The sequence below is a fragment of the Lolium rigidum genome, chromosome 5 (genome assembly GCF_022539505.1).
Source record: "Lolium rigidum isolate FL_2022 chromosome 5, APGP_CSIRO_Lrig_0.1, whole genome shotgun sequence".
In the NCBI taxonomy this organism is placed as follows: domain Eukaryota; kingdom Viridiplantae; phylum Streptophyta; class Magnoliopsida; order Poales; family Poaceae; genus Lolium; species Lolium rigidum.
In genome coordinates, this window is record NC_061512.1 from 188,950,964 (window position 1) to 189,023,052 (window position 72,089).

At 44.9% G+C, this 72,089-nt stretch overlaps 1 protein-coding gene, 1 long non-coding RNA gene and 3 pseudogenes across 4 annotated transcripts; all 5 read right to left on the minus strand.

The window, feature by feature from the left end:
* Positions 1-4,465: 4,465 nt before the first annotated feature.
* LOC124656867 lies at positions 4,466-9,327 on the minus strand (annotated as a pseudogene).
* Positions 9,328-17,807: 8,480 nt separating this feature from the next.
* Positions 17,808-36,341, minus strand: LOC124656868 (annotated as a pseudogene).
* Positions 36,342-37,595: 1,254 nt separating this feature from the next.
* LOC124656869 lies at positions 37,596-38,516 on the minus strand (annotated as a pseudogene).
* A 10,421-nt stretch (positions 38,517-48,937) lies between these two features.
* On the minus strand, positions 48,938-50,763 carry LOC124654284 (vacuolar-processing enzyme-like). The gene is made up of 3 exons (XM_047193297.1): positions 50,559-50,763; positions 50,062-50,386; positions 48,938-49,920 (listed from the first exon to the last, which is right to left on the minus strand). The coding sequence occupies exons 1-3, from the start codon at positions 50,721-50,723 to the stop codon at positions 48,998-49,000; spliced, it is 1,413 nt and encodes a 470-aa protein (XP_047049253.1). The 5' UTR covers positions 50,724-50,763; the 3' UTR covers positions 48,938-48,997.
* Positions 50,764-62,453: 11,690 nt separating this feature from the next.
* On the minus strand, positions 62,454-66,252 carry LOC124657905. 3 transcript variants are annotated; one of them, XR_006988922.1, is made up of 5 exons: positions 66,147-66,252; positions 65,941-66,055; positions 65,683-65,869; positions 62,932-65,460; positions 62,454-62,829 (listed from the first exon to the last, which is right to left on the minus strand). It is a non-coding gene; the product is annotated as an uncharacterized LOC124657905 (long non-coding RNA). The 3 variants fall into 3 exon arrangements; XR_006988924.1 differs by having other exon boundaries at positions 62,932-63,036; positions 63,128-65,869; XR_006988923.1 differs by having other exon boundaries at positions 62,932-65,872.
* Positions 66,253-72,089: the final 5,837 nt, after the last annotated feature.

Genomic DNA, 72,089 nt, shown 5'->3' on the forward strand with positions numbered 1-72,089 from the left:
CACCCTTTGAGTATTGGTCTTTCCCACGCCAAGCCGGGCGATTCAGCAGCAGCAGAATGCACATGTCAAATTCCTTTGACCATACCTTCTGTCACCTCCATGGTGCCGGACTTGGAGTTGGACACATCCACATCGTTGGGGTCTACCTTGAGATCGACAGCATCCATTTATCGCAAGATGCAATGGAAGGCTATCTCGAAGCAGAGCATGGTCGCCCATGTCCACAATGCGCTCGAGGTCGACGTTGTCCGACAAGGGGGAGTTGATAGAAGGATCTCGTGGTGGCCCAGATCGTCTTGCGCACCGATGTCGATATCCATGTTTGAAGCAGCCGACGCATCGGGTAGAGGCGCTGATGGCCATGAGCCCATGCGACACCACGCCGCGCTCCAGTGAGGCGGTCGGTGAGGCTCGGGCCAGGGTTGTGCATGCGGATAGTGAGGATATGGTGCCCGCAGGCCAAAGAGGGTGGCCGGCGCGCCGTGCGTCAGCGAGAAGATGGCCAATCGCCCGAGGATCTTTTGTAATTGACCAGAGAAAACAAGCCTACCATAGGTTTCCAAGTTAGTGAACATTGACTGATGTGAGATAATTGCTGAGGCGCGATTTACGTTATGTAAATTTATGTTTGTAGCGATTGGCGATGCTAATTTCCTACGATTGATTTCCATGTTTGCTGAAAACACAATAGATTGATTGGAAAGACACGAGAGCTTTCCTTATATTGGATGGCAAGGAAAGATACCATGATTGATTGATTGATTTTTCTTCAAATTGATACCATGATTAGCGACATCAAGGGGAGGGAGTAGCGCCTTATAGCATGAAATTCAATCGGAAGATGGGTGGGATTGAGTGAAATCCCCCCGATCAGATCATACGGCTCATATGTTTTCAATGACGACCATCAAACGCGTCAAACGACCAATTCCAATTTAACAGTAAAGATGTTGACCAACTTATAAGGAAAGCATTTTATTGTATTCTAGATAGTAGTCCTATATGAGGTGCATGGTAATAGCGTGTGAATATTCGTGACTTATAACTTACTAGCCAAGTGCCCGCGCGTCGCTGCGGAATGAGAAAACAACATATGGGTGTGTCTTGAATTAATTGAATTTCGTTAAAAAAAAGTATCGCGAGCTTGTGGAAATAAATATATGGTAGTTTTGTATCGCCACATTTTATTTCTTCACCCTTTACTCTCTAACCGATCTGTTTGACATGGGCTATGCGAGGTTATAGAGATTTATATTTGACAGTCGGCTATGGAGAATTCCATTGCACTTCCTGCAAATTGAGGCTTTTACTTTTGTACAAATAAGAAATGTTTAGCTTAAACATCTGACTACCTTACCGCGGTGTACAACAGAGTTAAGACTCACGCATTGCTCAGCAGCCGTTGTGGTTAGCAGTCCTAATTTTTAGGACATGGAGATCGCCCCAGTACCCTCCACATCATTTACACAGAAGACGGTTGCTACAATTGTGTGTCGTTTTAGGTGTCTGCAGAATTTTATAGCATACTATACTACTTTCCTATGAGCAGTAATCAAATAAAATCGGTAGAAAGAAACAATCAAAAGGAATGGTTCAAAACTACCGGAAGTATCAGCTAATTGAAGCTTCATGGCAGCAGCAAAAATGGTGAGATGCAGCAGCCCTCTGAACTGCAGGCTCTTGTCCTGGTCCGTGGTATGAGACTCTACGTATGCAGCGTCCTTTTCTTTTTGGGCCAGTACGTTCTCCTCTTGATCTCCCACTCCGTGGTCTTGCTGGCGGCGGTTGCACCCATCTTCAAGCACAAACCCTCCCCGTACTCGTCGCCGTCGAAGGTAGCCTGCTGGCCTGCTGTGGTTGGTGTACCGTTTCCTGAACCACGAACTCGGCTAGAGGCGGAGTTGGACCTCGCCATGGATCATGAAGCGCGCGGCCGAGGTGCGCGGGGGATTTCGTTCGAGCTCGTCGTCGACCAGGAGGTGCGTGGTCAAGTACGGTCGGATGTGTATGATCAGGACACGGCCAGGCGCGTCGTCGACCTGTTGCATATGAAAATTTGTGTTTGATGAGTACACGGGTGAGCTATGTAACCTGGACCGTTCGGTTTACATCTGGGCCAATTTGTGTTGTGCGACATGTGTGTCAACCCACATGCACAGATCCATTGGATTTAGTAAGAGGTAGCGCTCGCGGAGAACGGCGTCAGAATGATTTGTTCGCTGGGTGCCGGTTTTCTGGTTTTTCTCGAGGGCAGCGCTCAGCGTCGGTCGCCCGACGTGGGCTGATAAAATCGGTTGCTGTCCCGGCCGTTAGATCGCGATCTACCGGCCAAAAATAGCAACAGCAAACGTTTTGCATTTTAGCACCTCAAGTTTCGAGAAATCAACCCGCCGTCCCACCAAAACATAACGTGTATATCCTGCTGCCCCTAACTATCTTGGTATTCACATAAAATGCCACCATGGTGATTTATTATTAGAAATTTAGAACAGAGAGTTTTACAACAAAAACCTCTCACCCTGTGTACAATTTTTTTCGATATTACAACAAAAGCGGCACATCATTTTTTAAAAAGTAAATGTTACAGAAAGAGGTTAAACAACACTATTTTTGCTATAGATTGATTTACCACGAAAATCACTAGCTATTTTCACAAAAAAATGCAACGTATTACAACCAAATAAAAATGATTGTGTGTTTACATACAATTTCAGCACTAATCATTATATGTACCGTACATACATTTACAACAAATTATCAATATATTTACAATAATAATTAACAACAAAAACAACTTTTTTTTATTGGGGTGTTTACAATAATAGTCAGTTTTCCATGCAAGAAGTATCTTTACAACAAATCAGTAACATATTTACAACAATAGTTAATAACAAAAAACAATAAATAATTAAGGCGTTTACAACAAATCAACAATATATTTACAACAATAATTAACAATAAAACCAATAAAAACAGGCCATCTCTCCGATTTGGTATCGCCGACTGCCAATCCAGCTCGCCGGAGCACGGTCGTCACTGGAGAAGACAAGACCTGGCCCGTTCCAACCGGTTTCAAGCCTCGGGGCTGGTTGGAGACCTCCAATTTTAGAGGTACTATGGTCATAGCCATTGTTGACCTTGAGCTTTAGGGGATTTTCATGGAGGAGGAGTAAAAAAGGAGAAGAGAAGGGAGGAGAGGGACGGCAGACAGCAGGCGGGTGAACGCGGGCCGCGGAGCTGGCAGCGGCGCTGATGCGGTTGTGAGCGCGGGCCGCAGAGCAGGCAGCGGCGCTGAAGCAGGCAAAGCGAGCAATGGAGAGAGAGGAAGAGGAGAGAGGAGCACGTGGGTGGGCCCGATGGGATGGGAGGGATGACCGATCTTTTCCTCTCGATCGGGCGACGGATTGGAAGCGTTTTCCTTTTCTCAAACGTATGATCGATAGAGATCGATCATAGAAGGGCACCGGTTTTCTTTGACGTACCGTAGTTTTATTATGTACGGACACCACTATTGCAAACTAGTAGTTACGATGACTTGACCGTGGCTATCTAAGTGGAATATTCTTCAGTGGGAGGCGATGTTCCCGTCGACAGCGAGGCGCCTGTGGTGACTTCGTCAATCTCAAGACCCGCCGGATCAGTTCTTCGATGTAGTATCTTGGAGGTGCTCATAGGGGTAGGGTGTGCGTCGTGCGTTCATAGGGGTGAGTGTGTGCGCGTATATATGAGCGCCTTTGACTGTACTGTGTTTCGCAAAAAAAAAAAAAATTATTTTCTTTTCTGTGGAAATATACAGCGAGTAGTTCATTCAAATAACCATCTAGGACAATTATTGGCAATCGACTACTGCATAGTTTGATATGCATGCTCTCACGGTTCTCAAACTATTTGACACGCATGCTCTCACGGTTCTAAAAAACTATAGTGAATGACATAATTGGTTCTCGTACTAGGTCCAACAATACATCTGTTACGTATAAAATAACTGACTTGTAGTTAGGGATGTTTTTTACCCGCTTTCATGGTTAACATGACCGTATATTTATATTGGTTCTCAAACTTCTTTTTTTAGAAACGCAGTACAAATGCAGACGCTCACATACACGCGCATACTCACCCCTATAAACGCACACCCTACCCCTATGAGCATCTCCGGAAGATTGGATCTTAAAATTGGCGGAGTCACCATAAGCGTCTCGCTGTCGACGGAAACTGCCTCCCACTGAATGAATATTTCGCCTTTATGAGACACACGGATGTCACCCTTGGGTTTGAACTCTGGTGGGTTAGGGGTACAACCATCCTCCTAACCACCCAACCTTAGTTTGATTCTCTTTTGGTTCTCAAACTAGTTGTGGCAATAATGTACCTTGAACCACATACTTTTCTTGTAGTTTATCATTATTGCATATCTTCATGTATATCAAGAACACCAAATATGAGAGATTGATGTCCCATGAAACAATTAGACAACAACGGAAGGAGGATCAATGGCGCACGCGTGAGACGCAGCCTTGTCCATGGCCTCCTCTCGAACTCTGGCGTTGCAGATATTGGCTACATAACACATATGCTTCATCCCATACTGCGCTAGGGTCCCACACCGCTCCTCAAATCTCCGCTCCATATATTTGAGGCAGTCCCAATCATCGACGAGAGGCAGGCCTGCCGACCGGATGACGTTGAGGACCTTGGGACCTTCCTCAAAGCCAAAGAGGAGACTATCGATCAACTCCACGCTACTATCAACGTGAGATTGTCGTGCCATCATGTCCACCAACTGCCTCCGCGCCTCTCCTTTCTATGTCGACCCCTCCTTCGATCCCCCGTACTTGTGCCGAAATGGACGTGATCGGCATCGTGCTGGTTCACCGCGGCACCCGTCAGGGAGGGGAAGGAGTTGCCGATGAAGCTGGTGTTGTCATTAGCAGGATCGGTACCCATGAACAGGTAGAGGCTTTGGTCGTTGAGGCCGAGATCGCCGTACTGCATCACGTGGGAGCCGAGGCTGTACATCTCATGTGCCGAGGTGCAATCCTTGACGACGCCGTACTGCTGCCTAAGGGACTCCGTGTGGAGGTTGTGGGCATCACTATCCTCTGAGACATTGTAAAGGTTACCGAGGCAGGTGCCATACTCGGCTGGAGGGGCGCCCTCAACAGCTCTCATCTACGTTCGATGTGGTCGTCGCGTACACGCTGATGTCGCCCGTAGGAGGCCCTCGAAGATGCTCCCTGAATCGCACGCCTCCACGTAGAACGCGAGGCTCTTGTGCCCGACTCCGCCTGCATGCTTCTTCTCCAATGTTTGTACCAGGTCATTCGCGTATAGGTACTCCTCGTCGTTCGGCATCTCTGACTGATTAAACAACAGTATCGGTTCGCGTCAGAGGCGGAGCTATGTACAAGTCAGGGGGGGGGCACCCCCCCCCCAACTTTTTAAGAATTACCGAAGGATTTTTCACAAGGCTTAGAAGATAAAAAAATAGCACGTTGCCCAGATATATATTTTTTGTGCCCCCCCCCATAATTTCTTGGCAAGCTCCGCCACTGGTTCGCGTCACGATGCAATAAAAAAGATACAGTTTTTTTTCGAAATGGGGATATTCCCCGGTCTGTGCATCAAATAGTTGCATGCCACCTTTACTACTTTATTTAAAAAACCAGATAAATTTAAACGAAGATAGATGGAGATGGAGTAATATTTACCAAGGACCCCTGGCCCCTGTGATCGGAGTAGTACACGAAGATATGGTCATCCGGGCCGCTGCTGACGACCTTGCCGATGCTGCTCCCGGTGAGCTTGGATTTTTCGTTGAGCAGAGCCACGAGGAAATTGCTGCCATTTGGGTGGTTGATGATGACTCTGGGTCTAGGGTTATCAAGGTTGTTGGCGATGTCATCATACATGAAGACGATGTTTTCGTATTTCAACCCACCCTTCTTCATGATCTGGTACACGTGGCACACGTCTCCCTGCACGCACGTACACCACCTCCCCAACTCTTAGAGCATCTCCGGCCCACTTTCTCGAACGTCGTTTGGCAAACACGCTGGATAGATGGGGTGCGCAAGCAAATGTGGTCGTGTTGGGTGACGCCCCTCCTCATCCACGACTCTCATATGAATTTACGGAAAATTTAAAATTCCACAAACATTTAAAATTTCATTTAATTTGAATATATTTTACATAGTTTAAACAAAATGTAACTAAAATTTAGACTCAGCCTACACCTAATCATCTTCATGGATGTCCTCGCGACACGCGCCAAAACAACTCATAGTCGACCTCGTGAGGCTCCTCCTCCTTCACTACAGCGAGGCTCGTGCCTTCTCTATCACCGGCGTCGAAGGGACCTATTTTGTCACTGCCGGTGGGTTCGACGAAGTTGAGAGAAAGTAGTGTTGTCCACGCATACAATCCCCTTCTCTGTTTGTTTTCCTGAACGATAGAAACAGAAAAGTCACTCTCTGCTAGCCCAATAATTTCTTTCTTCTCATAGGGCCCAAACTTTGTAGAAGACCAATTGTAATCCAATCAAACCCATCCAGCATTGTTCCAAATCAAAGCCTACACAAGTATGTAAACACTACTCATTCACAATGTTCACAGACCTAGCCCATAGTGAACAGTAACCCGGCCAACACTGCCTAACCCTGAAACATCACATACACACATTTTGATTCATTCCAGATCAATTTTCCACACTGTCTAGACAAACTATAAAACAATCAAAATCCTTGATATATTCACATTTTGTTCTCACCATCCATTCATAAAACCCAATCTAGCTATTTCTATTTGGATTTGTCTTTTTTGTTAATAAGGTCCGTTATGGCAATGAATCGGTATTGGACAAAAGGTCAAGATGATAGGGGTATCTCGACGATGGCTATACCAATATCATACTGTTCGCATGTCATTATCCATTGTTCATGTTGATCCTGGATGTCACTTATATAAATAATTACTAGTTTAGTTAATTAAGTAAATGCCTATCTAGGATAATTAATCATGTCTAAGTCGGTTAGTTTTCTTTTGACATGCTCATATGGTTACCATATGACCATATATTTTACATTTGGATATCAAACTAGTCACGATAATGTACATCAGACCACATACTTTTTGTATAACATATATTTACAGTTATCGTGATTTTATATTTATGCATATTGATAACACAAAATATTGAGTGATATATGCCACATGAATCGATTAAACTACTTGATCAGAAAGAGGAATGCAGATTAATAGTGCATGCCTGAGACGCAGCCTTGTCCACGGCCTCCTCAGACTACATAACGCATATGCTTCATCCTGTACTGGACTAGCGGCCCACACCACTCCTCAAATCTCTGCACCATATATTTGAGGCAGCCCAATTTTTCGACCGTTGATTTCCTACCGATCGGACACCGCTGGGGACCTTGGGACCTTCCTTGTAGCCGAAGAGGTTGCCAACTCCACACTACTATCAACGTAAGATCGCCATGTCATCATGTCCACCAGCTTTCTTGGAGTAGATCTTCAGAGCCTTGATACTCTACTAGCATGGATGGGGCTAAGAAGTTACATTCTAATTAAGGTTTGAGTAATCATTGAAATTGAAGCATTGTAATAAGGGCATCCTTAAGGATTTTCGGAGGGGGGGGGGGGCAATGGTACCCTTTATCCCTATGGAAGCTCCATCTGATGTGTGCCAAGTATTCATGGTGGTTTTTCATCAATAGGAGCATACAAAGGACAACCACTCTGATGCGGCAGATTACTAAGGTTTCGTGTCATTCTGTCCTGTAGATTGCGGTTGGTGTGCGGTCATGATTGTAGTTCAAAAATAGAAGCAATATATACATTTATCATTATCGCATATATTCATATGTATCGAGAACACTAAATATTGAGTGATCGATGTCACATGGATCAATTGCATAACTATATATGGAAGGGGGATTAATAGCGCACACCTGAGATGCAGCCTTTTCCTTGGCGAGGCGTCAGCATTGCAGATGTTGGCTACCGACCGCATTTGCTTCATCCCATGTTGCGTTAGAGACCCGCACCGCTCCTCTAACCTCTGCACATGGACTGAAGGCAGTCCCGGTCCTCGACGAGAGGCTGCCCCGTATGATACGTAGAACATGTACTTGTAGTACATGAACACATCGTAATTGCGTGTGCGCTTGCATAAATATTTGCGGCTTATGACTTACGCTTTGATAACAGCACGGTAGAAAATAAAATCTAACTTTACAGCAATAGATTTTAAAAAAGAGATTAATTGGGCTTGTCAACTACCATATACTATCAGGACCTTCGATTGGTGGCATATAGAATGAAGAAAAAGCATAGAGTCCTTCAAAGAATGGCTTCCAGTCTCAAGTTTAGTTTAGTTTAGTTATCTTCGACTTTAAGCTCACGGGCATGATATTTTGGAACATGGGAGCATATACTCCCTTTATCTTGAAATACATTTTAGATATATTTTGAAATGTCAACAAAATTTAAACAAAAAATTCGCATGTGCATCTTCATGTGCTACTTGCTCACAAAGTCGCTTCATGAACAATGACTTGTTGTGTGTCGCATGTAAAAAGACAAAATTCGGTGCTAAAAATAAAACTTTTCACAATATAAATTTTCTCATTTTTACGTAGGCCACAAAATGTATCCGTTTTTCACGAAACTTCACAAACGCACATATATTGTGGATATGTAAATGTAAAACAATTTGTCAAAAGTTTTGGACACTTTAAAATATGCTTTTTCGGTAGAGGAAGCATATGCACCCGGGAGCCGAATTAATTTTCCACTCACTCTTTTCCTTGTTGTATCATTTTAAATATTTTTTCAATATAATATATAAAAATTACAGTGGGTTTTTACCCACTGTTTACCTTTAAAAAAAGTACTACTAGTTCACTACAAATCTTGTCTTGGATTAGTTTTCTCTTGGCATGCATGCTCCCATGGCCATGATTAGCATTGAACGCATCCCTTAAGAGCTCTAAGCTCCCAGGGTTGGCAGCATTTGTTGTTAATCTGCAGGTCACTTTCATGGGTCCCACATCGATTTTTGGTGTCCAGCTTATCCTTTTTCACCGCGTCGGAGAGGCGGCGCGACGCGAGGTCGGTTTCCTTCTCTTCTTTCTCTCTGAACCGTTAGTCGGATGTGGTATTTCGGGTCGTGACGACTTCTCTCCTCCCTCATGTCGCCGTGCCTCTCCTCCACATGCCGCCGCCAGCCATCGCCGCAGCTTCTAGCGCTCTCGCATCGACCTCCACCTCCATCTGGAACACCGGCGACGGATGAGGCCACCCCGCCATGGCCATATCGGACGGCCGGATATGGAGGCGGCGCGGGATTCGATGGCGGCCCTCCGCGACGCCGGCCTCTTCGACTCCGCCCAGACACTCGTGCGTAATCCATGTACCTTCCCCTCCCCACCCCAAATCTCTAGGGTTGGTGACAGGGTTGGTTGAGGGACGGAGCGAGCTACCTAGCTGGGTCTGGGATAGTAGAAGAAAAATCCTGAAGGGGCCCTTGGCTGAGTAGCATTGCGTCAGTACGGTGTTGTAGACGAGGGTCGCGCTTCTGGCCGCACATGAACATATGGAAGACATGGATGGTGAGCTGTCATCAGTAGCTCGATAGGTCCTAGCATGGCATTCACTGTAACTTTTGCTGAGCACGGTTGGTGAGCATGTGCAGCCTGTGTTCCCCACTTAGCAACTGCACGACCTGGGGCCTAGGCCTTCTTCTCCTTAGAGCAATTCCAATAGTATAGCCAACTGTTGGCTATAACAAGATGTCATATCATTTATAGTCATCATATAGCTAACATGTACAATAGTTGGCTATAAGAATGTAGTACTTTACTAATATATGGCCCACCTTTCACTCTCACAATGTGCCTAGGAGCACGTGCAAGAGCTGGCTATTGCATAGTAGCCCACCTCCCTTCTCTCTCATCTTCTCTCTCCTCCAACTCATCTAAAATATATTATTTAATGTCTTATAGTCAGCTGACTGGACTCTATTGTACTTGCTCTTAGGAAACACAACTTAGATACTGTAAGTTAATGCAGGTAATTCCAAAACCAAGTAAGGGAATCTGCAATCCAATAACAAGCATGTTGTAGAAAATAATCATTTCAGCAATGCTTCTCACATAGCACAACAAAACAAGGAGGGAGGTTGCGAGTTTTTTTCTTCCTGTTTGCAACTCTAGCAATAATTTCTTGCAGAAGGTGTATTTGATTTGTACTCCCTCCGGTCCTTTTTTATTGACTCGGATTTAGTACAACTTTGTACTAAATCCGAGTCAATTAAAAGAGAACGGAGGGAGTACGTTGCAACACAGAATGGAGTGGGAGGCTACAATGGGCTTTTTACTATAGTGAGTGTTTGCTTCAATCAACCAAGAGTATTTATCAAAAATTTAATTGTATTTATTGGTATGAGCTAGATTTGAATCTCAATAAACGTTGGGAGAAAGTAGTGCTCGGATCTGTAGGCCTATATGTCATAGTTCTGCATGCCCTTTGTCTGAAAAGTAGTCTAGATAGTTTAACATGTTTTAATCAATTTCTCATGTTTTTTAATACAAAAAACTAGCTTTACCATGAATCTTATGCACTTCAGTACAAGGGCGAGATGGAGATGGACTGCGTTGGCCATGCAATGGGAGGATAGGACGTGCTCTTTGTCTAAGTGCCTACTGCCATCATCTCCCTTTAGTGTCTTATAGTAGTAGTGACTTCAGTTAGGCCTGAACATATGTATCTTTATCTGAGATAATCATTTCAGCAATTTTATTACATGACATCTCTAGATGGAGATGATCCTTAGCTCTTCAAACCATTGTAATCTAAAGTTGCACATTTAAATTGAACTTGCACAAGAGAAGTTAGGAAGAGAAATTTGTTGTTGAATAATATCATCCTTTTCCATTTAATTTGTTTATTAGGTAGGATACCTTCCATATGGTTTCTTGAAAGAAAAAAAGAGTATCCATATCTCAGTCAGTCACATATTGAATTTTAACATTAAGGAAATCTCTTGATTTTTCTATAGCAATAATGTCCAAAGTGTTAGGGTTTGCGGTATATCCCATTATGCAATTATTGGGTAACTAAGAAAATTGATCCTATTTATCTTATGAATGATGTTATTTGGCTTCATGCACTTTTCTTCTACTGTTGCGAAGATAAAACAATGTCTTAGTTGTGTGAAGGATATTTGAGGAATTATCTCAAGAATAAAGATGACCTCAGATATTAGGGTTCACAGTCTAATTCATCATTTCATTGACTTGTTTTCCATTTTACCATGCAGAATGTCAAGGCCATCGGATATTATGTCAGCGTAGTTGTAAAATACTACTCCCTCTGATCCATAAGAAGTGTCGGGCCTTTAGTTCAAATTTGGACTAAATTAAACTAAAACCCTGACACTTATTATGGATCGGAGGGAGTAGATGTTAAGTTTAGAGTGGCTGCAAACATTTAGAGCATATTTTCCTGGTGTTTTATTTTATATATCCATTTGCTTTCTGTTATTGGCATAGTTTAATAGAAATAATGGAAAATGTATTGTATGTTGTACAAAAATATCATTTGTTGAATTTTCTCCCGTAAATGAGTACAGGAGACCCTTGTTAACCTCAAGGTCACCGCATTTACAACATGCTATTCATTAGTTCTTATTTATGATTAGCAGTTCTAAATGTTTTCTATCTTCTGTTCAACCAGTATAGGAATGGAAACATGTTCTCAATTTTTATGCACGCAGACTGTTAGGCCTATGGAGTTACTTCTTACTTAACTTGTTCTCACCTTATTCCCTGTATTAAAATTTGGTCTCACTTTTTCGGGAGAACCTTTGCAGCCATATACTCTCTTGAAGTATATTAAATTGGCTCGCAAATTGGGTTTCCTTTGTGTAAAGAAGGTTTTTATTACATAGGAACAACTTATGGTGCCACTTATATTCTTGGAACCAAAATTGTTTTTTTGCACTGTTTTGACCTCTCTATGTATAATGTACATCCTTCTTTTTCCCCATAAGTATCCAGAATATGGTGGTAAGTATCGAGAACATGCTAACCAGTCATTTCAATTATTGCACCCAGCTTTTTTTATTTGAATCATACTACTTTTTGTTTAGTCATAGTGAAAGTATCAATTATAGCACCAAACTTTTGTCTTTGGGTTATACTATTTTCAGTTAGTAATTGTGTAACTCGCTACCACAGTGGTTTTCATCTACCTATCATTGAAGAATATCATTCACAGAACTAATTTGCTAGATCCAGGGAACAGTTTGTGCTCATTTGGCTTCCATTAGTTCATTATATGATTGTTTCCATTAGTTTAGTATGTGATGTTTTCTGAGGATCAGTAATCTTTTGCTAAATCCATAGTTTAGTTCAGTGCCCATTTCAGCTTCCATTAGTTCCGCATTTATGCCTATGTGAGATTGCATTAGTTCAGTATTTATGACCATTTGAGCTTCCATATTGTTCTTGGTACATCATAGCTGTTAACTACCATTGACAATATTATTTTAATAAATCCACAATACAATGTGCCTGTTTGAGCTTCCATTAGAGCTTGGGAGCTGCCCAAGTAAATCTTCCATGTTCTCCAACAAAATGCTTTGATATGCATGCATTTTTTCTCACCACAGCATAATTGTGTACACCTTTCCTGGATTTGCGTCCAACACAATTACGGCTTGAGTTTTGTTTGCTTTGGCTAAGCATATACAATTTTCTCTTGAAATGTATGCATGAGAGTTTGAGAAAGATTTAAAATTTTGATTGTGTGGGTCTTGTTTTAATCCGATTTACTGGTATGGTGCTGTTTTATGGATTTTGATAGTGTTGTGCTTCTTTTCTTCAGGAACATACGGTCAATAAAAGGTATGTGTTGTTTTGGTGCCTCGCAAAAGATGCATGATGTGATGCTCTATGGCAACTACATCAAGATTTACAGCCATTTGTGAAATTTTAGATATTGCAGGTATGTATTCTGAATCATGCCAAGTAATGCCATCTTTCACAAATAGTAGCATGTTTCCGTTAGGATGAGTGTTAAGGAAAGGAGAAAAAAAATTAATGGCTAATCACCAGTACAATACTAATTGTTGGTTGTTCCAGAATATAGATCTACTATGATAAGGATAGGTAAAACACACACAATTGCTTTTCTGAGGGAAGGAACATGTGTTGTCACACTTTGGAAGTCCACACTTCGTTAGTGCTAGATACTACTGTCCACAACTTCAACTCATAAGTTTCCAGTTTGGATCATAATTTCTCTGTTACAAAAAATATGAGATGTTTTAGTGATCTAAAATTGCCTACTAATACATCTTATATTTTGGTAAGGAGGTAGTACATGATAAGAATCATACTTGGTTATAAGATTGATAAAAATGTTTTTTTCCTATGAATTACTGGTGCTCATATATGATAAAAAAGTCTATCTGGCTGAGGAAGGCCCTGTTGTGGACCGCTGAACAACTATTTGGGCATATATCGAAATCTATTCAGAGGTATATCCCTGCTTTTGTTCCTGCAATCTTCCCGAGACTTGTGAGCGCAAATATCATCGCTGGCATAGCTCCTGCTACTGCTGCCGCTGAGGCTGAGCTTAGTTCAGGTTTTCCTTTTGTATTATTTCTTAGTATGTTGTCCTAATGTCTATTTATTCTTTTCAGGCGAATCTTTATTTCTGATACTTTTGTGACTATGCAGATGATGCTGATGTTACTGTTGTTGCGGTTTTGGAGGGAGTTCCTCTCGAGAAAGGAGGTGGTTCCTTGACAGCCTTTAATCGAAAATCAGCAGGCTGAGTTGCCGATTGTAGATACATGCCTCCTGAAGATGTGCTGGTGAGTCTTTTGATGGCTGCTGTGGAAGTTCCGAAAAAGCTGACTGTGCGCTACATTTTTATTAGAACTACATGCCAAAAAGGCCGCTAGAGAAGTACATGCCACCGCATAAATCTCACTATCAGCGGTGCGCCGTAGTAAGGAGCCCAGAGTCGACCACCTCATCCATGGGACACCTGCTAAAGAAAAGTTAACAAGCATCGTTGCTACGATTGTTAGTTGCAGCTGCTCCAGTTTATAGTACCCTTTGTACCTGTTGTGTGCATTTCTGCTTTAATTAGAAGATCAAAATCGCCCACACATGTTTACGCAACTGTAGCTGTAATGTACTGATAAATCAATTTCCTAGATGTTTATGTGCTGCTTATTCAAGTACAAATGTACTGCATCTAAAGATAAACAAACCTCAATAAGAAGAAACGAACATGTCTCCACCCCGAGAAAGAAACACTCGCGAAGCACAAACAACACGTCAATACCGGAGGACGGCGCAGCAGAGTGCGCAAGGCCCATCTAGTAACGTGCAAACCTAAGCCATAGAAGGAGAACATGGAAGCGTGCCAGTGCCAACTTGAAGTAGATTTGCATATCCTTCATAGAATATTACTCACGGACAACTCATGGGCATTCAACTATTCAACTAGTATGAATTAATTACTAGTTTAGCTAAGTAAGAAGGCACTCTAGGATTCAACGCATGGGCAATGCACGGGCGCTCAGTCGCATCGCTTCTCAAGCACTCCCGATCGAGCTCTCTCTGCGGCCAATATCGGTAGCCATTATCTTAGCTAGGAACCCATCTTTTCGATGACCTCCCTTAGACCATCTCCAGCAGACGCAGACTGTATAACATGGGCGCCCTAAATTAACCACCAATATACCGCACGTGGTGTTTTTTCCCCTTTAGCAGGGGCTGCAAAAAATCGTGCGCTGCAATTCTTTTAGCACGGAGGGCGTTGCGCTATTCGCCGCGCCATATCTCGAGCGTTGACTACATCGCACACTATTGATTTCGTTCACGCGCGACGCTCAACCGTCACTCTGAAAAATCCCCCTCGCTTGTGCCTCTCCTTCTCCATTTCAGTCAGTCACGGTCGCGCTGATTTACTCCTCTGTCGCCTTGATTTCGCATCCCGCCGCCGATTCGACCTCCGCCGCTGTAGATCCACCACTGCTGCGCCTCTGGGTGGATCTCCCGGCCGCCGCCATCGGAGGTTAATCAAGCCAGCCGCTACCGTCGTCGCATTTCTGTGCTGCCACGTCACCGCGCCGACCTTGGCAACGACGATGTCCACCTCGACCCGCGACGCAGCATGGCGCACCCTAGCTTCTCGCCAAAATGCCAGCAACGTATGTTCCGCCGCCAACGTGCCCCATGTTTGTAGTTGCTAGAACAAAAAAATGGCTCAAATATTTTATGTTTGTAGTTGAGCTCTTCCTACGATTCGAGTCCGATGATGAATTTGATATTGAGGAAGAGGAGAACATTTACATGCTATTGGTTTTGCGCGCCAATAAAAAAGCCGAAAGTTGGTGGCTCGGTTTTTGGCAGGCAGAAGTTGTGGAGGGAACGAATCGAAGGACACAACAATTTGATACGGATGTATTTCAATGAGTGACATTTCCCGAGAGCTACTTTCCCCGACGTTTTCGAATGAGCATAGGGTTGTTCAAACACATAGCGTAGGAGGTGATGAAGCATGATAAGTATTTTGAGCAATGGAGGAATACCGCCGGAGAGCTTGGTCATAGCACCTATCAGAAGGTTACCGCCGCCTTGAGTATGGTGGCATACGGTATACCGACGGATTTAGTTGATGACCACTTGGCCATGGGTGAGAGTACCGCTATCCAGTGTGTCAAGTGGTTTGTCGTTACAATTGTGCAACTGTTTGACCCCAAATACTTAAGAGCCCCTATTGAAGAAGCTATAGCTAGACTTTTGGAGGAGAATGCAGCTCGGGGGTTTGTAGGTATGATTGGCTCAATTGATTGTATGCACTGGAGTTGGAAAAATTGTCCTATGGCATGGTATGACCAATTTAAAGGACACAAGAGGATTCTACTATCATTCTTGAAGCGGTGTCCGATCACGAGATTTGGATTTGGCATGCATTCTTTGGAATGCCCGGGTTGTGCAATGACATCAATGTTCTTCAAAGATCAGCACTGATGACAAGGATTGCATTGTGTGAGGGTCCAAATGTGAAGTTCGAAGCAAATGGCCACAAGTACAATGGCTATTTTCGTGCCGACGACATCTACCCAAAGTGGCAAACATTTGTGAAGCCGGTTGTCAACCCCAAAGGTAAGAAAAAAACCCAATTTCACAATACACAAGCGGCAGCTACGAAAGATGTGGAGATAGCATTCGGGATTTTACAAGCCCAATTTGCTATTGTTAGAGGACCGGTGAGATTTTGGGAGCAAGATTGCCTTTGGTATATCATAAACGTATGTGTCATCATGCATAACATGATCATAGAGAACAATCGTGGTAAAGATGTTGACCACACCCATTTTGAATTGATGGGAGTCCCGTGCAAGTGAGGAGGACACAACAAAGGGTGGCTCGTTTCATTGCCTCATATCATTCAATTCAATCCTATCATTCTATTCAATCCAATGATGTGCATGATGAGCTTCAACGAGATCTTATGGATGAGTGGTGGAAATAGAACAGACAATAGTAGTTGATTGTGTTGTATTTGTTGTATTGCTATACTATTTGATTGTGTACGTTGTAATAACTAGACAATTTTATGTTGATTTTTAGTTAGTTTGTTTGATCTTGTTGAGTATATACAACTGTGCATATGCTGTTTGCGCCGGTGTCGTGCGCTGTAGTTTGCAGCGCCTGGTTGGGGGTGTTTTCGGCCGCTATGCGCGCGTTGTAAACTGCAACGTCTGGTGAAGATCTCGCCCGGCGCCGTACGCAGCATCCGCGTAGCGTGCGCTCTAAAGACGATGCTCTTACCTTTCCGCACTCCTCTCATTGGTGGAATCATTCTCGCCTTCGAGTCTGTGTTCCGGCACCATCGGACGTACGAGAGCTCTTTTTTTTCTGACAGAAACAGAAAAGCCACTTGCTGCTAACACGATAACTCCTTTCTTCTCATAGGACCCAAACTTTGTAGAAACCCAATAGTAATCCGATCAAACACATCTAGCCTATTGTGCCAAATCAAAGCCTAAATAAGTAAACACTACTCATGCAGAATGTTCACTGATCCGATCCATAGTGAACGGTAACCCGGTCAACACTGCCTACCGTTCCAGATCCATTTTCCATACTATCTAGACAAACTATAAAACAGTCGAAATCCTTGATATATTCATAATTTGTTCTCGCCAACCATTCATATAGCCCAATATAGCTATTTCTATTTAGATTTCGTTTTTGCAATTAAGGCGTGCCGAATCGGTATTGGACAAAAGGTCAAGAGAATAGGTGTATCTCCAAGATGGCTATACGAATATAGGACTGTAGGCATGTCACACTCCATTGTTTATGTTGATCATGCATGTCACTTATATGAATTAATTACTAGTTTAGTTAATTAAGTGAAATGGTCATATATGATAGTTAATCTTGTCTCACTCGTTTACTTGTTTAAGTTGGCTTAGTTTTCTTTGGACATGCTTCTATGGTTAATACATGACCATACACTTTATCTATGATACTCTATGATCTATAATAAAGGGCCGTGTGCATCAATTGATGCAGAGGCTGGGCTATTGCTCCTTTATCTAAAAATGACCATACACTTTACAGACTATCAAGCTAGTGCGACAATGTACACCAAAACACATACTATTCGTATAGCATATGTTTACAATTATCATGATATATATTTATGCATATTGATAACACGAAACATTGAGTGATTGATGCGACATGATTCGATTAAACAACTTGATCGGAAAGTGGAAGAGCATTACTAGTGCACGCCTGAGACGCAGACTTGTCCATGGCCTCCTCCCGGACACCGGCGTTGCAAATATTGGCTACCGACCGCATGTGTTTCATCCCATACTACGTTAGCGGCCCGCACCACTCCTCAAATGTCCGCACCATATATTTGAGGCTCCCAATCGTCGACCAGTGGCTGCCCTGCCGACCGGACGGCGTTGAGGACCTTGGGACCTTCCTCGAAGCCGAAGAGGAGGTTGTCGATCAACTCCACGCTATTATCAACGTGAGATCTCCGTGCCATGATGTCCACCAACTGCCTCCGTGCCTCGCCTTTCCGTGTCGACCCCTCTTCTGATCTCCGGTACTTGTGCCAGAAATGGAGGAGATCGGCGCCATGCTGGTTCACCGCGGCACCCCTTAGGGAGGGTAAGGAGTTGCCGATGAAGCTGGCGTTGTCGTTGGCAGGATCGGTGCCCATGAACAGGTAGAGGCTTTGATCGTTGAGCCTGAGATCGCTGTATGCGCATCGCGTGGGAGCCAAGGCTGTATGTCTCATGCGCCGAGGTGCGACCCTTGACGACGCCATACTGCTGCCTGAGGGACTCCGTGTGGAGGTTGTGGGCGTCGCTGTCCTCCATCCAGGAGACGCTGTACAGGTCACCGAGGCAGGTGTCGTACTCCGGGGGTGGGGCGCTGATGTCTACGGGAGCTTCTATTCTTGTAGACAGTGTTGGGCCTCCAAGAGCAGAGGTTTGTAGAACAGCAGCAAGTTTCCCTTAAGTGGATACCCAAGGTTTATCGAACTCAGGGAGGAAGAGGTCAAAGATATCCCTCTCATGCAACCCTGCAACCACAAAGCAAGAAGTCTCTTGTGTCCCCAACACACCTAATAGGTGCACTAGTTCGGCGAAGAGATAGTGAAATACAGGTGGTATGAATAAGTAGTAGCAACGGCACCAGAACGGTGCTTTGCCCGGGACGATAAACAAGCGGTAGTAACGCAGCGGTAGTAACGCGATAAAACGAGTAAACAAGCAGCGATAGCGATATTTAGGAACAAGGCCTAGGGATTAGACTTTCACTAGTGGACACTCTCAACATTGATCACATAACGAACGGATAAATGCATACTCTACACTCTTGTTGGATGATGAACACATTGCGTAGGATTACACGAACCCTCAATGCCGGAGTTAACAAGCTCCACAATAATGCTCATATTTTAGTAACCTTTAGTGTAAGATAGATCAAAAGACTAAACCAAGTACTAGCATAGCATGCACACTTGTCACCTTCATGCATATGTAGGAGGAATAGATCACATCAATATTATCATAGCAATAGTTAACTTCGCAATCTACAAGAGATCATGATCATAGCATAAACCAAGTACTAACACGGTGCACACACTTGTCACCTTTGCACACGTGCGGGAGGAATAAAACTACTTTAATAACACATCACTAGAGTAGCACATAGATAAATTGTGATACAAAACATATTGCAATCATAAAGAGATATAAATAAGCACTTCACTATGCCATTCAACAGTGAATAAGTATTCGTGAAATATAGCCTAAGAGACCCACACGGTGCACACACTTGTCACCTTTACACACGTGGGACAAGGAGTCTCCGGAGATCACATAAGTAAAACTCACTTGACTAGCATAATGACATCTAGATTACAAGCATCATCATATGAATCTCAATCATGTAAGGCAGCTCATGAGATTATTGTATTGAAGTACATAGGAGAGAGATGAACCACATAGCTACCGGTACAGCCCCGAGCCTCGATGGAGAACTACTCCCTCCTCATGGGAGCAGCAGCGGTGATGAAGATGGCGGTGGAGATGGCAACGGTGTCGATGGAGAAGCCTTCCGGGGCACTTCCCCGCTCCGGCGGGGTGCCGGAACGGAGACTCTTGTCCCCCGGATCTTGGCTTCGCGATGGCGGCGGCTCGCGGAAGGTTTCGTGGTTTTCGTCGAACGCCCAGAGGTTTTTAGGTCGGGGGCTTTATATAGGCGGAGAGGCGGCGCGGGGAGGGCTCTACGGGGGCCCACACCCTAGGGGGCGCCCCCCTTGGCCGCGCCGAGGTGTGGTGTGGTGGCCCTGCCCCCTTCTCCGGCGGTTCTCGTGTGTTCTGGATGCTTCCGGGTAAAATAGGAACCTGGGCGTTGATTTCGTCCGATTCGAGAATATTTCGTTACTAGGATTTACGAAACCAAAAACAGCGAGAAAACGAGAGCCGGCACTTCGGCATCTTGTTAATAGGTTAGTTCCGAGAAAATGCACGAATATGACATAAAGTGTGCATATAACATGTAGATAATATCAATAATGTGGCATGGAACACAAGAAATTATCGATACGTTGGAGACGTATCGGCATCCCCAAGCTTAGTTCTGCTCGTCCCGAGCGAGGTAAAACGATAACAAAGATAATTTACTGGAGTGACATGCCATCATAAACTTGATCATACTATTTGTAAAGCATATGTAGTGAATGCAGCGATCAAAACAATGTATATGACATGGGTAAACAAGCTGAATCATAAAGCAAAGACTTTTCATGAATAGCACTTCAAGACAAGCATCAATAAGTCTTGCATAAGAGTTAACTCATAAAGCAATAATTCAAAGTAAAGGTATTGAAGCAACACAAAAGAAGATTAAGTTTCAGCGGTTGCTTTCAACTTGTAACATGTATATCTCATGGATATTGTCAACATAGAGTAATATAATAAGTGCAATAAGCAAGTATGTAGGAATCAATGCACAGTTCACACAAGTGTTTGCTTCTTGAGGTGGAGAGAAATAGGTGAACTGACTCAACATTGAAAGTAAAAGAATGGTCCTCCATAGAGGAAAAGCATCGATTGTTATATTTGTGCTAGAGCTTTGATTTTGAAAACATGAAACAATTTTGTCAACGGTAGTAATAAAGCATATGCATCATGTAAATTATATCTTATAAGTTGCAAGCCTCATGCATAGTGTACCAATAGTGCCCGCACCTTGTCCTAATTAGCTTGGACTACCTGGATTATCACCGCAATACATATGCTTTAACCAAGTTTCACAAAGGGGTACCTCTATGCCGCTGTACAAAGGTCTAAGGAGAAAGCTCGCATTTGGATTTCTCGCTTTTGATTATTCTCAACTTAGACATCCATACCGGGACAACATAGACAACGAGATAATGGACTCCTCTTTTAATGCTTTAAGCATTTGACAACAATTAATTCTTTTCTCATTAGAGACTTGAGGATGTTTGTCCAAAGCTGAAACTTCCACCATGAATCATGGCTTTAGTTAGCGGCCCAATGTTCTTCTCTCACAATATGCATGCTCAAACCATTCAACTCGGTGTAGATCGCCCTTACTTCGGACAAGACGAACATGCATAGCAACTCACATGAAATTCAACAATGAGTTGATGGCGTTCCCCGAGTAAACATGGTTATCGCACAACAAGCAACTTAATAAGAGATAAAGTGCATAATTACATATTCAATACCACAATAGTTTTTAAGCTATTTGTCCCATGAGCTATATATTGCAAAGGTGAATGATGGAATTTTAAAGGTAGCACTCAAGCAATTTACTTTGGAATGGCGGGAAAATACCATGTAGTATAGGTAGATATGGTGGACACAAATGGCATAGTGGTTGGCTCAAGTATTTTGGATGCATGAGAAGTATTCCCTCTCGATACAAGGTTTAGGCTAGCAAGGCTTATTTGAAACAAACACAAGGATGAACTGGTGCAGCAAAACTCACATAAAAGACATATTGAAAACATTATAAGACTCTACACCGTCTTCCTTGTTGTTCAAAACTCAATACTAGAAATTATCTAGACTTTAGAGAGACCAATTATGCAAACCAAATTTTAGCATGCTCTATGTATTCTTCACTAATAGGTGCAAAGTATATGATGCAAGAGCTTAAACATGAGCACAACAATTGCCAAGTATCACATTACCCAAGACATTATAGCAATTACTACATGTATCATTTTCCAATTCCAACCATATAACAATTTAACGAAGAGGAAACTTCGCCATGAATATTATGAGCTAAGAACACATGTGTTCATATGAACCAGCGGAGCGTGTCTCTCTCCCACACAAGCATGATGTAATCCAATTTATTCAAACAAAAACAAAAACAAAAGCACACGAGACGCTCCAAGTAAAGCACATAAGATGTGACCGAATAAAAATATAGTTTCAAGAGAAGGAACCTGATAATTTATCGATGAAGAAGGGGATGCCTTGGGCATCCCCAAGCTTAGAAGCTTGAGTCTTCTTGATATATGCAGGGATGAACCACCGGGGCATCCCCAAGCTTAGACTTTTCACTCTTCTTGATCGTAGTATATCATCCTCCTCTCTTGACCCTTGAAAACTTCCTCCACACCAAACTCGAAACAACTCATTAGAGGGTTAGTGGACAATAAAAATTAACATGTTCAGAGGTGACACAATCATTCTTAACACTTCTGGACATTGCTTAAAGCTACTGGACATTAATGGATCAAAGAAATTCATCCAACATAGCAAAAGAGGCAATGCGAAATAAAAGGCAGAATCTGTCAAAACAGAACAGTCCGTAAAGATGGATTTTATTAGGCCACCAGACTTGCTCAAATGAAAATGCTCAAATTGAATGAAAGTTGCGTACATATCTGAGGATCACTCACGTAAATTGGCATAATTTTCTGAGTTACCTACAGAGAATTAGACCCAGATTCGTGACAGCAAAGAAATCTGTTTCTACGCAGTAATCCAAATCTAGTACTTACTTTACTATCAAAGACTTTACTTGGCACAACAAAACACAAAACTAAGATAAGGAGAGGTTGCTACAGTAGTAAACAACTTCCAAGACACAAATATAAAACAAAGTACTGTAGCAAAATAACACATGGGTTATCTCCCAAGAAGTTCTTTCTTTTTAGCCATTAAGATGGGCTCAGCGAGTTTTAATGATGCACTCGCAAGAAATAGTATTTGAAGCAAAAGAGAGCATCAAGAGGCAAATTCAAAACACATTTAAGTCTAACATGCTTCCTATGCATAGGAATCTTGTAAATAAACAAGTTCATGAAGAGCAAAGTAACAAGCATAGGAAGATAAAACAAGTGTAGCTTCAAAAATTTCAGCACATAGAGAGGCATTTTAGTAACATGAAAATTTCTACAACCATATTTTCCTCTCTCATAATAACTTTCAGTAGCAACATGAGCAAACTCAACAATATAACTATCACATAAAGCATTCTTATCATGAGTCTCATGCATAAAATTATTACTCTCCACATAAGCATAATCAATTTTATTAGTTGTAGTGGGAGCAAATTCAACAAAGTAGCTATCATTATTATTCTCATCAAGTGTAGGAGGCATAGTATAATCACAACAAAATTTACTCTCCATAGTAGGTGGCACAAAAAGACCACTATCATTATCATCATCGAAATAGGAGGCAAAGTATCATCAAAGAAAATTTTCTCCTCAATGCTTGGGGGACTAAAAAGATCATGAAAACCAGCTTCCCCAAGCTTAGAACTTTCTATATTATTATCAACAATGGTGTTCAAAGCGTTCATACTAATATTACTACCAGCATGCAAATAAGATTCCATAGGTTTTTTAATTTTCGCATCAAACAATCCATGTTTTAAATCAGGAAATAGAATAAGAAGCTCACTCTTGTACATTATGCCAACTAGTGTAAACAAGAAACAACAAGATGCAATTGCAGGATCTAAAGGAAATAGCTTCGAGCACACACACAACGGCGCCAGAAAAGTACTTTACCTGAGACCGGAGTATGAGTGCCTTTTTACCTTTCCTCCCCGGCAACGGCGCCAGAAAATAGCTTGATGTCTACGGGAGCTTCTATTCTTGTAGACAGTGTTGGGCCTCCAAGAGCAGAGGTTTGTAGAACAGCGGCAAGTTTCCCTTAAGTGGATACCCAAGGTTTATCGAACTCGGGGAGGAAGAGGTCAAAGATATCCCTCTCATGCAACCACTGCAACCACAAAGCAAGAAGTCTCTTGTGTCCCCAACACACCTAATAGGTGCACTAGTTCGGCGAAGAGATAGTGAAATACGAGGTGGTATGAATAAGTAGTAGCAACGGCACCGAACGAGTGCTTTGCCCGGGACGGTAAACAAGCGGTAGTAACGCGAGCGGTAGTAACGCGGTAAAACGAGTAAACAAGCAGCGATAGCGATATTTAGGAACAAGGCCTAGGGATTAGACTTTCACTAGTGGACACTCTCAACATTGATCACATAACAGAACAGATAAATGCATACTCTACACTCTTGTTGGATGATGAACACATTGCGTAGGATTACACGAACCCTCAATGCCGGAGTTAACAAGCTCCACAATAATGCTCATATTTTAGTAACCTTTAGTGTAAGATAGATCAAAAGACTAAACCAAGTACTAGCATAGAATGCACACTGTCACCTTCATGCATATGTAGGAGGAATAGATCACATCAATATTATCATAGCAATAGTTAACTTCGCAATCTACAAGAGATCATGATCATAGCATAAACCAAGTACTAACACGGTGCACACACTGTGTCACCTTTGCACACGTGCGGGAGGAATAAAACTACTTTAATAACACATCACTAGAGTAGCACATAGATAAATTGTGATACAAAACATATTGCAATCATAAAGAGATATAAATAAGCACTTCACTATGCCATTCAACGGTGAATAAGTATTCTGTGAAATATAGCCTAAGAGACCCACACGGTGCACACACTTGTCACCTTTACACACGTGGGACAAGGAGTCTCCGGAGATCACATAAGTAAAACTCACTTGACTAGCATAATGACATCTAGATTACAAGCATCATCATATGAATCTCAATCATGTAAGGCAGCTCATGAGATTATTGTATTGAAGTACATAGGAGAGAGATGAACCACATAGCTACCGGTACAGCCCGAGAACTACTCCCTCCTCATGGGAGCAGCAGCGGTGATGAAGATGGTGGTGGAGATGGCAGCGGTGTCGATGGAGAAGCCTTCCGGGGGCACTTCCCCGCTCCGGCAGGGTACCGGAACAGAGACTCCTGTCCCCGGATCTTGGCTTCGCGATGGCGGCGGCTCTGGAAGGTTTCGTGGTTTTCGTCGAACGCCCAGAGGTTTTTAGGTCGGGGGCTTTATATAGGCGGAGAGGCGGCGCGGGAGGGCTTACGGGGGCCCACACCCTAGGGGGCGCCCCCCTTGGCCGCGCCGGGGTGTGGTGTGGTGGCCCTGCCCCCTTCTCCGGCGGTTCTCGTGTGTTACGGATGCTTCCGGGTAAAATAGGAACACGGGCGTTGATTTCGTCCGATTCAGAGAATATTTCGTTACTAGGATTTACGAAACCAAAAACAGCGAGAAAACAGAGGCTGGCACTTCGGCATCTTGTTAATAGGTTAGTTCCAGAAAATGCACGAATATGACATAAAGTGTGCATATAACATGTAGATAACATCAATAATGTGGCATGGAACACAAGAAATTATCGATACGTTGGAGACGTATCAGGCGCCATCGTCGTCGCCGGGGCAGTAGGTGCCCCAGCTGCTCTCCTCCGCGTTCGACGCTGTTGTTGCATAGACGCTGATGTTGCCTAGGAGCAGGCCCTCGAAGATACTCCCGGACTCGCACGCCTCCAGGTAGAAGGCCAGGCTATTGTACCCGGCCCCGCCGGCGTGCTTCTTCTTGAGTGTCTGTACCAGGTCGTTCGCGTACAGGTACTCCTCGTCGTCCGGCATCCCTAACCGATCATTCGATCAAAAGTCATTATCAGTTCACGTCACGATGCAATGAAACAAGATACAGTTATATTTGAGGCCGAATAATATTCAATAAAACAAGATTCAATTGAACAAAGATAGATGGCGACATAATGATATTTACCGAGGACCCCTGGGCCGCCGTGATCGGCGTAGTAGACGAATATATGGTCATCAGGGCCGCTGCTGACGACCTTGCCGCTGCCGCTCCCGGTGAGCTTGGACTTGTCGCCGAGCAGGACGGCGAGGAAGTTGTTCGCGTTCACGTCTTTTCCCGTGTAATCCTTAGGCACTCCGGCGTAGACGTCGCTGTGGTTGATGATGACTCCGGGCCTCGGGTTGTCAGGGTTGTGGGCAATGTCGTCGTACATGAAGACGATGATATTCTCGTCCTTCAGCCCGCCCTTCTTCATGATCTGGTACGCGTGGCACACGTCCGCCTGCACGAACGTACAGCGTAATATAATTAAGCAGAACCTAATTAAGTCAGGAGTGATTCCGGCAGCAACGTCAAAAATAAGTCGCCATAGCGCAGAGAAATTCTTGGAAAATATTTTTACATGTAGTTGGCCCCCTTGTATCACTTTCCTGGCTCCGTCCCTGGTGGCACGCTCCGGATGCGCTTCACGGCGCGGCACCCGGCCTGCTGCGTGGAAGCGTTCTCCCAAGGCGACACTCCCGTCGAGGTTTCCTCTAGGCCAAGCCCGTCTTAGAGCATCTCCAGTCGCGTCCCCAAAAGCATCCCCAAAGCAATTTGGGGTGCGCCGGACCAAAAAACGGTTTCAGCCGTGTCCCCTAAAGCCCATTTTGTCCGGCGCGCCCGATACGGTGTCCGGCGCCCCGAGCTCGTCCCCGTCCCACAGGGGACGCTCCGGGCACGCTGGACACAACGAAAAGTGACGCGGGCCCGACGCGTCAGCGGCTCGGAAGGCTAAAACCCCGTCGCCTACCTTTGGTCAAGCGACGTTAATGGCATCCCTGTTTTCGACGCGTCTCGTCGTGCATGGCCGCGTGGCCGTCCGCGCCGGCGTTATTGCGTGCAACCACCCGCTGCCGCTACATTAAGACGCCCTGCAGTTCGTCCCCCAATTTCTCACCGCTCCCAAACCTTCTCCTCACCGCCGCCTCCCCCCTCCCAGATCTTCTCCTCGCCGCTCCAAAAATGTCGGGCTCGACCTCCCGCAAGATCGCCGCGGCGAACGGCTTCGGCCGCGGCAGCCTAACCGGGGCGGAGGCGTGGGCGCTGTACCACGCCCGATATCCAGTCCCGCCGGACATGGGGCTGCCAAGCAGCGGCGGCTGGAAGATGGCCGTGAACGGCATTGGCGTCCCACCGCCGCCGAAGCCGGGCACAGACCAATGAAGGGACGACATCAAGGCCCGGTGGGCTCAACTCAGCGCCGAGGAGCGGTTGGATCCGACATGGGCGGCCAACAACAACGACGACTGGTGGAAGACGTACTTCAAGGCGAAGTACGACGTCGAGATGCACAGCAACCAGGGGCTCATCGGTGGGCCCAACAACTGGAACAAGGACGGATGCGCCCTGTTCTGGGGCGTTCCGGAGCGCACCCTCGAGAACGTCATCCGCGGCATCCGCAACGGCGCTCCAAGGTTGGAGACGCCATCATCACCGCCACCGTCTCCTCGAGGAGGACCACCGCAATGGCAGCCGAGGAGGACGACGTACTCGTCCTCCTCGAACTCTTCTTCCTCAGGACCAGCCCGATCGACGCCGTCCTCGTCGTACCGCTCGGCGCCCTACAGCGTCCCCAAACGCGAGGTGAAGGAGGAGCCGACGACGACCGTCAACACGAGGCGTGGCGGCAGCGGCAGCTGATACGTCTCCGACGTATCGATAATTTCTTATGTTCTATGCCATATTATTGATGATACCTACATGTTTTATGCACACTTGATGTCATATTCGTGCATTTTCTGGAACTAACCTATTAACAAGATGCCGAAGTGCCGGTTCTGTTTTACTGCTGTTTTTGGTTTCAGAAATCCTAGTAACGAAATATTCTCGGAATTGGACGAAACGAAGACCCGGGGGCCTATTTCGCCACGAACCTTCCAGAAGACCGAAGAGCATACGAAGTGGGGCCACGAGGTGGCCAAACCACATGGCGGCGCGGCCAAGGGGGCCCGCGCCGCCCTGTGGTGTGGGCCCCTCGTCGGCCCCCGACTCGCCCTTCCGCCTACTTAAAGCCTCCGTCGCGAAACCCCGAGGCGAAAAACCACGATACGGAAAACCTTGCGAGACGCCGCCGCCGCCGATCCCATCTCGGGGGATTACGGAGATCTCCTCCGGCACCCTGCCGGAGAGGGGATTCATCTCCCGGAGGACTCTACACCGCCATGGTCGCCTCCGGAGTGATGAGTGAGTAGTTCACCCTGGACTATGGGTCCATAGCGGTAGCTAGATGGTTGTCTTCTCCTCATTGTGCTTCATTGTTGGATCTTGTGAGCTGCCTAACATGATCAAGATCATCTATCTCGTAATACTCTATTTTGTGTTTGTCGGGATCCGATGGATAGAGAATACCATGTTATGTTAATTATCAAGTTATTTCATATGTGTTGTTTATGATCTTGCATGCTCTCCGTTATTAGTAGAGGCTCCGGCCAAGTTGATGCTAGTAACTCCAAGAGGGAGTATTTATGCTCGATAGTGGGTTCATGCTGCATTGACACCTGGGGAGTGACGAAACCCCTAAGGTTGTGTTGTGCTTGTTGCCACTAGGGATAAAACATTGATGCTATGTCCGAGGATGTAGTTATTGATTACATTACGCACCATACTTAATGCAATTGTCTGTTGCTTTGCAACTTAATACTGGAAGGGGTTCGGACGATAACCTGAAGGTGGACGTTTTAGGCATAGATGCAGTTGGATGGCGGTCTATGTACTTTGTCGTAATGCCCAATTAAATCTCACTATACTTATCATGACATGTATGTGCATTGTTATGCCCTCTCTATTTGTCAATTGCCCGACTGTAATTTGTTCACCCAACATCCTTTTATCTTATGGGAGAGACACCTCTAGTGAACTGTGGACCCCGGTCCATTCTTTTAATACTTGAAATACAAATCTGCTGCAATACTTGTTTTACTTGTTTTCTCTGCAAACAATCATCTTCCACACAATACGGTTAATCCTTTGTTACAGCAAGCCGGTGAGATTGACAACCTCACTATTTCGTTGGGGAAAAGTACTTTGGTTGTGTTGTGCGGGTTCCACGTTGGCGCCGGAATCTCCGGTGTTGCGCCGCACTACATCCCGCCGCCATCAACCTTCAACGTGCTTCTTGACTCCCTACTTGGTTCGATTAAACCTTGGTTTCTTGCGAGGGAAACTTGCCGCTGTGCGCATCACACCTTCCTCTTGGGGTTCCCAACGGACGTGTCAACTACACGCATCAAGCAAATTTACGGCGCCGTTGCCGGGGAGATCAAGACACGCTGCAAGGGGAGTCTCCACTTCCCAATATCTTTACTTTATTTTTGTCTTGCTTTATTTTATTTACTACTTTTTTTGCTGCATTATATCAAAACACAAAAAAATTAGTTGCTAGTTTTACTTTATTTACTGTCTTGCACTCTATATCAAAAACACAAAAAAATTAGTTTACTTGCATTTACTTTATCTAGTTTGTTTTATTTACTATTGCTAAAATGGCCAACCCTGAAAATACTAAGTTGTGTGACTTCACTAGCACAAATAATAATGATTTCTTATGCACACCTATTGCTCCACCTGCTAGTACAGGCAGAATTCTTTGAAATTAAACCTGCTTTACTTAATCTTGTCATGAGAGAGCAATTTTCAGGTGTTAGTTCTGATGATGCTGCTGCCCATCTCAATAATTTTGTTGAACTATGTGAAATGCAAAAATATAAAGATGTAGATGGTGACATTATAAAATTAAAATTGTTCCCTTTCTCATTAAGAGGAAGAGCTAAAGATTGGTTGCTATCTCTCGCCTAAGAATAGTATTGATTCATGGACTAAATGCAAGGATGCTTTTATCGGTAGATATTATCCCCCTGCTAAAATTATATCTTTGAGGAGTAGCATAATGAATTTTAAACAATTGGATAATGAACATGTTGCTCAAGCTTGGGAAAGAATGAAATCTCTAGTTAAAAATTGCCCAACCCATGGACTGACTATTTGGATGATCATCCAAACCTTCTATGCAGGACTAAATTTTTCTTCGCGGAATTTATTGGATTCAGCTGCTGGAGGTACCTTTATGTCCATCACTCTTGGTGAAGCAACAAAGTTTCTTGATAATATGATGGTTAATTACTCTGAATGGCATACGGAAAGAGCTCCACAAGGTAAGAAGGTAAATTCATGTTGAAGAATCCTCTTCCTTGAATGATAAGGTTGATGCTATTATGTCTATGCTTGCGAATGATAGGACTAATGTTGATCCTAATAATGTTCCATTAGCTTCATTGGTTGCCCAATAAGAACATGTTGATGTAAATTTCATTAAAAATAATAATTTCAACAACAATGCTTATCGGAACAATTCTAGTAATAACTATAGGCCATATCCTTATAATAATGGTAACGGTTATGCTAATTCTTATGGGAATTCTTACAACAATAATAGGAATACACCCCCTGGACTTGAAGCCATGCTTAAAGAATTTATTAGTACACAAACTGCCTTTAACAAATCTGTTGAGGAAAAGCTCAATAAAATTGATATTCTTGTTTCTAGAGTTGATAGTCTTGCCTCGATGTTGATCTTTTGAAATCGAAAGTTATGCCTAATAGGGATATTGAAAATAAAATTGTTACTACAGCAAATGCCATCCAAGTTAGAATTGATGAGAATATAAGATTAATGGCTGAGCTAGCGTGCTAGGTGGGATAGAGAAGAAAATGAAAAACTAGCTAAAGAGAAAAATGTAGCTAAAGTTTGGACTATTACCACCACTAGCAATGCTAATAATTCATATGTTGCTGCACCTCATACTATTAATGGTAAAATAATTGGTGTTGGCAATGCTTCTACTCCTAGTGCAAAGCGCGCAAAATTACTCGAAGCCGCTAAAGCTAGCTGAAACTGCTTGTGATAAAACTGCTGAAATTTTTTCCAACCTTGGGGATGATAATCCCATTGCTTTAGATTGTAATGATTTAGATTTTGATGATTGCCACATCTCTGAAGTTATAAAGTTCTTGCAAAAACTTGCTAAAAGTCCCAATGCTAGCGCTATAAACTTGGCTTTCACAAAACATATTACAAATGCTCTCATAAAAGCTAGAGAAGAGAAACTAAAACTTGAAACTTCTATTCCTAGAAAGCTAGAGGATGGTTGGGAGCCCATCATTAAAATGAGAGTCAAAGATTTTGATTGTAATGCTTTATGTGATCTTGGTGCAAGTATTTCGGTTATGCCTAAGAAAGTCTATGAGATGCTTGACTTGCCACCATTGAAAAATTGTTATTTGGATGTTAATCTCGCTGATAATGCTAAAAAGAAACCTTTGGGGAAAGTTGATAATGTTCATATTATGGTTAACAATAACCTTGTCCCCGTTGATTTTGTTGTCTTGGATATTGAATGCAATGCATCTTGCCCCATTATATTGGGAAGACCTTTTCTTCGAACCGTTGGTGCTACTATTGATATGAAGGAAGGTAATATTAAATATCAATTTCCTCTCAAGAAAGGTATGGAACACTTTCCTAGAAAGAGAATGAAGGTACCTTATGATTCTATTATTAGAACAAATTATGATGTTGATGCTTCATCTCTCGATGTCACTTGAGTTACACTTTCGCGCCTAGGCTGAAGGCGTTAAAGAAAAGCGCTTATGGGAGACAACCCATGTTTTTACTCCAGTATTTTTGTTTTATATTTGTGTCTTGGAAGTTGTTTACTACTGTAGCAACCTCTCCTTATCTTAGTTTTATGTTTTGTTGTGCCAAGTAAAGTCTTTGATAGTAAAGTAAGTACTAGATTTAGATTACTGCGCAGTTCCAGATTTCTTTGCTGTCACGAATCTGGGTCTACCTCTCTGTAGGTAGCTCAGAAAATTAAGCCAATTTACGTGCATGATCCTCAGATATGTACGCAACTTTCATTCAATTTGAGAATTTTCATTTGAGCAAGTCTGGTGGCCTAATAAAATCCATCTTTACGGACTGTTCTGTTTTGACAGATTCTGCCTTTTATTTTGCATTGCCTCTTTTACTATGTTGGATGAATTTCTTTGATCCACTAATGTCCAGTAGCTTTATGCAATGTCCAGAAGTGTTAAGAATGATTGTGTCACCTCTGAACATGTGAATTTTATTATGCACTAACCCTCTAATGAGTTGTTTCGAGTTTGGTGTGGAGGAAGTTTTCAAGGATCAAGAGAGAGTATGATGCAATATGATCAAGGAGAGTGAAAGCTCTAAGCTTGGGGATGCCCCGGTGGTTCACCCCTGCATATTTTAAGAAGACTCAAGCATCTAAGCTTGGGGATGCCCAAGGCATCCCCTTCTTCATCGACAACATTATCGAGTTCCTCCACTGAAACTATATTTTTATTCCGTCACATCTTATGTACTTTGCTTGGAGCGTTCGTTTGTTTTTGTTTTTTGTTTTGTTTGAATAAAATGGATCCTAGCATTCACTTTATGGGAGAGAGACACGCTCCGCTGTAGCATATGGATAAATATGTCCTTAGGCTCTACTCATAGTATTCATGGCGAAGTTTCTTCTTCGTTAAATTGTTATATGGTTGGAATTGGAAAATGCTACATGTAGTAACTCTAAAATGTCTTGGATAATTTGATACTTGGCAATTGTTGTGCTCATGTTTAAGCTCTTGCATCATATACTTTGCACCCATTAATGAAGAAATACTTAGAGCTTGCTAATTTGGTTCGCATATTTGGTTTCTCTAGAGTCTAGATAACATCTAGTATTGAGTTTTGAACAACAAGGAAGACGGTATGGAGTCTTATAATGTTTACAATATGACTTTTATGTGAGTTTTGCTGTACCGTTCATCCTTGTGTTTGTTTCAAATAACCTTGCTAGCCTAAACCTTGTATCGAGAGGGAATACTTCTCATGCATCCAAAATCCTTGAGCCAACCACTATGCCATTTGTGTCCACCATACCTACCTACTACATGGTATTTATCCAGCCATTCCAAAGTAAATTGCTTGAGTGCTACCTTTAAAATTCCATCATTCACCTTTGCAATATATAGCTCATGGGACAAATAGCTTAAAAACTATTGTGGTATTGAATATGTACTTATGCACTTTATCTCTTATTAAGTTGCTTGTTGTGCGATAACCATGTTTTAGGGACGCCATCAACTATTCTTTGTTGGATATCATGTGAGTTGCTATGCATGTCCGTCTTGTCCGAAGTAAGAGAGATCTACCACCTTAATGGTTGGAGCATGCATATTGTTAGAGAAGAACATTGGGCCGCTAACTAAAGCCATGATTCATGGTGGAAGTTTCAGTTTTGGACATATATCCTCAATCTCATATGAGAATAATATTTGTTGTCACATGCTTATGCATTAAAGAGGAGTCCATTATCTGTTGTCCATGTTGTCCCGGTATGGATGTCTAAGTTGAGAATAATCAAAAGCGAGAAATCCAAAATGCGAGCTTTCTCCTTAGACCTTTGTACGAGGCGGCATGGAGGTACCCCATTGTGACACTTGGTTAAAACATGTGCATTGCAAAGATCCGGTAGTCCAAGCTAATTAGGACAAGGTGCGGGCACTATTAGTATACTATGCATGAGACTTGCAACTTGTAAGATATAATTTTCATAACTCATATGCTTTATTACTACCGTTGACAAAATTGTTTCATGTTTTCAAAATAAAAGCTCTAGCACAAATATAGCAATCGATGCTTTCCTCTTTGAAGGACCATTCTCTTTACTTTTATGTTGAGTCAGTTCACCTATTTCTCTCCACCTCAAGAAGCAAACACTTGTGTGAACTGTGCATTGATTCACTTGTTTACTCATGTCATTACCATTGTTTTGATCGCTGCATTCACTACATATGTTTACAAATAGTATGATCAAGGTTATGATGGCATATCACTTCAGAAATTATCTTTGTTATCGTTTTACCTGCTCGGGACGAAGCGAGAACTAAGCTTGGGGATGCTTGATACGTCTCCGACGTATCGATAATTTCTTATGTTCTATGCCATATTATTGATGATACCTACATGTTTTATGCACACTTGATGTCATATTCGTGCATTTTCTGGAACTAACCTATTAACAAGATGCCGAAGTGCCAGTTCCTGTTTTCTGCTGTTTTTTGTTTCAGAAATCCTAGTAACGAAATATTCTCGGAATTGGACGAAACGAAGACCCAGGAGCCTATTTCGCCACGAACCTTCCAGAAGACCGAAGAGCATACGAAGTGGGGCCACGAGGTGGCCAAACCACATGACGGCGCGGCCAAGGGGGGGCCCGCGCCGCCCTGTGGTGTGGGCCCCTCGTCAGCCCCCGACTCTGCCCTTCCGCCTACTTAAAGCCTCCGTCGCGAAACCCCGAGGCGAAAAACCACGATACGGAAAACCTTACTGAGACGCCGCCGCCGCCGATCCCATCTCGGGGGATTACGGGAGATCTCCTCCGACACCTGCTCGGAGAGGGGATTCATCTCCCGGAGGACTCTACACCGCCATGGTCGCCTCCGGAGTGATGAGTGAGTAGTTCACCCCTGGACTATGGGTCCATAGTAGTAGCTAGATGGTTGTCTTCTCCTCATTGTGCTTCATTGTTGGATCTTGTGAGCTGCCTAACATGATCAAGATCATCTATACTGTAATACTCTATGTTGTGTTTGTCGGGATCCGATGGATAGAGAATACCATGTTATGTTAATTATCAAGTTATTTCATATGTGTTGTTTATGATCTTGCATGCTCTCCGTTATTAGTAGAGGCTCTGGCCAAGTTGATGCTAGTAACTCCAAGAGGGAGTATTTATGCTCGATAGTGGGTTCATGCCTGCATTGACACACGGGGAGTGACGAGAAACCCCTAAGGTTGTGTTGTCTCTGTTGCCACTAGGGATAAAACATTGATGCTATGTCCGAGGATGTAGTTATTGATTACATTACGCACCATACTTAATGCAATTGTCTGTTGCTTTGCAACTTAATACTGGAAGGGGTTCGGACGATAACTTTGAAGGTGGACTTTTTAGGCATAGATGCGGTTGGATGGCGGTCTATGTACTTTGTCGTAATGCCCAATTAAATCTCACTATACTTATCATGACATGTATGTGCATTGTTATGCCCTCTCTATTTGTCAATTGCCCGACTGTAATTTGTTCACCCAACATGCTTTTATCTTATGGGAGAGACACCTCTAGTGAACTGTGGACCCCGGTCCATTCTTTTAATACTGAAATACAAATCTGCTGCAATACTTGTTTTACTTGTTTTCTCTGCAAACAATCATCTTCCACACAATACGGTTAATCCTTTGTTACAGCAAGCCGGTGAGATTGACAACCTCACTGTTTCGTTGGGGCAAAGTACTTTGGTTGTGTTGTGCAGGTTCCACGTTGGCGCCGGAATCTCTGGTGTTGCGCCGCACTACATCCCGCCGCCATCAACCTTCAACGTGCTTCTTGACTCCTACTGGTTCGATTAAACCTTGGTTTCTTACTGAGGAAAACTTGCCGCTGTGCGCATCACACCTTCCTCTTGGGGTTCCCAACGGACGTGTCAACTACACGCATCAGCAGCCGGCGGCAGCAGGAGAGGTGCGGCGGCGCCCTCCTCATCCCAAAGCCGGAGGTGAAGGAGGTGTCGGAGGAAGCGGCGCAGGCGGCGCTGCTGGCCGAGTACGAGCGGCAGCAGCGGCTCATCGCCAGCAGCGACGACCCCGAGGACTGCCCAGGGCTGCGGGCGGCGTTCTTGGCGTCGCTCAACGACAAGGACGCCTGAAGGGGCGACGTCGAGACGGCGATCGCCATGTCCATCCGCGACTCCGGCAAGCCCTCGTGGACCTCACCGACGACGGCGAGGCAGGACCAAGCGACTTGGTGAAGGACGAGCCCGTCGACGAGCGCGTCAAACAGGAGGTCGTCACCGACGACATGTACAACTTCCAGCAGTACTACGACGCCTCCTGCCGCCGCAAGTACTTCTAGATTAGGTTTAGTTTAAATTTAGTCAAATTTCGTTCGAATCTATGTAAGTTTGGACGAATCTAATCGAATCTCGCTTAAGTTTAAAATTTCCGAAATTTTGTTTGGGGAACGCGACTGGGGAGCGACGTCCCCTAAACGCGGTACGAACGAAACACGTCCCCTAAACACTCAATCCGACGCGTTTTAAGAGACGCGACTAGAGATGCTCTCATCACTCGGCCGACGCGAGTCGCCCGAAGTCCTCCTTAGACACGAAGCCGTGCGAACGGACGAAAAATTGGAGATCGTTGCTCGGTCGGCGAGGACTCTGCCGCTGGTCGCTGATATCCTCTCCGTCGAGCAGGTCTGTTGCATTCGCACGCCGTGGGCGTCTAGTTTTCCACGCCCTTCCGTTCGTCTCTCTCTTCGACGCCGGACGGCTCGAACTTGGTCTGGCACAACGCCCTCATACAGCATCCGCGGTGGCGCCGGCCGACAGCGTGTACCCGCGCAACAGCGTTGTACCAGACGACATCCTCCGGCCTGTAGATCGGTCGAGGGATTCGACATTTATTTAAGCGACCGTGGGCAGCCCGGCAGAGGGATCGATGGATTTGGTTGAGGATTCAGCCTCCTCACCAGATCATCAGAATTTGGCCCGTGGATAGCAAGAAAGGTAACGAACCAAGAAAACCAACGCTAAGCGGGCGGAGAAAACCGGAGGAGGGGGCTGCATCGATCGTGCGTCAGGCGGAGGAGGATTAATTATCGACTTTGGTTTTTTTTACGGACGAAAATTTGTTGTGCTTCTTTTCCTACCAACACCTTCAATCCGTAACTTATTTTTTTTAAGGGTAAAACACAATATATTAAGCTAGCAAGCCGCCTCATTAAAAACCTTCCAGTCCCCTTCGGTACCCTGGTAAGGAAAAGAGTGCGTCTGAAACTTGCTGCCCAAGTTCAAAACAGAGTTACATCAGCAATTACATCTGAAAGCACATGATCAGGAGGATCATCATCCCAAACTATAACTCTGTCAGCCTCAAAACTAAATCTAGCTAAATTGTGAGCTACCCTATTAGACTCCCTAGGACAGTAAATAAAAGAAATAGCTCCTAATCTTTGTATGATTTCGAAGCAGTCCATCAGAATAGCTGTGCTAGGAATCCACATATCCCCCTCTCCGTTGCAAGCATCCATCAAAGCCATGTTATCAGATTCAATAATTGTAGGTGAACAATTAATTCTCTCTAGTAATTCAAGCCCCTCTTTAACGCCAGAGCTTCTGCTGTTCCTACATCCAGCATATGAGTTGAAGGCCACGCTCCTCCCGCCAACACTGAGCCCCTTGAATCTCTAATCACTGCCGCCACCGCACCATCACCTGAGGGAAAGAAGCATGCATCAACATTCAACTTATAAGTACCTGGTGGAGGTTTCGTCCATCCATTCTCCTTCGGCACTGTCACATGCGATGACGCCTTATAATTTGCCGTGATCGCCTGGATTGAAAACACCGATTTCTTCAATCCGTAACTTATTAGTAGAGATACGGGACGGAACGTGACGTTTCGTATGTACACACTTGTTCGGGCGCCAATGGGTATTGACTTACCGGTGGCATGGTGGGTAATTTTATGTCAATTTTAGGGGTAGTTTTTATGACATATCAAACCAAACCAAAACACGGAATTACTTCGTACTTTATTAATAGGTAATGGTATAGATTGAATATATTCATGTATATCAAAAACACCAAATATTGAGTGATTGATGTCCCATGCAACAATTAGACAACTCCGAAAGGAGGATTAATGGTGCACGCCTGAGACGCGGCCTTGTCCATGGCCTCCTCTCGAGCTTCGGCACTGCAGATATTAGCGACATAACGCATATGCTTCATCCCATACTGCGCTAGGGTCCCACACCGCTCCTCAAATCTTTGTACCATATATTTGAGGCAGTCCCAATCGTCGACGAGAGGCTGCCCTGCCGACCGGACGGTGTTGAGGACCTTGGGACCTTCCTCGAAGCTAAAGAGGAGGTTGCCGATCAACTCCACGCTAGTATCAATGTGAGATCGTCGTGCCATCATATCCACCAACTGCTTCCGCGCCTCTCCTTTCTGTGTCGACCCCTCCTCCGATCTCTGGTACTTGTTCCAGAAATGGAGGAGATCGGCATCACGCTGGCTCACCGCGGCACCCCCCAATGAGGGTAAGGAGTTGCCGATGAAGCTGGCGTTGTCGTTGGCAGGATCGGTGCCCATGAACAGGTAGATGCTCTGCTTGTTTAGGCCCAGGTCGCCGTCATGCATCACATGGGAGCCGAGGCTGCAAGTCTCGTGCGCCGAGGTACGGTCCTTGACGACGTCGTACTGCTGCCTGAGGGACTCCGTATGGAGGTTTTGGGCGTCGCTGTCCTCCATCCAGGAGACGTTGTAGAGGTCGTCGAGGCAGGTGTCGTACTGCGGGGGTGGGGCGCCATCATCGTCGCCAGGGCAGTAGATTCCCAAGATGCTCTCCTTCGTGTTCGATGTTGTCGTTGCGTACATGCTGATGTTGCCCAGGAGGAGACCCTTGAAGATGCTACCGGACTCGCACGCCTCCAGGTAGAACATGAGGCTCTTGTACCCAGCCCCGCCAGCGTGCTTCTTCTCCAGTGTCCGTACCAGGTCGTTCGCGTACAGTTACTCCTCGTTTCCCGACATTCCTGACAACGTCATTATCAGTTCATGCCACGATGCAGCAAAACCAATAACCACATCTAGTTGTTGGTTGACCTAGAATTAACTTAATTTATTCAATCAATTCCATGTACAATTTATGTGCAACTCGTAAAAATGATATGTACACTTAAGGGGAGGGGGCAACGGCCCCCCTTTGTCCCTAAGGAAGTTCCGTCACTGCATGGAAACTCAATCTGCGTGCGATGCACTTCATGTTGTCATGGCATCTTTCCATGAATATGAAAATAACAAGGGTGACCAAACCGATGATAGCGCTTGTTTAAGCCCATGTCGCCTTACTGCATCACGTGGGAGCCGAGCCTGTAAGTCTCGTGCGCCGAGGTGCGGTCCTTGACGACGCCGTAGTGCTGCCTGAGGGACTCCGTATGGAGGTTGTGGGCGTCGCTGTCCTCCATCCAGGAGACGTTGTAGAGGTCGTCGAGGCAGGTGTCGTACTCCGGGGGTGGAGCGCCATCGTCTCGCCAGGGCAGTAGGTTCACAGCTGCTCTCCTCCGTTTTGATGTCGTCGTTGCATACATGCTGATGTTGCCCGGGAGGAGACCCTTGAAGATGCTACCGGACTCGCACGCCTCCAGGTAGAACACGAGGCTCTTGTACCCAGCCCCGCTGGCGTGCTTCTTCTCCAGTGTCTGTACCAGGTCGTTTGCGTACAGTTACTCCTCGTCGTCCGGTATCCCTGACAACGTCATTATCAGTTCATGCCACTATGCAGCAAAACAAATAACCACGGCTACTTGTTGGTCGACCTAGAATTAACTTAATTTATTCAATCAATTTCATGTACAATTTATGTGCAACTCGTAAAGGTGATATGTACACTTGAGGATTTTTGGAGGGGGCAACGGCCCCCTTTGTCCCTAAGGAAGTTCCGTCACTGCATGGGAACTCAACCCGTGTGATGCACTTCATGTTTTCATGGCATCTTTCCATGAAAATGAAAATACCAAGGGTGACCAAACCAATGAGGCAGGGTAATACGGCTTCATGTCGTTCTGGCCTGCAGATTGCGCTTGGTGTGCAGTGAAAACCGTTGTTGGACAACATAAATGATTTTTCAAAGGGAATTTCCATTTTGGCAAGTCCGTCATCTACCGATTATAAAGACTACATGTGTCTTTTGGAGGGGCACTTAAAGTGGGTTTCAGTGGTGCCTATCACGCTTGTCTCGTCCTCCCGTCGGTATGTTTATCTGAGCATAGGTTTTGGTTATGTAGCGTTGATCAAGTCAGAACTACGTGTGTTGTTTGAAGACCCAAAATTTAGGCTGAAGACGTTCTAAGATGTCATGTTTCATGATTCTCATAATGTGAGGCTTATGCATATTTGTTACCAAGTGGTTTGAAAGACAACATGTACAAGAGTGTGGGCGTTTGTCTGTGTTCAACAGTCAAGGGTAGAAGAAAAAAATGTTCTTTGTCAAGCGGATGCAACAACACTAAGTCGTTGAGGTTTTGTGGTGCTAATCTGGCTGGTAATTATGGTGGTGGCCAGGGTACTGTCAATGGTGGTGGCCAGGGAACTGTCAATGGCGGGGGCCAGAATGCTAATGGGGGTCCGATGCACCTAGGTCGCGGCAGAGGCTCTGGATCTAGTGGAAGTGGAGGTTTTGGCAGATCTAGTAACTTCGAGATCGGTGGACCAAGTGGCACTACGGGGGGCAGCGGGTTTGGATCTGCTGGACACCAGGGTTTCCAAGCTTCTGATGGAGTGTTCCACGGCAATGGGATGGCCAACAACACGGGCAATGGGAACTAGGCAATTTTCTTCATAATGGAGCTAATGGTGGCTTCAATGGGCGTAATGGTGCTGCCACTATGCAAGCCAATGGCGGTTTCAATGGTGGCAATGTTGCTGCAAATCCTCAAGGCAATGTTGGCGGACAAGGTATGCATGGGTGATGTGTGCAGTCGACACGTCCGTTGGGAACCCCGAGAGGAAGGTGTGATGCGTACAGTAGCAAATTTTCCCTCAGAAAGAAACCAAGGTTTATCGAACCAGGAGGAGCCAAGAAGCACGTTGAAGGTTGATGGCGGAGGAGTGTAGTGCGGCGCAACACCAGGGATTCCGGCGCCAACGTGGAACATGCACAACACAATCACAGAACTTTGCCCCAACATAACGGCGAGGTTATCAATCTCACCGGCTTGCTTGTAAACAAAGGATTAGATGTATAGTGTGGATGATGATGGTTGTTTGCGAAGAACGAGTAAAGAATAATTGCAGTAGATTGTATTTCAGATGTAAAGAATAGGACCGGGGTCCACGAGATCACTAGTGGTGTCTCTCCCATAAGATAGCAGATGTTGGGTGAACAAATTACGGTTGGGCAATTAACAAATAAAGAAGGCATAACAATGCACATACATATATCATGATGAGTACTATGAGATTTAATCGGGGCATTACGACAAAGTACATAGACCGCTATCCAGCATGCATCTATGCCTAAAAAGTCCACCTTCAGGTTATCATCCGAACCCCCTCCGGTATTAAGTTGTAAACAACAGACAATTGCATTAAGTATGGTGCGTAATGTAATCAACACAAATATCCTTAGACAAAGCATCGATGTTTTATCCCTAGTGGCAACAGCACATCTACAACCTTAGAACTTTCTGTCACTATCCCAGATTTAATGGAGGCATGAACCCACTATCGAGCATAAATACCCCCTCTTGGAGTCACAAGTATCAACTTGGCCAGAGCCTCTACTAGCAACGGAGAGCATGCAAGAACATAAATAACATATATGATAGATTGATAATCAACTTGACATAGTATTCAATATTCATCGGATCCCAACAAACACAACATAAAGGATTACAAATAGATGATCTTGATCATGATAGGCAGCTCACAAGATCTAACATGATAGCACAATGAGGAGAAGACGACCATCTAGCTACTGCTATGGACCCATAGTCCAGGGGTGAACTACTCACACATCGATCCGGAGGCGATCATGGCGATGAAGAGACCTCCGGGAGATGATTCCCCTTTTCGGCAGGGTGCCGGAGGCGATCTCCTGAATCCCCCGAGATGGGATTGGCGGCGGCGGCGTCTCTGGAAGGTTTTCCGTATCGTGGCTCTCGGTACTGGGGGTTTCGTGACGAAGACCTTAAGTAGGCGGAAGGGCAGGTCAGGAGGCCACACGAGGGCCCCACACGCCAGGGCCGCGCGGCCAGCACCTGGGCCGCGCCGCCCTGTTGTGGCGGCGCCTCGTGGCCCCACTTCGTAAGTCCTCCGGTCTTCTGGAAGCTTCGTGGAAAAATAGGCCCCTGGGCGTTGATTTCGTCCAATTCCGAGAATATTTCCTTACTAGGATTTCTGAAAACAAAAACAGCAGAAAACAGCAACTGGCTCTTCGGCATCTCGTCAATAGGTTAGTGCCGGAAAATGCATAAATATGACATATAATGTGTATAAAACATGTGAGTATCATCATAAAAGTAGCATGGAACATAAGAAATTATAGATATGTTTGAGACGTATCAATGGGTACCAGTTCAATGCTGGAGCTGGTTTCAATAATTCTGGTCATGCTAGAAATTTTAATATGGGCGTGGAGGCTTTCGATATTTCCATCCGTCTTATGGCCGTGGAGGAGGACGCTATAACAATCGGAGAGGCCGGGGTTATGGAGGTCCAGGGCACAACGGCGGTGCAGAGGTGCCATATGTATATCCAACAGCTGCGGTTCAGCACAATGCTGCTGTACATCAAAATGTCCAAAACTCGGTACATAATGGCCAGGATATGGCTAACATCAACTAAGCGGTAAACCAGCCAGGTAATTACCAACCGGTTCACAATCATAGAGAACGGCCAGAGGAGTTCATTCCTTTAGAGGAAGGTGATGAAGCGGGGACAAGTGCACAGCGAAAAAAACAGAAGAACCCTGAAAAACTGAAATGCCATAGATGTGGGCTGGTAGGACTTTTTGCAATTGATTGTGTTACTGTTTTGTGTAACAATTGTGAATTGCCAGGGCATCCTGATGAGGATTGTCCTCTGTTGCATGCTCCAAAACCTCATATGATTATGTATGGGATTGGAGAAGAGAGGCTCTGCTTTTTTGAGATGCCATGTACTCAATCTTATAAACCAAAAATGGAGAATACTCGCATCGGCATGTTGTCAGTCACAGGTGGGGAGATGACCATCCCGGATATTGTTTCACAGATGCAACGCCTAGTGCCTTCGGATAATTTCCTTTGGGATGTGAGGCAGGTTGGCCATAATGTCTATAAGGTTCCGTTTCCAAGTAAGGCTGAGTTGGAGAGGATGATGGTTTTTGGAACCTTCCATGTCCCTAACTGTCTCATTGAATTTAAGTTTGATAGTTGGATTGCTCCGATTGAACCAAACTGTCTTTTACCTGAGATTTGGCTGCGTGTCTCGGGGTTGCCACCGAAGCGGAGAGGGGATTACCTGGCTATTTGGTCCCTTGGAATTTTATTTGGAAAAACTTGGAGGTAGATATGAAATACACCAGGCAGCATGGAGTGGCTAGACTACGCATTGGCTGCCTTGATTATACTTGCATTCCCCACAAACAAAATGTGTTTGTGAAGGATGGTTTTTATGACCTCACCTTTGTGGTGGAGCTGCCAGGGGGAGATGAAGTGATGGAGGAGGTTACAGAGAATGGAAATGATGGACATGCTGATGACGATCAGAATGGGAACCAGAACCTTGACAATCAAAACAGTCAGAGCATGGAGCACACGTCTACACATTCTGAGAGTCAGAATGGAGTTGGAAACTTGCAGCCGGGAAATAATGGGGCAGCCGGTGCAGGAGGCACAAAGGTGGCGAAGTTGGTACCTGGGGTATGCTTTTCTCCGAAAGTTAGACGCATGATTGAGCAATCGCAACAGTTTTTGAGATCCTGTGTGCCCACAAATATACAGAAACAGAAGGAGGCTGTTATTTCAGTGACAGTTCAGAATGAGCAGGGGAAGGATGAACCGCAACATACATGCGATATGGGGTCTACTCCCAATGTCATGCCGACTGAGTCGGCTGAGGCTGTTGTTGGACAACAGATGCCTCTGCCAGGGCAATGCTGCGAGGAAGATCGACAGGGACTGTCTGATGGCGGGCAGTACATGCAATTACAGGAAAGCCAAGGGAATGTTTCGGAGGTACCTGAGTCACCTCAGACAGATGTCGCTGCAGGGGTGGCGCCCTTGATCAGCTCTCCGGGAGGGACACCGACATCGACGGCCTCTCCTACATATGAAGGCCTGGGCCATCACAGAGGCGTGGGGAACGGTCAGGGTGTCTCCCAGATGATCAAGCCTACAATGGAGCAGCTGGTGGCGTTTGGCAGAATCTCGGAACCTACGAGCAATGGTGCTCGTTCTAGCGTGCGCATTAGGGCGCAGCTGAATGCTGATATGTCGCAGTTGGAGCGGGCGGTTCAGCTGGCGCAGCGCCGAGATGATCATCCAATCACAGGTACAAATACTTCTGCCCATCCATCAATTCTTAATTTACCTGCTGATGATATTATTTCTAAAGCGAGTAGACTTGGCATTTCCTTGGGTAATTCTACTGAACAAATTTTTGAGTCTGTGCATAGGATCAAATCTATAGAAGCTGATCGTAATGTCACTTTTCTGAAACATAATCTGAATTTGCATGCACCTAGTGACTCGCATAGTCTGGTAGTTAGTAGAGCATCTAGTTTAAGTGAGGACTTGGACGATGATGACTGTGACAATATAATGGATCATTCGGATGCATTATCTCCTAGACTCGTTGACAATAAAGTAGCGCGAAGAAAGAGAAAAGATAAAGAGATCAAATTGGCTGTTCGAAAAAGTGCACGCATTCTAAAAATAAAAAGTAACAAAACATGAAAGGTTTTATTTGGAATAGTGATGGGCTGGGTGATACGGCGAAACATTGTACAATTCATGAAGCTGTTCGTGAAAATAAGTTGGATTTTGTTGTTATTTCGGAGACGGGGCGTGGCAACTTTACTACTCCTTTCTTAAAACACTTAGCTGGCGGTTTAGACTACAGCTGGTGTTGCTTACCTCCACACGGACGCTCTGGAGGCATTCTGGTGGGGATTAATAATGAGACTCTAGGAGTTACAAATATTGTGACAGGAGATTTTTGTGTAAAGCTCTATGTCACATGTAAGAAAGATGGCTTTCAATGGGCTCTTGTTGCTGTATATGGTGCAGCTCAGGATGCAAATAAAGCTGCCTTCCTAGCGGAGTTGGCTAGGATTTGTGATGATGATTCGCTGCCAATTTTGGTGGGGCGATTTTAATATTATCCGGAGACAAGAGGAAAAGAATAATACAAATTTTAATGCTAAATGGCCATTTGTGTTTAATGCTATCATAGAGAGTTTGAATCTCAGGAAGATTGCTCTCTCAGGACGACAATTTACGTGGGCCAGTAGACGTGAGACTCCGACTTATGAGAAGTTGGATAGGATTTTGGTGACTTCTGAATGGGAACAGAAGTTTCCATTAGTGACGGTCCGGGCTATGACAAGGACTAGCTCGGATCACACACCTTTATTACTTGATTCTGGGTGTCCCTCTCATCTTGGTAAAAATAACAATTTTTCGTTTGAATTGTCTTGGTTGCGCCAAGAAGGTTTTTACGAGCTAATTAAGAAGGAATGGTTGGGTATTAACACGGGGGAAACACCAGTGGAGAGATGGCAACATAAGGTTCGTCATCTAAGACAATTCCTCCGTGGTTGGGTGCGTAATCTCAGCGGAGAATATAAGAAAGAAAGAGATAGACTTCTGCATATTATAGATGTGCTTGATATAAAGTCTGAATCTGTACCGCTAAGTGTAGCGGAAAGAGCTACTAAAAAACAAGCGGATGAGGGGCTTGCTAAGCTTAGGCGTGATGAGGAGTCCAAGTGGGCTCAGCGCGCCAAAGTTAAGCATGTGCAAGAGGGGGGAAATAATACGAGCTATTTTCACCTCATTGCAAATGGCAAACACCGTAAGAAGAGGATATTTCAATTAGAACATGATGAGGGTACTATAGTTGGACAAGCCAATTTAAAGGTCTTCATTACTGAATATTATTAGAAATTATTTGGGCCATCAGAAACAAACCACTTTAGTATGAATGAAGATCAAGTTCATCATATTCCTCAATTGTCTCTGGAGGAGAAGGATATTCTAATTACTGAATTCTCAGAGAAGGAGGTTTTAGAAGCAATAATGCAAATGGAGCGGAATAAAGCACCTGGGCCTGATGGTTTGCCCGCGGAGTTTTATAAAACTTTTTGGGCGGTTATAAAAGGAGATCTTATGGCAATGTTTCATCAATTACAGATTGGTGAACTGCCTCTTTATAAATTAAACTTTGGGGTGATCACTTTATTGCCTAAAAAAGAGGATGCGAGTAGAATTGAACAATACAGACCGATCTGTTTGTTAAATGTGAGCTTCAAATTTTTTACTAAAGTTGGAACTAATAGAGCTACTGAGATTGCACAAAAAGTTGTGCGACCAACTCAGTCGGCATTCATTCCAGGAAGAAATATATTAGAAGGTGTGGTGGTTCTCCATGAGACTATCCATGAACTACATAGGAAGAAAATGGATGGTGTTCTCTTTAAAATAGATTTTGAGAAGCCATATGATAAAGTGAAATGGTCTTTTTTGCAACAGGCGCTGCGAATGAAAGGTTTTCCACCTTTGTGGTGTGACTGGGTTGCAAGATTTGTACATGGGGTAGTGTTGGTATTCGTGTTAATGATGACATAGGTCATTACTTTCAGACTTTAAAAGGGCTTAGACAGGGGGATCCGTTATCTCCTATTCTTTTCAACATCGTAGCAGATATGTTGGCAATCATCATTGCTAGGGCAAAGGAGGATGGCCAAGTGGGTGGATTGATACCCCATTTAGTGGAGGGAGGGGTCTCAATTCTCCAATATGCCGATGACATTGTCTTGTTTTTAGAACATGATATTGCAAAAGCAGTAAATATGAAACTCATTCTCTCTATGTTTGAACAACTCTCGGGACTTAAAGTTAACTTTCACAAGAGTGAGTTATATTGTTTTGGGAAAGCAAAGCAACAGCAACAGGACTACAGACAGATTTTTGGGTGTGAAATTGGGGCTATGCCTTTTAAATACTTGGGTATTTCTATTCACTATAGGAAGTTATTAAATAAGGAATGGAAACCAGTAGAAGACCGATTTGAAAGCAAGTTGGGTTGCTGGGCAGGAAAGTTACTCTCTTATGGAGATCGACTAGTACTTATTAATTATGTTCTTAGTAGCATGCCAATGTTCCTTGTATCCTTCTTTCTGATACCCAAAGGGGTGAGGAAAAGGTTGGACTTCTATAGATCGTGATTCTTTTGGCAAAGTGATCAAACAAAGAAAAAGTATCGTTTAACTAAATGGAACATTCTATGTAGACCAAAGGACCAAGGGGGCTTGGGAATTGAGGTTTTAGATATTAAGAATAAGTGTTTGATTGGCAAATGGCTTTATAAAATGCTTAATGAAGAAGGAGTGTGGCAGGAGCTGCTGCAAAACAAGTATCTTAGTAATAAAACTCTTTCTGCGGCTGAGGCTAACCCAAATGATTCACCCTTCTGGAAGGGTTTAATGAGTGTCAAGAATGAATATTTTGAAAGGGGGCTGTTTGTCATTGGTGATGGGCAGAAAACCCGTTTTTGGGAAGACACCTGGCTTGGGACATGTCCCCTAGCGGAGCAATTTCCCTCTCTGTACAATATAGCAAGAAAGTCGAATGTTACTGTAGCTGATGTCATGGGCTCTATACCTCTGAATATTAGTTTTAGAAGAACATTATCTCATGACAAATGGACGGCTTGGGTCAGCTTGTTGGAGCGCCTAATGGAGGTGCAACTGTCAGAGGATCCGGACAGGTTTATTTGGCGGCTCAGTGCAAATGGAAAATTTTCGGTAAAGTCATTTTATGTTGATCTCATGAATGACCATACTGTGTTCCTGAAGAAATATATATGGAGATTAAAGGTCCCACTAAAGATTAGGATTTTTATGTGGTTCCTAAATAAGAAAGTCTTACTCACAAAGGATAATTTAGCTAAGAGAAAATGGACAGGATCAATGAAGTGTGCTTTCTGTAGTTCTGATGAATCTATTGAACATCTCTTTATTAAATGCCCCTTTGCTAGATTAATTTGGAGAGTTGTGCATTTTACTTTCAGTATTTCCCCACCGGCCAATATCAAGAACTTATTTGGGAACTGGCTTAATGGAATTGAGAAAAAAACGAAAGCTCGAATTCGTGTTGGAGTTTGTGCTTTGTTATGGGCAATTTGGAATTGTCGCAATGATATTGTGTTTAACAGAGCGGAAAGTGTCTTCTTTTTGCAGGTTATTCACAAGGCTACTTATTGGATCCGCATGTGGTCATTTCTTCAGCCGGAGGAGCAGCGTACACATATGGACTCTAGATGCACTCGACTGATGGCGGTCGTTCGGGCTATCTTCAGCCAGGGTGGTTGGCAGCGTGCTGATAGGATAAAGTATGTTTAGAATATGCATGGGTGTATTAGATATTCTTCTGGCATTACTGTTTTTTGGTGGCTTATCTTTGTGAGCACCTTATGTGAGCGTTGAAGACTAAGTTTGTAAAACTTTAAATTTGAGATTTATTAATAAATGGCTGTGTGCATCTATCTGATGCAGAGGCCGGGGTAATACCCATTTCGAAAAAAAAAAATCAGTACAGAGAGTGGAGCAACGGAGTGAAAACCCTTGGTTTGACCTTCATCGCCATACCGAGCAATAGAGGTGTTTTGGCATTGTTGCCTAGACATTGCATGAAATCTAAGCTCAATTATACTTCGCAGGTCAAAAACTCATGATTTAATCTTTGATAGAATTTGGCAATGCACACACCTGTGTGCTGCTGTCTCGGTGAAGACATTGCTTTTGGAGAACCTTCTTGCTTTTGGAAGTGTTCGATGTTGTTGTTAATTAGTGTGTCGATAATTCTTTTCTAATAGTTTGGTTGTGTGTATCCTCTGTTGTTTTGAATCCATCATGATAGTGAGTTGTTGCAAAGGCTAAGCGTATTTAATATCTTCTTTTTATATTATTAGCATATCTCTTACTGCAAAAACGAAACTCGCTTTGCAGCCAAAATTGTGCTTAATCAAAATGTCGTCATTGGCACACTTGAGCCTAATCTTGCTTCCTCTTGAGCTAATCAAAATTTACCTTCTCATGATCACTCATCAGTGAGATTTGCCTCTCCGGGAGTTCAAGGTGTTCTTTTAACCTGCCTTCATGGTTAACATGACTATATATTTACCTTTGGTTCTCAAACTAGTTGTGGCAATAATGTACATTGAACCATATATTTACATTTATCATTATTGGATATATTCATGTATATCAAGAACACCAAATATTGAGTGATTGATGTCCCATGGAACAATTAGACAACTATGGAAAGAGGATTAATCGCGCACGCTTGAGACGCAGCCTTGTCCATGGCCTCCTCTCGAACTCCAGCGTTGCAAATATTGGCTACGGAACGCATATGCTTCATCCCATATTGCCCTAGGCCCCCACACCGCTCCTCAAATCTCCGCACCATATATTTGAGGCAGTCCCAATCGTCGACCAGAGGCTGCCCCGCCGACCGGACGGCATTGAGGACCTTGGGACCTTCCTCGAAGCCGAACAGGAGGTTGCCGATCAACTCCAAGCTACTATCAACGTGAGATCGTCGTGCCATCATGTCCACCAACCGCCTGCGTGCCTCTCCTTTCCGTGTCGACCCCTCTGCAGATCTCCAGTACTTGTGCCAGAAATGGAGGAGATCGGCGTCACGCTGGTTCACCGCGGCACCCCTCAACGATGGTAAGGAGTTGCCGACGAAGCTGGCGTTGTCGTTGGCAGGATCAGTGCCCATGAACAGGTAGAGGCTCTGCTCGTTTAGGCCCAGGTCGCCGTACTGCATCACGTGGGAGCCGAGGCTGTACGTCTCATGCGCCGAGGTGCGATCCTTGACGACACCGTACTGCTGCCTGAGGGACTCCGTATGGAGGTTGTGGACGTCACTGTCCTCCATCCAGGAGACGCTGTACAGGTCGCCGAGACAGGTGTCGTACTCCGGGGGTGGGGCGCCATCATCGTCGCCGGGGCAGTAGGTGCCCCAGCTGCTCTCCTCCGCGTTCGATGCCGTCGTTGCATAGACGCTGATGTTGCCCGGGAGGAGGCCCTCGAAGATACTCCCGGACTCGCACGCCTCCAGGTAGAAGGCCAGGCTCTTGTACCCGGCCCCGCCGGCGTGCTTCTTCTTGAGTGTCTGTACCAGGTCGTTCGCGTACAGGTACTCCTCGTCGTCCGGCATCCCTAACCGATCATCGATCAAACGTCATTGTCAGTTCACGTCGCGATGCAATGAAAAAGATACAGTTATATTTGAGGCCGAATAATATTCAATAAAACAAGATTCAATTGAACAAAGATAGATGGTGACCGAATGATATTTACCGAGGACACCTGGGCCGCCGTGATCGGCGTAGTAGACGAATATATGGTCATCAGGGCCGCTGCTGACGACCTTGCCGCTGCCGCTCCCGGTGAGCTTGGACTTGTCGCCGAGCAGGGCGGCGAGGAAGTTGTTCGCGTTCACGTCTTTTCCCGTGTAATCCTTAGGCACTCCGGCGTAGACGTCACTGCCGTTGGGGTGGTTGATGATGACTCCGGGCCTCGGGTTGTCAGGGTTGTGGGCAATGTCGTCGTACATGAAGACGATGATATTCTCGTCCTTCAGCCCGCCCTTCTTCATGATCTGGTACGCGTGGCACACGTCCGCCTGCACGAACGTACAGCGTAATATAATTAAGCAGAACCTAATTAAGTCAGGAGTGAATCCGGCAGCAACGTCAAAAATAAGTCGCCATAGCGCAGAGAAATTCTTGGAAAATATTATTACAATACAATTAAATGATTAAGGAGAAGTAATTAATCAGTTAGATGTTGCCTGCCTGGTGACGGTAGTTGTAGTATTCGTTGGAGCCGGCGATGAGGACGGCCCACCTCGTGCCGACGACATCCTGTTCGGACGGCAGGCGGAGGAAATCGCCGGCGACCAGCAGGAGCAGCTGTGTCTGAAGAAAGAGGAAGATGAGCGAGAAAGAGAGTAGAGCCATAACTAACTGTGAGCTCTGCTTCAATTTGCCTCTGGCGCCAAAAGTCGGGCCGGATGAAGATGCAGCTAAAGATTCGTCATGTCCCTCTTTATGTATGGCACATTGTGATGGCGTTCCTTTCAGAAGTAGCTAGTGTAGTGGCGTACTACATACTAATTCGATCGAAAGGATAGTTAAGTGACTGATTAGTATATTCATATTCCGGCCGGTGTGGGCCTGTGGAGATCGATGCAGCAGCAGCAGAACAAGAATCAGCTGGATAGCTGCCAACAACCATAGACATCTTTCCTTGCTAGTATTTGAATTTGGCGCCGTAGCGTACTTACATTATTGTTGCATGGCGTGTAATCTACTGTCTTTTATTCATTGACAGTGCCGTGATCGCCCCTGGAAGATAGACAGCAACATCTGCGCATGCTTAGACGCAACAAATTGTGACGCTTAAGTAGCGAAGCGTATGTATGTGCTGTTCTAGTTTTCCTTTCTTTTTCTTGTTCAGAACATCTTAATATTGCTTTCTGTCAGTTCGACAGGCGCCGGCTGTTTGTTAACTTGGACATATGCATGCTTAACTTGGAATTGATTTTGTCCCGATGCAAGAGGTTGCCAAAATTCCCCCTCTCCTAGCTAACCATGGAAGCAAGTAAGCAATTGGTAACTTTCCGGTGATACATCCGACAGTGACACCGTACCACCATTGCTGACGTTCTATCCTTTCAAGATTCATTTGTTACTGATTGAGTTGAAACTAGTTCGCTCTCATAAGTTCTAGTTTAGCAAATCCGTTAGTTTCCTCCGTTTGGCTACATGGGCTCCGCATGGAGAGCACCCTCAGGTTGTCCCATGCATGGTCCACCCTTACATTTTTCCATAGATATTGTGTCAACTCACTCTCTCTCCTTTCACATTTTAAAACTTCTGTAGGGTTTGAAAAGTCTGATTTTAAAATAGTTTGAATATCTGAGTTCCTATTGAAGAGAGTTTCAAAACAAGGCCAATACTCAATATTTGAAAATTGACTTTTTAAACCTAATGAAACTTTGAAAAACTTGATGACACATGGTGAAATTTTATTGTGAAATTTTTTATTTCATTGTGTTCTAAATTTTATGAAATTTGTGTTTCACCATATTTTGGACTTGTGTTTCAAGCTTTGATGAAACTTTCTTCTGAAACAGTTTGTTTCACTGTGCTTCGGAATTCAGTTTTTTGTATTTCATTAATTTTCGACTTGTTTTAAAGATATCATCGGAATAAAAAAACATAGATTAAAACAAATAATTATTCGAACATATATGGACTTTTTAAGTTTAAGTTTGGAAATAAAAAAGAGAGGGCAAATGGATGGGAGAGAGAATGTGAGACTATGCATGCAAAAGATTTCTCTCTCTCCAAATCTGAAAGCACAAAAGAGAAAATCAAGGGTGGAGCCATGCACGGGATGTCATGTGCATGGGATAAGTTCATTTCTTCTCCGCATGTTAACTTCCTACCTATCCATGTAGGCATCTTCGCATTAGGTATTTTTATTGTTCTATTCGTGATTCAATTCGTGTTATTGATTCCAAGTTAACTGTAACACGCGGCGTGTGCTTGTACCTTTCGTAGACCCCCTCCCCCCCCCCCCTCCCGTTACACCAAGGGTGGAGATTAAAACATACCTCTTCGAAATAAAGTGCATGTTGGTGTAGTTAATTATTTTTAAAACAAAACTCAACCCTCCTCAAAGTGATCAAGTCCAGCGGCCCTGGCCCATGATGAAGTTCAGTGCTTGGTCCCCCTTGAAGCATTTCATTACTGCCATGGAAGACAAGAATGACTGCAATAGATTGACGAAATCGTTAAAAAAAGGCCGACCTTCACGAAGGGAAGGCAACTCGCTCCGCACGTGACAAGTGGCGCGCTGTGGTGCCATAAAATCTCTGGGAAGTGGTCTCCCTGCTCGCCACGTGTCGCAAGGGGAAGCAATGTGGGGATGGGGAGGAGAGAGAAGACTGGGTTGTGTCAGTTTTTCCCTTTTTCTTCTAGATTCGTTTTTTCAAAATGAAATATCTTGAGAACCGTAAGTCCAAATTGCGAACCGTTTTCACTTTTGAGATCCTCGCGTCGAGATCTTCAAAACTAGATCCCATGTTGATAGGTTTGGAGATATTTTTTTTTCGTACTTCTAATAATATTATGATTGTACCTCTGGTGTGTACCTAACTGTACTCGTGTTTGAACTGATAAGTACTTCAATTTTTAGTGTATTTGGTCAATTTTTCCCTTTACTCGCTAACTGTACTCGCCCGTGTGCGGGACTGCACTGTATCTTACGCGCGTGACAGCATCTGCCGTGTGCGCCATGCATGTCTTACGTACATGTACTTGCTCGTGTTCACGACTGTACCTGCTCGTATGCGCGTTTGTACCTGCTCGTGTGCGTGACTGTACTTGTACTCGCTCGTGTGTTCAACTGTACTCGTGCGTTGTGCGTGACTGTACCTGCTCGTGTGTGCCACTGTATCTGCTCGTGTGCGTGAGTGTACTTGTACTCGCTCGTGTGTGTAAGTGTACTCGTGCTTCTACACAACTGTAATCGTGTGTCGTATGTAACTGTACTCGCCTGTACATGCGAGGTGTACTTGATTTTTTTTGTCACGCTAATCGCTAGCCAGATGAATCGGTCTTGCCCGGTTGTACTTACGCGAGGCATGCGCGTACTCGCGCTGGACGAATACATCGAAAGGCCCTCGCATGCACCTACTCGCGCTGGACGAATACAGCGGAAGGCCGCGTCCAGGAAGTACTCGCGCGAGAGTTGTACTCGTTGTGCATAGGATTGGTACTCGCCATGCATGGGTGAGCCCGCCGCGTGCCCGCGTGCTCTCGCGCGCGCGCCGCGCGTACTCGTTCGCGTGGCCAGCGTATACGTACTCGGTCACGCGTCGCGCGCGGCCGGATTCGCTTGCTGTGCTCCCGTGAGGACACGTGGTGTTCGGTCGTGGGTTGTGCGGGAGGATGTTTCCCTTCGCAAAGGTCTCCAGGTAGTGGTACCCATAGATTGATCGACGATATTGATTGAGTCTGGACTCTAGAGGAGCTTCGGAATTTTGGGCTTTTGGCTAGCCAATGTTGCCATGGGCATGGGAGGCCTGTCTGCCACCGGAGCCTCAGATGAGGAAAAAAAGGCTGATGTTGATGAGGAACCCAAGAAGGAGTACATGGAAGAGTTGGCAATCCACCTCACGGCCAGCATGAAAGGGCTGGTTGGCTGAAGAAGACACTAGAGGATAATCCATGAACAAGGACAAGCGGGACTCATAGAGGCAGGTGCACCACTTGTGTGCAGCTATGGCGAGTTGCAGTGTGTCCAGGCGCTGCCAGAGCCAGAATGGCTGACACCATCGACAAGAACAATAACACTGCACCGCCGACTATGGCCGCAAGGAGTTCATCGCCAATCTCCCTCCTCCTTTATACCACGACGCCTCGGTGTAAGCAAACATCCTACCATGACAAGCGTGCTATCTGAGAGCTCACTACTGCCATGACAATAAATTTGAAGGATTTCCATCGACATGTTATGCAATGTTGTTGTTGTTGTACAGGATATTTGGAGTTTGCTAGCTGATTACAAGAACAAGCATGAAGGGGGGTGAGAAATCAGAGCCGAGGTGGGAGAGGAAGTTCCGCCGCCGTTCCGTTCGTGATCCTTGATGATCTTTCCGTTGCCTCCTCCCTGGTATATGTAACCTGCTCCTGAGATTCACTGCCGGGCCAGGCCCATGTGCCAGCCTTGGGCCGTTCTAGGTACCAATATGGGTAGCGTAGGAATAGGGTCATAACATCCCTCCCTTCTTGAAATTCTGCTTGTCCCCAAGCCGATGCTACTGATAAACCGCCTGGATCTCATGGTAATTCCATGCGTTGCACCTGTGTGCTGCTTCCTTGTGACTATACCATCTCCATCATCACACTGAATGTAACAGTTCCAATCTTCTCGAATGATGAACCAAAACGGGTGCTCCAGAGTTTGAATGATCTGGGAATGCCAATCCACCTAGATTTCCACTAGAAAATATCAGGTCAACTCCAGGATAACATCTATAATGGTTGCACTTGAGGGAAGCACCATATCTGATCCCCTTAGAAGGGCACTGGTTGTCATACATGGTCATGCAAAATTGCATCAGTGATGTAGCTGTGCAGTGGAGGGCAGGATACCAAATGTAGGGATTCAGATGATCGTGATTCAAGTACAGCAACAACAACATTGCATAGCATGTCGATGGAAATCCTTCAAATTGTCATGGCAGCAGTGAGCTCTCAGATAGCACTCTTGTGAGGATACCCTTGCTAGAACATACAGGCTCACCTTCAAAGTAACAAAGATGGGTAGTGCCCAGGCAGCATGCCCTTGGAAATAATGGAAGATGAATCCTGTACCCATAATTTGGTGAACAAAAATAGGCCAGCAGACCCAGTAAGAAGATACTGCTCACCAACAACAGAGAATTGCACTGCTGTGCTGACATCAAAATATTCTCCGGCCAGTCGCCAAGCAATATCGCTCTTCACTACTCCGTTCACTGAAGAGGAAACTGAAGCAATGAATGTACCATAGCTTGAAAACAGTTGCAGAAACTCCAACGAGCAGATAGATGACAACAGAGGGTCAGTGAATAGTTGCACATCTAGCTTGCATAGACTTTCAAGGCCACTGTCTTGATCTTGGTAAATCAGCTGAACATGACTCCGCAGCCACTGGGCAAATGGACTTACAGGTCCATGTGAGCATGCACCGAAAATCACCTCGGATTTGTCACTAACAAAGGAAATTTTTGGCTGAATACCAGACTCCATGGCACTATTGCATCCAACAGTGACAGGGAAGAAGAAAGAGCAGTCATGAGCCTGATGACTCAAACCATAAACATCCATACTGGTACATCCCAGCACTTGTGGCTCATTCAAGATCCAACGTGTAGTGCACTTGACATGGAAATTGAGCCAAAACATGGATAACAGATGCTCCCCCATGCTCATAAGAAAAGCTTCAGGATTGTATACCATTGCAGTATCGTATTGTTCAAAACTGCCCTCTGAATTATATGCCCCATAAACACAGTCGAAAAACTAGCAGTATGAACACCATTCACCGTCGCCAGAAAACACCACTAATTGCAGTATAGAGGAACTCCCAATAGCAAAATATGTTGGCTTCATACCTCCACAACAAGGAAACGATGGCCATGGTTGGGGACGGTTTACTGTAGCATTAAGTTGACCTACCAGAAACGATGGCCATGGCCTAGGCCGTGACTCATCTCCAGTGTCGGGAACATCCATGAGGGAAAGCCATGGCGTGATGTAGCCAACAGATGATGGAACCACTTCAAGGGTCGTCTTGCCACTCTTGGCTGGTGATGCAGAGTCATAGAACACTGCTGGAACATGGACTAGCTCTGGATCGCCCTCCTGTAGTAGTGCCATTGTGGTCACACCACTACTCCAGACGATGATGTTCTACTCCGGCTTGAAGCACGTGGGCGCAGCCATCTCTGCAATGACGGCGGCCAACACCACATCAACAGGTGTGATGTGGCCCCCTTCGAACAGAGCAGGCAGGACACCAACTTCAGTGGCACTCGCTGTTGAGAACATAACAGGGATCTGGAACTCAGAATTGGGCATCAGTGCCAGTGTCAGCGGAGTGCCATGCTCGCCGTCATTGTTGTCGGTGCAGAGTTCGGTGGATATCATGCCCACAGCAGGGGTGGAGTTGTGGTTGCGGGTGTGGCCGATGGCGCGGTGATGACTTGGGTTGTGCAATCGTGTGCACTCTGTCGCCTGTTGCAGCTGCACCGAGCACAGAGGTGACTTCGATGGCGCTGTCGTGGAACGAAGTGCCATGCTCGCCGGCATCGTTGTCGGCGGCGAGCTCGGTGGAGACCATCGTGGTTGACGCGGTGATGGTTTGGGCCGCACGATCCGTCGAACAGGACGCGGGAACCATGGTGCTTGTGGTATCAGGAGAACCAGGAGCTACCGTTCGGGGCTCCCCGATGGCAGCGGCCAACGCTGGGGGATTGCACGGCCCTGCTGACAACGGTATGCGACGAGTATTTCGCATCTCGTCGCACATACTCTTGATTTCGGCCCTCCATTCATAGAGGTAGGCCTTGAGCTCGGGAGTCAATGAATTCATGGCGAGGTCCGAGGTGTGGGGTGGAAAAAAAAACTTCGGGGAAATTGAGGAAGGTGGAATCTAGCTCTGTTAACACCCAAATGCTAAATTCACTCAATCACCACACGGATACAGGATATTTGGTGTTTGCTAGCTGATTACAAGAACAAGCATGAAGGAGGATGAGAAATCAGAGCCAAGGCCGGAGAGGAAGTTCCGCCGCCGTGCCGTTCGTGATCATTCTGGATGATCTTACCGTTGCCTCCTCCCTGGTATATGTAACCTTTTTTTTAGAGGGACGGCCTAGGCTTTTATTGATTGTTTAACAAAACGTTTACAGAGATTTCCACTTCAGTTGGGGGATTTACAAGCCAAATACGCCTACCATAACCTAGAGTAGTAGCTGCTCTAGCAAGCCTATGGGCCTCGCCATTTGATTCTCGCTTCTTATGCATGAAAGCAACCTCTTGGAACAACTCCTTTCTGGATAACACCTCCTTGATAATCATGCAGTGCTTCCCACGTTCCACACCTTCAATGATCTCCTTGATTACCGTGAGGCAATCGGAGGAAACTTGGATGTTGCTGAGCTGCAGGTGGGCCGTGAGGCTTAGTGCTTCCGCGCAAGCCATTGCTTATAGCACCTCCGGGTCCGTGATTCCATCGATAGTCATGGACGAAGCACCCATGAACACACCCTTATCATCTCTGCACACCGTGCTAAAAGCTCCCTTGTTTTCTGTCTTGGCAACAGCACCATCAACATTGATTTTGGCCTTGCCCGATGGAGGAGGTATCCATTCAGCACGCACCGATACTCTAGAAGGTAATTTGACTTCCTGCTTCCGCACATACTTCAGGTCTGCAAGGTATCGGGTAATGAAGCCGTGGGTTGAGAGAGGCGATTGATATTCTTCCTCATGAATAATCTTCCTTCGTGCCCATATAGCTGAGAGAGTAACCAGCACCTCGACGAACTTCTCCTGTCCCAAAACCTTGCTGAGAGAGAATAACCATAATTTTGGATCATGTGTTTCGTCAGCGAAGAGTGGAAGAGTTACATCATCCTCTTTCAGGGCCCAAACTGATCTTGCCATGTGACAGTCCAACAAGGAATGTCTCCATGTATTTGTTGTCGTGTTGCAGAGAGAACATACTACAGACGTTGCCATGTGTCTATGCTCACGAACTTCGCCTGTTGGAAGGGATGATCGTGCAAGGCGCCTCGGTTTTGAAGGTACCTTTACTCCCCACAATTTCTGCCAATTCTTCTCATCCAGATCAGAGTTAGAACACTCAGTCCGGTCTTCCAAAAAGTTCTCTCTTCTTTGCTTCGTTTCCATGATCATTTGGTAAGCTGATCGAACTAAAAACACCCCAGATTTGTCATGGTGCCATGCCCAAAAGTCAGGCTGCACTATATAGCTGATTGGGATTTGTTTGATGGCGTCCACGTCCATTGGAAGGAAATACTCTTCTAGCTTATGTATGTCCCAAGTTCTTGTTGCTGACACCAGAAAATCTGAGACCAACATGGGGGGATTAATATTGGTACAAGCTTAAGGTCTAAGGAAATGGTCCCGAGGGATCCTGTTGTCATTTCAGCAGTTCGTAGTAGAACCATCTCCAATCCTTTTTATCAGCCCCTGCTGCAACATATCTCGTCCTTCACACAAGGAACGCTAGATCCGCGATGGCCGCGATCCTAAAGATGCAAATAAAACATCAGTACCAGGGAAGTACACCGCCTTTAGGACCCGGGCGCTCAATGATTCCAGGTCGGTTCGAATTCTCCAAACTTTTTTTTTTTTGAAAACAGAATTCTCCAAACTTAACGAACCAAGAGAGCAAGATTAAAATCTCGATATCACGAAAGCCAAGACCCCCTTACCGGCTGAGTAGCTCGTAACGTGAATACGTGACCGGGCTAAACTGACAAGTTAATCAGCTATGCTTTTCCATACGTGGGCTTTGAAAACAGACCAGAAAAACTAAGTAGTGGGGCCAAATGTTTTGGGCTGAGTGGGGGCAATTCCCGATACTATGGGCCAAATATACGGGGCCAGAAAATCGAGTGGGGGCATTCACACCCCTGGGCTTGTGCCTAGATCCGCCCATGGCGCCCGTGTCAATGGGCTGCAACACGAGACCGAGTGTATCCAAGCCGGGGGCGTTGGAAGAGGTGAGGTCAAGAGGTCAAGTGCGGTTCCACTACCTGGATATTTAGATCGGTGGTACTGTAGCTGGTAAATATCACTTAAGATATTTAGTCCTTGCTAGCTCAGGTCTGAACTGAAACTGGTTATACTGCAGTTTGTCTCTTTGATTTGACCAAAGTAATTTTAAATACTTATTTACCTCTTTGGAAAATACATTCTAGTAAAGTAGATAATTGATATAATTAAAATTAATACTTTTATCGGTTACTTTTTCTTGTCTAAAAATACAATACTTTTGTTTGAAGACTTACTGAGACACTTAAATTAGACCGAATGATTTATCCACTTTAAGGTTTCCGCTTTATTTTAGATGCAAATTTTTCTTAATGTATTTTAGATGATGCTCATGATGTACAAACAATTCCTAATTAGGGTTTGCTAAAACAGGGTTGTTACGGTACCCATGAACAGGTACAAGCTTTGGTCGTTGAGGCCGAGATTGCCGTACTGCATCACGTGGGAGCCGAGCTTGTACGTCTCATGCGCCGATGTGCGATCCTTGACAACGCCGTACTGCTGCCTAAGGGACTCCATGTGGAGGTTGTGGGCATCGCTGTCCTCCATCTAGGAGACGATGTGAAGGTCACCGAGGCAGGTGTCATACTCGGCTAGAGGGGCGCTCTCATCGTCGCCAGAGTAGTAGGATTTTTGGAGGGGGGGGAGGGGGGGGCAATGGTCCCCTTTGTCCCTATGGAAGTTCCATCACTATGATGTGTGCCATGTATTCATGGTGGTCTTCCATCAATAGGAGCATACCAAGGACAACCACTCTGATGCGGCAGAATACTACGGTTTCATGTCATTCTGTCCTATAGAATGCGGTCTATGTGCGGTCACTGTTGTAGTCGGAAAATAGAATCAATATATGTTTACATTTATCATTATTGCATATATTCATATGTATCGAGAACACTAAATATTGATTTATCGATGTCACATGGATCGATTGCATGACCATATATGGAAGAGGGATTCATAGCGCACACGTGAGATGCAGCCTTTTCCATGGCCTCGCCTCGCCACGGGGCGTCGGCGTTGCAGATGTTGGCCACCGACCGCATTTGCTTCATCCCATGTTATGTCAGAGGCCCGCACCGCTCCTCTGACCTCTGCACATGGAGTGGAGGAAGTCCCGGTCTTCGACGAGAGGCTGCCCCGTATGATATGTAGGACACGTACTAGTAGTACATGAACACATGTAATTGTGTGTGCGCTTGTGTAAATATTTGTGGCTTATGACTTGCGCTTTGATGTAGTCTGTAGAAAATAAAATCTAACTTTTCGGTACGTAATATATTTTTAGAAAGAGATTAACTAGGTTTGTCAACTACCATATACTATCAGGAGCTTCGATTGATGGCATATAGAATGAAGAAAAAGCACAGAGTCATTCAACGAATGGATCCAGTCTCAAGTTCTTCGACTTTAAGAGTTGCTCACTCACGTGAGTGATGTTTTGGAACATGGAAGCATATGCCCCCTTTATTTTGAAATATATTTTAGACATATTTTGAAATGTCAAAAAAATTAAACAAAAAATCCGCACGCACATCTTCATGTGCTACGGCTCACAAAGTTGTTTCATGAACAATCTACTTGTCGTGTGACGCGTGTAAAAATATAAAGTTCAGTGCTGAAAATAAGACTTTCTCATTTTTACGTAGGCCACAAAATTTATCCTTTTTTTTCACGAAACTTCACAAACGCACATATATTGTGGATATGTATATGTAGAATTTTTTGTCAAAAGTTTTGGACGGTTTAATATGCTTTTTTGGTAGAGGAAGCGTATGCACCCGGGAGCCGAATTGATTTTACACTCACTCTTTCTCTTGTTGTATCTTTTTAAATACTTTTTTGTATAATATATAAAAATTGCAGTAAGTTTTTGCCCACTGTTTACCTTAAAAAATAGTTCACTAAAAATCTTGTCTTGTTCAGTTACTTGTTCCTGTTGGATTAGTTTTGTCTTAGCATGCATGCTCCCATGGACCCTGGTTAGCATTGAACGCATAACGTGCAGACCTAAGCCATAGAAGGAGAACATGGAAGCGTGCCAGTGCCAACTTGGAGGAGATCTGCAGATCCTTCATAGAATACTAGCAAGGGTCGGGCGCGGCGGCACGCCGCGCTTACCTTATAACTTCATTGTGGAAACTCTAACAGACGTCTGGGATTATAAATTGGTGAGATGCGAGAGTTAAAAGATTGATTTTAATACAAAAACTAAACATAGCATTCAACTGAATCCAAATCAACACGAAACATATGATTAATACTGGCAGTATACAGATAATGCATCTTTATCTTACACATATCACGGTCAGCAGCACGTGTGCGATGTGCAGACAGAGAATGGTTCGACGCATCAATAGAGTTTGCTGACATCTAGCAGTTCATCAGAACAGTAGAACATAGATAACAACTGTGGTTGTTGTTCTCCTAGCAATCAAAAGTAGACTTTGACATGGTACGTAGAAGCTACTGCTTTGGAGAAGAGACTTGCTGAATGGGAGTGCTGAGTGTTGTTTGTTTGCAGGGTCATTTATGGTCAGCGACCTGTTCACTGTATTGGTGCTTGTCTAATATGAGCTGCTACATTGCAAGCACTAATTGTTTGTCTGCTTTCTCATGGTCTAGAAAATCGATGCTTGAAATGGAGGTTTTCGTTATTCAACTTGTAGGTCCTGACAATGATGTCTGAGTAAACTGGAACCAGGAAAACTTAGGTGATTTACGATTAAAGGCTGTTCACTTGTTTGTCCATCCATGTAGCACAACTCAATTATGCCCTGTGAACACAACGAACATAACTACATTTCTTTCATATTGAATATCTGTTGTTTGTCATGATGTCACAGAAATGTTACTGGCTGAATTTTTTTACTCAACATATATCCAACCTTAGTTGGATCTTTAGTTTGACGTGGACTGAAACTGCTAGCTATTGATGTACACTAATAGACCAAGGTTGCTAGCTAAGTAGATATTCCTGCTATTGGTGTACATTAATAGACCAAGGTTGCTAGCTAAGTAGATATTCCTCTACATTAACTGACCAAAACAGGTACTATTATTGTACCGAGATATTGATCTTGAACTTGTATATTCGGTGAAATGAAATGAGCTTAAATTGTGTCATTTTGTTGCCATATACATTTCGAGAATCATATCTAGTTTCCCTCTTTAGTCCATCTGAACTGCGACTAAAATCAAATATCATTTGTGCTTCACCGATTGGAGGATATCACTCGATATTTTGTCCAGCTTCTCGTTATTTTTTATTGCCTCCATCTTACATGGATGTGGTATGAACTTATGGTTGTCAAAACATCAAATAAACTACTTTAGACATGCATGTGTGTGATCTGGTAATATGAGTATAACACACTGTAAGTGACATCAAGTCCAATTTTTCTACTTTGATTTGACTAAAAAGTATATTTTTAGGCAAAGAAAAGGAACTTTATATATCAAAAGACACAGGATCACAATTGTTTGTGACAATATCTATGATGATTGTTGGGAGAGACCTCAATGTCCTCATGACTTGTAGCTTTGCTGGCTAAGGCATCTGCTGCCATGTTACACTCTCTGCCCATCTTGATAATTTTGTACCTGAGCTGTGTTGCTTCATGAACTGCTGCAGCACGCCAAGATGCTCGCCTATTTGTGCCAGAACTTAGCGCAGCAATGGCAAAAACACCTCGTGCCAGAACTTAGCGCAGCAATGACAACAACACAATCAGTCTCCAAGATGGTAAGTTTTCATGCCCAGTAGTGCGAGGTTGCTTCTATTTATTCGGCATCAGAGAATTACCTATGTCGTAACAGGCAACAACACCACAGAGCCACCTTCCTTCATGATGCCAATACCTCTTTGCCCAGTCCTTTCAACATAGGGCCCGTCCACATTCACCTTCACCTAGATGTCAGGTGGCAAGGACCCAACTGATGAGCACACAGGCACGATGTTAGTGATAATAAAGCACTTAGGTATTTAACCTTTGTCGTACATGGTCGAGAAGGCCTGAGCTGCCAACTCATCCAGATGGCTTTGGAGGAAAATAACCGAGCTCTTAATGGTACAACATAGTACTAAAAAAACTTTGGTAGACTTTGAACATGACAATGAGATAACATGAAAAATAAGAAAAACATGAGAAACAAAAAGTGATGGAACAATGATCAGTACCAGTTGCAACTGGTGTCACAGTAATTAACATCCGACTTACAATCTCAAAATTAGCACTGACAACCCATTTCATGGGAATTCAACATGAGAGTTTCATAAGCTTATATGGGTATAGTACTCTTTGACCGATGTTCTTCTAGCTCGTCCTGCGCCACTCGAACTTCAATTGTTCATCTTGTTGAGTAAAAACCTTAACTTTTGGTGAAACCAGCAAAGTCAGTAGCACACATACAGATACATAGGGGTGAATTTTGACTCGCTTATTTGAGATCAGAACTGGTAAAGTCAAGCTGACAAAACCAATTGGGAAAAAATAGGGAAATAAGAGCTAGCATATTTACGTGAATGGCGACGGATCATAGAAAAGCACACTGATACGGATACCATAATCAGGTGACACATGTCTGCCAAAAACATTCTTATATAATTATGTGACATGTGACATATATGAATACTATAATCCGGTTGCCCTTTCAAATGCTAATGTGAGCTAAAAGGCAGGTTTTAAATATCATTAAGGACAGTTATTTCTGGCATTGTTCATTGAGCAATAAACAAAAAAAATGCATATCTTATTTGGTAGTTCAAATACAGAAGATCTAAGAACACTTGACAAAGGAGCAGAACCAAGATACTCTATAACCGAGAATACTATTATACATATATTAATTAGTTTGTTAATGTACTAACTAAGAACTGGTCAGCAATTAGAGGATAGCTTTAATGGAAAGCCGAAGCAATGTGACATCTCTACAATGGTCCAATGATTGCCCCTATCATTGGCCTTATCTGAACTTACCGCTTTCGTTCACAATCTTCAGGTATCGATTTAGATTTCCTTTCAAGCATAGGATGGCTATCTACCTGATGTACATTGCGCCCTGATGATTCAATCACCACGCTATTAAATGGATCCTTCTTCAAAAGATCCTGATGGAAAAAAGTATCCCAACTAAATGACTACACATAATTAGGGAAATTATCACTCGAGTAGTTATTGAAAAGGTTTTTTTTCGAGGGGGTTATTGAAAAGGTTGGATGATATATAATTGGGGAAGTTCACTAAAATCCATCTGTCCCGACTAAAGTTCTCATCAGAACTCGCATGAAAAGCCATGGAGATATATCCTACAAATAGAAGTGCTCTAGAGAAAAGAAGAACATGGATCTCAACTCATCGACAGGCACCACCAGTTACTGTTAGCAAATCATTTGGTGGTAGCAACTGAGAGTGCACGAAAAAACTACAGAGCCGCACTTTTGCATCTTGTACATGAGCATGGACTCACAGAATAAATGAATAATGCATGGAAGAAAAAGTAAATCAAGCTATAAAATAAAAAGATAAATATGACAAAAGCATTCATCATGTCATGTGCCATGCCGACCAAAGTTTTCACAGGTAACAACAAAAAAAGAAACATGTGATGAACTAATAAGTAAATAATAAGAAGTAAGCTCCAGTTAATTTAAGAATCACACTGTAACTTTCAGGTGAGAAACAAAGAGAAGTTCATATACCCACTGATTTATCTCGGAGGATCAAAAGATATTTTTGATTTGTTAATTTGCCTCCACTGACTTATGTTGTAACTTTCCATTGCACGATCTCTCAGAGATAGATTTTGACAGGAAGCAAAACCTGATATAAATTTGAATCCCTTATTTTAATAGTAGACTGAGCTTTAAGCCGCAAATCCCTGCGAACTACCAATTATCTAAGAATTAAAACACTCTTGTCATTATTTGCAAATAGTATCTTTCATACATGCACCTGGTTTGAACGAAGGAACTAAAACCGAATCTCATTCAAACTTAGAAGTAACTGAAATATACACTGTTGGCTCGTAAGCTTCATGTCAGCAGGTCAAGTTCATAAAAGGCTCATGTCAGCAGGTCAAGTTCACAAAAAGGCTCATGTCAGCAGATCAAGCAGGTCAACAAATATCAATTAGCATAAAAGGAGTTGCCTGACATAACTAAATAGGAAGTTCCGCTTCAGTACCAAAAGAATGTTTTCTACAAACAGTTTAAATTCAACTTGAAAAGTACACAAGCTGTAAAAAGAAAATAAATGTAGATGTACTCACAGTCCTAGAGCAACGACGGTTGTTGTAACATCTTCAAGTAGTCAACGGTCAGGTCGCTGTAAACCTGTGTCATGTTGGATATATGGTCAGAGCAATGCAACAATCATATACTTACTTTTACTACAGATGAATGAATTACTATTTAGTAAAAGCGGACGTTTCTACAATTCCACATGATCATACAAGGTAAACATAGTAGATTTATTATAACAAGGTAATGACAAACGATCGCAGAAAACCGATGTCAAGGTCGGCTCGGCCAACTATGGACAGAATTAAAGTATACCAATTTTCGGCAGGCAAGAATCACAACTCGTCTCATCCTTGGCAATTGGCAGTAGCACATGACAGGAAAATAGAAACCGCAGAACCGAGATTACCACCCAATGATGAGAGGGTTGTCTGCAGATGCCGGCCTCATCCCGCTGGATGAAGCCAAATCCAAAGCCGGGAATCTCCAGGCTAAGCCCCCACTGCTAAATAAAAAGGAATAAGAGAGGAGGAAAAAAGAAGGAAATTACAACGCTGATATAGGGGAGATAACCTGAGGGAGCTCGGCGGCTAGCTCGGGATCGCCCCCTTTCTCAGAAGCATGCCACAGGGAGATTGCAGAGGTGGAGGTCGCCACCGCCACTCCAGATCTACCTAGATCGCCGTCCCTGCGCATACAAACCAAATCAGACGGTGACCAAGGACATGGCAAACAAAAACAAAACAAAAAAACACACTGCGAGGTGAGAGTTGGTGTACCAAAGGAGGCGTGCTGGGCAGTCTCACGCCCAGACCCCAGGCACCTGGGCGCCACACGAGTCGGCAGCCAGAAGGGTGATAGGGCAGGGGCTAAGCCGGCCTCGGCAGACCGCCACGCCGACCCGTCCCCTACCACAGAGACCGCCGCCGCCGCAGCCCACTCGAATCCAGCATCAACGCCTCTTCCCACTCAGCCACGACGTGCGAATTAGGGGGCTGCCAGTGACGGTGGCACGAAGAAAGCAGTGAGGCGCGGGGCGCCACAGCGGTGTGGCATCGGCGTCTAGTGCTTCCGCGCTGGGGCCGGAGGCGGCGCCGGATTGCCTCTGCGCCAGCCGATGCAGGTTGGCCGTAGGGGGCCTGCCGGCGACGGAGTTGTTCGTGGTGAAGCCAACCCGTTCTTGAAGGGATTCCCGCGAGGCAAGAAGGTGGCGCCGGGTAAGCGGTCCTGCCGGCGGTGAAGAAGGCGACATGAGATGAGGAGACGGCGCGAGCATGAGGATGGGGCGGCGCAGAAGTTGTCGTGGAGGAGAAAGCAGGAGGAGTGGTGGTGGTGGGAATTTGGTGGGGTGAGAGAGAGATGTATGTGGGTCGTGGATTTCGTGGAGACCCGACCAGACCACTGGGGTCTGGGAGCGCAGGGAGGGATCTCCCGCAAGCAACCACCATCGGCCACAACGCGCGGAATCCCGAGCTCGCGCGCCTCTCCCCTTCTTCTCCGGGAGTCCCGGCCATGGCTGGCGGCGGTGGGAAGCTTGGGAAATTCACGACCCGGCCAGCGGCGGAAGGAGCCTTGGGTAGACGGGGATGGGGATCAGGAGAAGAAGACCCAAGGTAGGTGATGCGCGGAGAAATCCACTGCGGAGGATCCGGCGTGGCCACGCCGTGTGAGACTCGACCGAAGTTTTCTAGAGCGAGCGGAGGCTAGAACAGAGGAAAAAGCGGTATCGACAAAATTCTGAACTGGAACTGATTCTGGCCCACTGTAAACAGGAAAAGTCATCATATGATAAAGGACCAACAAAATTTAACAGCAAGCTCGCCCGCGCCAGCGGGAGCGCCTTTTTTTTTTTTTTTTTTTTTTTTTTGAGGTAACGCATAGCTCTTTATTCATTCATAAATAGAAGTATTGATACAAAGGCCATCCGGGGGCTCTAGCAGCCACACCTGACGTCCAACAAAGCCCGTCGTAGCCGAACGAGCTAGTCTATGCACTTCAGAGTTCGAAGCTCTGTTCTCGTGCCTAAACGACACTCTCTCAAAGAGGGTCGAGGTCTCCTTTATTTCATGGAGCACAGCGCTGTATTCTCCTGCAAAAGGCCATGATAGATTTTGCACCACCGCCAAGCAGTCGGATGCCACCGTGATCCTCCGCAGATTCAGGTCCTGAGCCAGAGCCAGAGCTTCGCGGCACGCCATGGCTTCCAGCACCGAAGGATTGGTGATTCCTTCCACGGTCAAGCTCGAGGCCCCCAGGTAGGAACCATCTGCACTCCGACAGACCGCTCCCAGCGCCCCTCTAGGCCGTGTCTTTGCTAGGGCGGCATCGACATTAATCTTGGCGCAACCCTCCACCGGTGGTATCCACTTCGGATGACGCACTTCGGGGACTGCTGCATTCTTCGGTGTTGATCTGGCCAGAACTGAGAGATCCTGGAGGTACCTCTGAATGAAAAGGTGAGTGGACAGCGGGCTTTGACACTCGTCTTCGTGGATCAGCTTACGGCGCGCATACCATATAGCCCACAAGGTAACTGCCACTCTAGCAAAATCATCTCGCGAGAGAGTTTCCATCATCACGAATAGCCATTGCTTCGCAGACGGGTCCTCATTCATACTGACGTGTTCAGTAATGTCCTCATCAGACAGAGCCCAAACAGACCTCGCCATAGCGCAGTTGATTAGGGAGTGTCTATAAGAAACCTCCTCGCCACAGACCAAGCATATGCTTGTAGGCGACATGTGCCGGTGGCAGCGAACATCTGCCGTCGGTAGCGACTGCTGTGCTAGACGCCATAGGAAGACCCGTAGCTTCGACGGAACTTGGGTTTTCCACAGGCGCTGCCAGTTCTTCCCTTCCTGTACTGCATTGGAGCCACCCGACCTTCCTTGCAGCCAATCCTCCCGACGCTTCTTGGTGAGTACCAGCATACGGTATGCTGATCGTACAGAGAGCAGCCCGTTCTTTTCATAGTGCCACGCCCAGAAGTCGTCCAGTCTGCGTGTACTTAACGGTATTGAGCGGATCACCTCGGCGTCCATTGGAAGGAAGAGCTCGTCGATCATGTTCTCCTTCCACGAAACGCTCGATGCATCAATGAGAGAGGACACCAACATGGGTGGGTCATTTGTCCTACACACCAGAGGATGTAGCGAGAAATCCCTCGGTAGCCAGTTGTGGTTCCAGATATTAGTACTTTGACCAGTCCCAATTCGCTTGATCAGCCCCTGCTTCATCACATCACGCCCCTCGATCAACGCTCGCCAGACATGAGACGGCGAGGCTCCAAGCTGTGCCTCGAGAAATTCCCCATCCGGGAAATAGACCGCTTTTAGAAGCCTTGAGCTCAAGGCATCAGGGTTTTGTAGCATCTGCCACGCTTGGCGAGCAAGCATCGCCAAATTGAACAACTCGATATCTCGAAAACCCATCCCGCCACTGAACTTTGGTGAACACATCGTCTCCCACGATACCCAGCTGGGTTTCCTCTTCCCATCTTTGCTACCCCACCAGAATTGTCGGATCATCGAGTTAATAGTCAAGCAAAGACCTCTCGGTAATTTGAAACAGGACATGGAGAAGGTCGGGATTGCCTGAGCCACTGATTTTATTAACACCTCCTTGCCCCCAGATGCCATAGTCTTCTCCAACCAGCCCTGAACACTCTTCCAAATGCGGTCCTTAAGATACTTGAAGGCCCCATTTGTCGATCTCCCAATATCAGAAGGCATCCCAAGATACTTCTCGTTAAGAGTTTCATTTGGTACAGACAGCATATTCTTCACACTAGCTCGGCGCTCCTGAGGGCACCCCTTGCTGAAGAAAACAGAAGATTTCTCCAAATTGATGCGTTGACCCGAGGCATCGCAATATTTAGTCAGCAGCTCCATAACTTCTGACGCTCCCTCGTTAGTAGCTTTAACGAACAGCAGGCTATCATCCGCAAAGAGGAGATGGTTCACAGCTGGAGCGCTGGGAGCCACCTTGATCCCTTGGAGATGCGGTGATTGTTGACTTTGTTTCAAGAGGCCGGATAGGCCCTCTGCTGCAAGTAAAAATAGATACGGGGATATAGGGTCGCCTTGGCGGAGCCCCCTTGACGGCCGAAACTCCTCCATGGGTGTTCCATTGAACAACACCGAGAAGGATACCGATGAAACCAGGCTCATGATGAGATCCACCCACCTCCGGGAGAAACCCATGCGTAACATTATTGCCCGTAGATAAGGCCACTCAACTCGATCATAGGCCTTCCGCATATCGAGCTTCAGAGCACAGTGCTGATGTATCTTGGCTCCGTTCCTCTTCATAAAATGGAGACACTCATACGCAGTAATAATGTTGTCCGTGATCTGTCGTCCGGGTACAAAAGCAGATTGTTCCTCAGAGATGATCTCGGGTAAGAACACCTTCAGTCTATTGGCAAGGACCTTAGATGCTATCTTGTAGATGACATTGCAAAGACTGATAGGGCGGAATTGTCCAAGTTCCTCTGGTGTTGCCACTTTTGGAATAAGAACAATAAAGGTTTTGTTGATACATTCTGGACTCTCCTCACCTTGCAGAATTCGGAGGACGGCCCTTGTCACTTCTTCTCCGCAGACGTCCCAGTGTTTCTGGAAGAATTGGGCAGGGAATCCATCAGGTCCCGGCGCTTTAAGTGGAAACATCTGAAAAAGCGCCTGCTTAATCTCCTCATCCCGGTAAGCGGCGAGGAGCTGCTCATTCATCGCTGCTGTGACAGTTACTGGGACAGCATTGAGAACCTCTTCCATTCCCGATATACCCTCAGATGTATACAAAGATTTGTAGAAATCCTTTGCCATATGGCCAAGTTCATTCTGGTCTTCCGTGAACAAGCCATCTGTACGTTTTAGGCGCGCTATTCTGTTTTTCTTCTTCCTCTTGCTCGCTCTCAAGTGGAAGAACCTCGTGTTACGGTCGCCCTCTGCTAGCCGCTGAATACGCGAGCGTTGCCGCCACATCACTTCCTCCCTATGTTGGAGTTCGACGATCCGTTCGGCCACCTTAAGCTCCTGGTGGCTTGGACCAATCCTATCTGATGCCGAACGAAGGTGAGTCAGTTGCCGACGTAAGTCTCTAAGCTCGCGACGGACAGAGCCAAAAGTATCACGGCCCCATTCCGACAATGATTGCGATAACCCTTTCAGCTTCCGTTCCAAACCATGCATAGATGTGCATGTATCTAGGCGCCATTCCCTGTCCATCACTGGCTTGAAGTCCTGGTGGGTCTCCCACATGGCCTCATACCTGAACAATTTCGCCTGGAGAGGGGGTTCCGGGGTAGGCTCAAAGCGAAGCAAGATAGCCGAATGGTCTGACGCCGCCGCCGTCAGGTGTTGAAGAGCAGCCAGAGAGTAGCGCTCACACCAGCTAGCGGTGGCAAGAGCCCGATCCAAGCGCACACGGCAATAAGATCCTCCTGCTACCTTCTTCTCAAATGTCCAAGGCGTACCATTGTAGCCAAGGTCCATGAGCTGGCACACATCCACAGTTTCTCTGAAAGCCTGTATCTGGGTGTTGCTCCTTTCATTGACACCCATATGTTCCTCCCGTAGAAGTACCTCGTTGAAATCTCCTATGCACAACCACGGTAGATGAGACGATGCCTTAATGAATTTAAGCATGTCCCACGTCTTATGCCGCTCCCTCACTTGAGCCTCGCCGTACACACATGTGAGACGCCACGACTCCTCCGACGCAGGAGAGACAATTGCGTCAATATGGTACTGAGAGTAAGGTAAAAGCTCAATCTTTATTTGATTGTTCCAAAACATCGCCAGACCGCCGCTACGGCCCGTACTACTTACAGCAAAAGCATTGTCATAACCCAATGTGTTTGCTAGATTTTCCACCCTAGACTTCTGAAGTTGCGTCTCCACAACACAGAGGATGGATGGGGCAAATTCTCGCGCAAAGTCGCGAAGCTCACGAACTGTCGCAGCATTGCCAAGTCCGCGACAGTTCCACAGATAAGTACTCATTGGTCCCGGCGGTGCTCCGTCGCAGAGCCCGCCGATCCTATGGTTTGCTTGTCCTTCTTTGCCGTAGCTTGCTTCTTTGGCCGTTTCTGCTCCCTCGCCGATGGGGGTGGCGGTGGAGTGCCCGCCCTTGTCTCGTACCCCTTATCGCTCTCCTCAGCCTCAAAAGAGAGCCAGCGGGAGCGCCTATACACCGCTTTAAGCGGAGCGGGGCGCTAGCGCCGCCTAAGTGTTGGCTGCTGGGCCAGGCCCATGTATTCTCCTAGCGAATCTGGCTGTATTATCCTTTTCTTTTCTTTCCTTTTTTTTTTATTTCTGTTCAGATTTTAATAATGTTTTAATGTGGTTCAAATCTACAAAAAAATCGAATTTTAAAAATTTCAAATGTGGAAACATTCAAAATTTCACAAATTTCAAATTTAGAAAATTGGATAAAAAATGTTCATATTTAAAAAATGTTCGAATCTGAAAAATGTTCGAATCTGAAAAATTTTCGAATCTAAAAAATGTTCAAATCTAAAAAAGTTCAAAATTCAAAAAAATTCATGTTTTAAAAAATTGGATTAAAAAATGTTTAGATCTCAAATATGTTCGGATCTGAAAAAGTTAAAAAATGTTCGAATCTGAAAAATGTTCGAATCTAAAAAAATGTTCGAATCAAAAAAATGTTCAAATCTGAAAAAGTTCAAATTTGAAAAAAGTTCAAAATTCAAAAAGTTC

Bases quoted from the DNA above. Each gene is read 5' to 3' on its own strand.
- LOC124654284 (XM_047193297.1), bottom strand. From the start codon at position 50,723: ATGGCTCTACTCTCTTTCTCGCTCATCTTCCTCTTTCTTCAGACACAG. The intron at 50,387-50,558 runs GCAGGCAACATC...ACGTTCGTGCAG, and splicing joins ACTACAACTACCGTCACCAG to GCGGACGTGTGCCACGCGTA. The intron at 49,921-50,061 runs GTAAATATCATT...ATGATCGGTTAG, and splicing joins CGGCGGCCCAGGTGTCCTCG to GGATGCCGGACGACGAGGAG.